The 72,089-nt window shown below is 36.3% G+C and overlaps 5 protein-coding genes and 4 long non-coding RNA genes across 10 annotated transcripts; 7 read left to right on the plus strand and 2 right to left on the minus strand.

The window, feature by feature from the left end:
• The first annotated feature begins 10,469 nt into the window (after positions 1-10,469).
• LOC142233029 (uncharacterized) lies at positions 10,470-20,738 on the plus strand. The gene is made up of 5 exons (XM_075303799.1): positions 10,470-10,851; positions 10,913-11,544; positions 11,766-13,532; positions 19,223-19,773; positions 19,839-20,738. The coding sequence occupies exons 1-5, from the start codon at positions 10,731-10,733 to the stop codon at positions 19,909-19,911; spliced, it is 3,144 nt and encodes a 1,047-aa protein (XP_075159914.1). The 5' UTR covers positions 10,470-10,730; the 3' UTR covers positions 19,912-20,738.
• A 4,393-nt stretch (positions 20,739-25,131) lies between these two features.
• Positions 25,132-26,159, minus strand: LOC142236094 (uncharacterized). Its single transcript, XM_075307344.1, has one exon. The coding sequence runs from the start codon at positions 26,018-26,020 to the stop codon at positions 25,319-25,321; it is 702 nt and encodes a 233-aa protein (XP_075163459.1). The 5' UTR covers positions 26,021-26,159; the 3' UTR covers positions 25,132-25,318.
• Positions 26,160-26,337: 178 nt separating this feature from the next.
• LOC142234764 (uncharacterized) lies at positions 26,338-27,685 on the plus strand. Its single transcript, XR_012721707.1, has 3 exons — positions 26,338-26,612; positions 26,678-27,072; positions 27,137-27,685. It is a non-coding gene; the product is annotated as an uncharacterized LOC142234764 (long non-coding RNA).
• A 2,597-nt stretch (positions 27,686-30,282) lies between these two features.
• Positions 30,283-30,668, plus strand: LOC142236047 (uncharacterized). Its single transcript, XR_012721882.1, has 2 exons — positions 30,283-30,397; positions 30,455-30,668. It is a non-coding gene; the product is annotated as an uncharacterized LOC142236047 (long non-coding RNA).
• Positions 30,669-32,765: 2,097 nt separating this feature from the next.
• Positions 32,766-33,170, minus strand: LOC142235016 (uncharacterized). The gene is made up of 2 exons (XR_012721767.1): positions 33,017-33,170; positions 32,766-32,959 (listed from the first exon to the last, which is right to left on the minus strand). It is a non-coding gene; the product is annotated as an uncharacterized LOC142235016 (long non-coding RNA).
• An 85-nt stretch (positions 33,171-33,255) lies between these two features.
• On the plus strand, positions 33,256-33,583 carry LOC142235017 (uncharacterized). Its single transcript, XR_012721768.1, has 2 exons — positions 33,256-33,326; positions 33,395-33,583. It is a non-coding gene; the product is annotated as an uncharacterized LOC142235017 (long non-coding RNA).
• A 1,608-nt stretch (positions 33,584-35,191) lies between these two features.
• On the plus strand, positions 35,192-47,261 carry Rich (Guanine nucleotide exchange factor subunit Rich). Of its 2 annotated transcripts, XM_075303417.1 has the most exons (3): positions 35,192-35,347; positions 35,404-36,692; positions 43,447-47,261. In XM_075303417.1, exons 2-3 carry the CDS (start codon positions 35,414-35,416, stop codon positions 46,641-46,643), a joined length of 4,476 nt encoding a protein of 1,491 aa, XP_075159532.1. In that variant the 5' UTR covers positions 35,192-35,347; positions 35,404-35,413; the 3' UTR covers positions 46,644-47,261. The 2 variants fall into 2 exon arrangements, with proteins under 2 accessions (XP_075159532.1, XP_075159533.1); XM_075303418.1 differs by having other exon boundaries at positions 35,260-36,692.
• Positions 47,262-52,009: 4,748 nt separating this feature from the next.
• Positions 52,010-52,562, plus strand: LOC142234648 (uncharacterized). The gene is made up of 2 exons (XM_075305813.1): positions 52,010-52,164; positions 52,224-52,562. Exons 1-2 carry the CDS (start codon positions 52,137-52,139, stop codon positions 52,496-52,498), a joined length of 303 nt encoding a protein of 100 aa, XP_075161928.1. The 5' UTR covers positions 52,010-52,136; the 3' UTR covers positions 52,499-52,562.
• LOC142235419 (E3 SUMO-protein ligase ZBED1-like) lies at positions 52,547-54,550 on the plus strand. Its single transcript, XM_075306671.1, has 2 exons — positions 52,547-53,851; positions 54,332-54,550. Exons 1-2 carry the CDS (start codon positions 52,547-52,549, stop codon positions 54,521-54,523), a joined length of 1,497 nt encoding a protein of 498 aa, XP_075162786.1. The 3' UTR covers positions 54,524-54,550.
• The last annotated feature ends 17,539 nt before the right edge of the window (positions 54,551-72,089 follow it).

Here is a 72,089-nt window from a genome sequence, read left to right on the forward strand (position 1 = left end):
ACAGTCTTTTTCATCCGTGCATGCGTAATTAGGTCCATATCGGTCTATAGTTATATATAGCCCTCTGATAACTCGATCCCCAATTACAAAAAAATTAGTCCATATCAAGTTCATAATTGCATGTAGCCCCCATATAAGCGACCCCCTTATTTCAATTCTGGCTACCTACGTACCGTGCAAAAGCCCATATCGATTCGTAATTATTTGTAGACTTACATACCTTTTTGTCTAATATATACCACGTGTGGACTAACTCACAATTTAGAAAACGATTTAAGATACCACAACCCAAGTAATTCGATTGTGTATAACAGTCTTTCGTAGAAATTTCAACGCAATCCATGGTGGAGGGTACATAAGATTCGGCCTGGCCGAACTTACGGACGTTTATACTTGTTTTTTTAATTGGATTTGTAATGGAAAAATATATTTTTTCAAAAATTTATGCCGAAACTACTAAGTAAAAGTTTTTCTTATTGTAAGAATTAGATAATAAGAAAATTAAAGTGTTAAAAAGTGATAAAAATAGAAAAAAACAAGTATATACGGCCGTATGTTAGGCCAGGCCGATTCTTATGTACCCTCCACCATGGATTGCGTAGAAACTTCTACGAAAGGCTGTCATCCACAATCGAATTACTTGGGTTGTGGTATCTTAAAACTTCTTAACATCGTTTTCTAAATTGTGAGTTAGTCCATACGTGGTATATATTACACAAAAAAGTTATGTATAGTTAAGTCTACAAATAATTACGAATCGATATGGACTTTTGGCACGGTACGTAGAGAGCCAGATTTGAAATATGGGGGTCGCTTATATGGGGGCTATATACAATTATGAACTTGATATGGACCAATTTTTGTGTGATTGGAAATCGATTTATCTGAGGGATATATATAACTATAGACCGATATGGACCTAGTTAGGCATGGTTGTTAACGACCATATACTAGCACAATGTACCAAATTTAAACTCACTCGGATGAAATTTGTTCCTCCAAGAGGCTCCAAAACCAAATCTCGGGATCGGTTTATATGGGGCTATATATGATTATGGACAGATATGGACCACTTTTGGCATGGTTGTTAAATATCATATACGATCACCACGTACCAAATTTCAAGCAGATCGGATGAATTTTGCTTCTCCAAAAGGCACCGGAGGTCAAGTCTGGGGATCAGTTTATATGTGAGCTATATATAATTATGGGCTGATAGGAACTAATTCCTGCATGGTTGTTGTATACCATATACTAACATCACGTACCAAATTTCAACCGAATGGGAAGAATTTTGCTCTTCCAAGGGGCTCTGGAGGTCAAATCTGGGGATCGGTTTTTATGGGGCCTATATATAATTATGGACCGATACCGACCAATTTTTGCATGGGAGTTTGAGGCCGTATATTAACACTACGTACCAAATTTCAACTGAATCAGATGAATTTTCGTCTTCCAAGAGGCTCCGGAGGTCAAATCTGATGATCGGTTTATATTCTGGCAACCCTGGCCTAAGATATTTGTGTTTTACATAGTGCTCTGATTAAATAAACAGTATTACTTTATTACAAGTGTTTATAACGGTTGGTACTGTAAAAAGTGTTTATTTTGAAAGGGTGAGTCGTTGCTCATTTCAAGTGTGTTCAAGTTCTTATACATTTGTTTTGTGCTTTGTGGAAATATAGTTTTGCTTTGTTGTCGGCTTTGGTAATATCTTTTTTGTTTTGCTGCTTTTCGCTCTCGTTCTGTGAGATTTATGTGTGAGAGGCTATACTTGCGACTATATTGTTTTCGACTGAGGTGGCAACTATGTCCAAGAAAGTAGAATTGCCATTTTCGAATTTCGAAAATTTGAAAGTTGTGCTGGATTGAGCTAGGTTTGTGCCGATTTGTGCTGCAATTTGTTTTTTAAAATTTTATCAAATAGCCGAGATATTTGGAAAAAACATTTTTCAACAAAATTTTTGCCAGAATCGCCATTTTCGAAATTCGACTTTTTGACAGTTGTGCTGAGTTGTGCTAGCCAAGTACATTATTGTGCCGTTTAAATAAAAATTCTATCTCTTATAGTTTTCGAGAAATTCTAAAATTTCGAAAAATTTCCGGAATCGCCATTTTCGAATTTCGAAAATTTTAATATTGTATTAAACTGTTATCGACTTGTGCTAAGTTGTGCCGTTGAGATCACCTTTCTATCTCAAGCCGTTTCCGAAAAACAGCCAAATTAAAGTTTTAAATAAGTTCAAAAATATATGTTTGAAAAACGCCAAAATTTAAATTTTCGAATTTCAAAAAACTGAATATTGTGCCAATTTGTGCTAGGTTAGTACTCATTTGTACCGTTTGAATCAACTTTCTATCTCAAACCGTTTTGGAGATATTCGCAAAAACTTTTTTTAAAAAATGCCAATTTATGATTGAAAGTAGTCAAAATTTTAAATTTTCGAATTTCAAAAAACTGCCAATTTGTGCTAGGTTAGTACTCATTTGTGCCGTTTGAATCAACTTTCTATCTCAAACCGTTTTGGAGATATTCGCAAATTTTTATGTTTTTGTTTTCTGTTTTTTAGTGTTACAAGATGGAAGTTTATTGTTAAAAGAACTGATAGCAAATTGGTTTTGTATTTAGTTTCAAAGTTTATAATCATTGAATGTAGTGATATCCCAATCGGTCCCATAAAAAATTCTTCATTATTTTAATAGTATTTATTTTAATAATAAGCTTAAACGTCTATATTACGATGGTCAACATCACAAGTCTTCAAGCTTTGTATAAAATATAATTTCAGGATCAACTAGTGTGTTCGTATTAACACCAGTTGGAGACACCTAGCACATGTTGGCACAACATTCAGATTTTTGAAATTCGAAAATTTTAAATTTGGCTATTTTCGCATAAATTGGCATTTAAAAAAAAAAGTTTTTGCGAATATCTCCAAAACGGTTTGAGATTCAAACGGCACAAATAAGTACTAACCTAGCACAAATTGGCACAACATTCAGTTTTTTGAAATTCGAATTTTGACTATTTTCATTTGGAAAGTCAAAAATTGTTCAACAATATATCTTTTACAATTTTAAGCGAAATAACTGTTTTCAGCACTTCATTATCGATTTTATTTTTTTGCCTGCTGAAAACAAACCAAAAAATTTTACAACTTTTCAAAACTGAATTATGAAATATTTCAACATCAGTTTCACTGTGTAAACTGGGACCAAATCTACAATTTTCAAAATGCAAATGATCAGCTTATGTATTTGAACAATAACTTGAAACACTTACAAAATATCTCAATGCCACTTCACACTTTTCGACAATTTGACCCTCTGAAAGGCTGGTTCAACCCGGCTATAAAAACATTAATTGCGAAACGTGATGAAGCATACAAACGTGGGAAAAGATTTAAATCATTTCAATTCAAAGAGTTTCGAGTTCTAAGAGTTGAAGTGAACAAAACTAAAAAACCTAAGACTCGCGCAAGAGATGGAGAACCATTCGAGAGATTGGAATCGGTACAACCAAACAATCACACATTGATGCAGATCCTAATGAACTGAATGAACAATTTTTAAACTTGCCGATAACAAACAACTCATCAAACTACACGCCCACATCTGTAAATAGACGTGTTTTTCCTCCTTTTTCAGATTTTGAGTTTGCTTGCATTCGGCCATCTGACGTATTCGCTAGTTGTATGTCAATAAAATCCGAAGCCGTTGGTATAAACTGTTGCCATCCGAAATTTATTAAGATTTGTCTGCCACTTTTAGTAAATCATATAACAACGCACATATTTAATACCATAATAACAACAAGCGAGTTTCCGATCTGCTGGGAACACGCTAAGATTCTTCCTATCTCTAAGAATTTTGATGGTACAGAACATCGTCCCATATCTATACTGCCTTATCTTTCAAAGGCATTTGAAAGAATTATATACATTCCGACCTCTGAGCACATACAAAACCATAACTTACTATATAACAAACAATCGGGCTTCAGGCCAAAACACAGTTGCGTCACAGCGTTGGTTGATGTTGCGGATGATATTTTTTGTTCAATAAATGATGGACTTGTCAGCTGTCTCACGTTATTGGACCACTCTAAAGCGTTCGACTGTGTGAGACACGAGATACTGTGTACGAAACTGGAATACTTCTTTATTTTTTCAACAGCTGCTGTCTCACTAATTTCATCCTATTTGCGGCAACGAACGCAGGCTGTGGAAATTAATGGTACAATCTCCAGGCCTTACTAAGGGTGTACCCCAATGATCGATATTGGGCCCTTCCTTTTTTGCCTTTATATAAATGATCTTCCGAGCTGTCTAAAGTTTTCAAAAATTCATATATATGCTGATGATGTGCAAATCTACTTAAGTTGTAAACAATCTGAGCTAACAGATGGAATCGACGAATTAAATTTGGATCTACTGAACATACATGAATGGGCTACAGAAAACAGTCTACATATTAATCCAAATAAATCAAAACTATTAATCATTAGCAATCGTGCACACGTCGTTTCGTCTGATCTACCTGTTAAAGTTGGTAATGAAACCATCGAGAGAGTTAATAAGCCAAAGAATCTGAGAATCATTTGTAATTCCTCATTAACTTGGAAAGATCATGTTTGCACCACTGCTGGGAAAATTTTTGGTATGCTCCGTACTCTTTATCAAACACAATATTTCACACCACTGCACATCCGCATACTGCTTGCAAAAACGTATTTAATGCCAATAATCCTTTATGGCTGTGAACTGTTTGCTAGTGCTGATGCTTTTAGTAAACGTCGCCTTGAAACAGCATACAATGCAATCGTTAGATATGTGTACGGTATCAAACGCATTGATAGCTGTGCTGCTTACACTAAATGCCTTTATGGTGTAGAATTTGCGCAACTATTAAACATCAGAACCAAAATATCTTTATGATAAATTACGCTTTGGGATATCCAACAGAAGAATTTTAATTATTCCACAACAACATCAGCTACTAGTATCTGAATGACACTTCTTATTCAACGCCGCTCGCCTATGGAACTCTTTACCTGCATCGATTCAATTTATTGGCAATGCTAATACATTCATGAATGCCTTATATGGACATTTTTCTGCCTAACACCAATACTAACCTATACACACTATTTTCATTACACTATCTGTCGCTTTTGCTACATTTTTGTTTTCATTTTTTTGGTTTTAAAGATTATAATAAAATATTTCTAGATTTGCTGTGATTTGTAATTATAATTGTTGATTTGTAATTGTAACTTTAAATGATTCGAAATTGTAAATCGTACCAACATTAATCACATACTGTAATTTAAAAGATTTTGTATATCTTGTAGTATGTGAATGAATAAAATAAATAAATAATTAATTAAAAAAAAAAATAATTATAGGAAGCTAGTTGTGCTTGGTGTTTCACAAAATATAAAATGGCTCTTGTAACAATAGTGATGGCAAAATACTTTCATGTACATTTCATACTTTTTCAGACGCTTCCCCATCAGAGTTGGCGATTGTTGCTGTGTCACTTACGAGTCTGTGGTAGCGATGAGGATGAAATGGAACTTTGAAATGCTGGTATGGCTATTATGAGTAACAAAAATTTTTGGGTGTAGTTGCTCTTGGTGTTTCACAGAATATAAAATGGCTCTTGTAACAATAGTGACGAAAAAATACTTTTATGTACATTTCGTACATTTTGATACGCTTCCCCCATCACAGTTGTCGATGTTTGTAGTGTCACTTACGTGTTAATGGTAGCGATGAGGATGAAGTGGAACTTTTAAATGCTGGCAGGATAGTAACATGGCATGATACAACTTCTCAATCATGAGGGCAAAATTTAGATATCATCTCCGAGTGTTTTCGACTTGAAATCCATCCAAAAATGTGGTTCGCACTAGACACGAAATCTCGCTATTTAGAACCAAAATCTCTTTACAAATCTCAAGGGTTTGTACTGGCAAAATAACGAGATTTCGTAGATTTGAGGATTTAACAGATGTTTGTAAATATATCAATACAAACACAAACCCGTATGTGTACACACACACACATTCATCGACAAGGAAAATTGGGGCAGGGTTGCAAAAAGCGCATTTTTTACCTTCCACCATAGGATGGGGGTATATTAACTTTGTCATTCCGTTTGTAACACATCGAAATATTGCTCTAAGACCCCATAAAGTATATATATTCTGGGTCGTGGTGAAATTCTGAGTCGATCTGAGCATGTCCGTCCGCCCGTCTGTTGAAATCACTCTAACTTCCGAACGAAACAAGCTATCGACTTGAAACTTGGCACAAGTAGTTGTTATTGATGTAGGTCGGATGGTATTGCACATGGGCCATATCGGTCCACTTTTACGTATAGCCCCCATATAAACGGACCCGCAAATTTGGCTTGCGATTGCTCTAAGAGTAGCAAATTTCATCCGATCCGGCTGAAATTTGGTACATGGTGTTGGTATATGGTCTCTAACAACCATACAAAAATTGGTCCACATCGGTCCATAATTATATAGCCCCCATATAAACCGATCCCCCAATTTGGCTTCCGGAGCCTCTAAGATAAGCAAATTCCATCCGATCCGGCTTAAATTTGGTATATGGTGCTAATGAACATGCAAAAATTGGTCCACATCGGTACATAATTATATATAGCCCCCATATAAACCGATCACCAGATTTAGCCTCCGAAGCCTCTTGGAAGACCAAAATTCATCTGATTCAGTTGATATTTGGTACATTGTGCTAGTATATGGCCGTTAACAACCATGCCTAACTAGGTCCATATCGGTCTATAGTTATATATAGCCCTCAGATAAATCGATCCCCAATCACACAAAAATTGATATTTGGTACGTGGTGTTAATATATGGCCTCAAATACCCATGCAAAAATTGGTCGAAATCGGTCAATAATTATATATAGGCCCCATATAAACCGATCCCCAGATTTGACCTCCGGAGCCCCTTGGAAGAGCAAAATTCATCCGATACGGTTGAAATTTGGTACGTGATGTTAGTATATGGTATCCACCAACCATGCAGGAATTGGTTCATATCAGTCCATAATTATATATAGCACCCATATAAGCCGATCCCCAGATTTGACCTCCTGTGCCTTTTAGAGAAGCAAAATTCATCCGATCTGGTTGAAATTTGGTACGTGGTGGTAGTATATGATATTTAACAGCCATGCCAAAAGTGGTCCATATCAGTCCATAATCATATATAGCCCCCATATAAACCTATCCCGAGATTTGGTTTTGAAGCCTCTTGGAGGAGCAAATTTCATCCGAGTTGAAATTTGGTACATTGTGCTAGTATATGGCCGTTAACAACCATGCCTAACTAGGTCCATATCGGTCTATAGTTATATATAGCCCTCAGATAAATCGATCCCCAATCACACAAAAATTGGTCCATATCAAGTTCATAATTCTATATAGCCCCCATAAAAGCGCATTCCAATCCGACTGAAATTTGGTATATGGTGTTAGTATATGGTCTCTAATGAACATGCAAAAATTGGTCCACATCGGTACATAATTATATATAGCCCCATATAAACCGATCACCAGATTTGGCCTCCGAAGCCTCTTGGAAGACCGAAATTCATCTGATTCAGTTGATATTTGGTACATGGTGTTAATATATGGCCTCAAATACCCATGCAAAAATTGGTCGAAATCGGTCAATAATTATATATCCAGATTTGACCTCCGGAGCCCCTTGGAAGAGCAAAATTCATCCGATACGGTTGAAATTTGGTACGTGATGTTAGTATATGGTATCCACCAACCATGCAGGAATTGGTTCATATCAGTCCATAATCATATATAGCCCCCATATAAACCGATCCCGAGATTTGGTTTTGAAGCCTCTTGGAGGAGCAAATTTCATCCGATCTGAAATTTGGTACATTGTGCTAGTATATGGCCGTTAACAACCATGCCTAACTAGGTCCATATCGGTCTATAGTTATATATAGCCCTCAGATAAATCGATCCCCAATCACACAAAAATTGGTCCATATCAAGTTCATAATTCTATATAGCCCCCATAAAAGCGGCCCCCATATTTCAATTTCCATGTCGATTCGTAATTATTTGTAGACTTACCTATACATAATTTTTATACCCTGCGCCACACTGTGGAACAGGGTATTATAAGTTAGTACATATGTTTGTAACACCCAGAAGGAGACGAGATAGACACATGGTGTCTTTGGCAATAATGCTCAGGGTGGATCCCTGAGTCGATATAACCATGTCCGTCTGTCCGTCCGTCCGTCTGTCTGTGAACACATTTTTGTGATCAAAGTCTAGGTCGCAATCGCCTTCAAATTTGGCACATGTTCCTAATTTGGGTCAGAATAGAACCCTATTGATTTTGGAAGAAATCGGTTCAGATTTAGATATAGCTCCCATATATATCTTTCGCCCGATATGCACTAATATGGACCCAGCAGCCAAAGTTTTATACCGATTTGTTTGAAATTTTGTACAAACATAACACATAGTCGTATAGTCAAGTGTGAAAAATTTGATTGAAATCTGTTCAGATTTAGATATATCTCCCATATATATCTTTCGCTTATATGGACTTATATGGCCCAGAAGCCAGATTTTTGGCCGAATTTGTTTGAAATTTTGTACAGGGAGTAGAATTAGCATTGCAGCTATGCGTGCCAAATTTGGTTGAAATCGGTTCAGATTTAGATATAGCTCCCATATATATCTTTCGCCCGATATTGACTAATATGGTCCTAGAAGCCAGAGTTTTGGCCCAATTTGTTTGAAATTTTGCACAGGGAGTAGAATTAGCATTTCAGCTATGCGTGCCAAATTTGATTGAAATCGGTACAGATTTAGATATAGCTCCCATATATATCTTTCGCCCGATATGCACTTATATAGACCCAGAAGCCAGAGTTTTATCCCGATTAGCTTGAAATTTTGCACAAGGAGTACAATTGGTAGTATAGTCATGTGTGCCAAATTTGATTATAGCTCCCATATATATGTTTTTCTGATTTCGACAAAAATGGTCAAAATACCAACATTTTCCTTGTTAAGTCGCCACTGCTTAGTCGAAAAGTTGTAAAAATGACTCTAATTTTCCTAAACTTCTAATACATATATATCGAGCGATAAATCATAAATAAACTTTTGCGAAGTTTCCTTAAAATTGCTTCAGATTTAAATGTTTCCCATATTATTTTTTTACTAAAATTGTGTTCCACCCTAGTGCATTAGCCGACTTAAATTTTGAGTCTATAGATTTTGTAGAAGTCTATCAAATTCTGTCCAGATCGAGTGATATTTAAATGTATGTATTTGGGACAAACCTTTATATATAGCACCCAACACATTTGACGGATGTGATATGGTATCGAAAATTTAGATCTACAAAGTGGTGCAGGGTATAATATAGTCGGCCCCGCCCGACTTTAGACTTTCCTTACTTGTTTTTTATATTTCATGTTAGCCTGATACCGAAACACGCAATTGACGTCCAAATGCATTATATCTAATTATACAATTATTTTTCTAAATTGTGAGTTAGTCCATACGTGGTACATATTAGACAAAAATGTATATCTAATTATACAATTATTTTTCGAGCTTTATGGACAGATATAGATTAAGGAACATGGTTAATAGAGCCATTCAAAAGAAAACGCCAGATACAAATCTATACATGCCTGGACTGTACATGTTTCGGTTCGGGCGAATGAACCTTTCCACAGCCTTTAGTATAGATCTGGCTGGGGGCCCAAAATTGAGTTATCTCTCCCAACCAGATCTATACTAAAGGCTGTGGAAAGGTTCATTCGCCCGAACCGAAACATGTACAGTCCAGGCGTGTATAGATTTGTATCTGGCGTTTTCTTTTCAATGGCTCTATTAACCATGTTCCTTAATCTATATCTGTCCATAAAGCTCGAAAAATAATTGTATAATTAGATATACATTTTTGTCTAATATGTACCATGTATGGACTAACTCACAATTTAGAAAACGATGTTAAGAAATTTTAAGATACCACTACCCAAGTAATTCGATTGTGGATGACAGTCTTTCGTAGAAGTTTCTACGCAATCCATGGTGGAGGGTACATAAGATTCGGCCTGGCCGAACTTACGGCCGTATATACTTGTTAGTACTAAAACAGTTGTACAAGGCAGTATAGGGGATTGTGAAAGAGATTTTGTTGAAATCCTCTACGAGCCAGCTGATATTTGTCTATTGCAAATCTACTGAGATCTAGGAGGATTTCGTTTACGAGGTTTCGTGTCTAGTACGAACGTAGTATTAAAATAAAATAGTAATAATGAGCCAACCGAATAAGTGCTGCTTCGACCACACTGTAGATGACTCTGTTTGGCATACGAATTTAAATTAGGTCGCATTTGGTAAAGTAGTTGGCAACCACACATCGTGGCAAAATTTCTTTGTTTATTTGTGGCAACGCTACATTCTCCCAATCATAATAACACAGCGTTTATTTAATTTATCTGTTATTTTTGGAAAACCTGCCTGTTCGTACATACCATGTTCTGTCTTTAATTCGGGATTTCGATATTTCCATCATGCTATTATTTTCCCACATCCAAAGCCCATAAGAACTGTACAGTAAGAAAGTATCAATCAAAGAAGACATTCGAAATTGCGACGTAACTTATCAGAAGAATATTATCAAGGAAATAATGTACGTAAGTAAAGCAGAAACGCCTGAGCAGGAATGTGTGCTGCAAAAATTGGAAGAACTTTTCTTCACAACACCTCGATGGCAATTACGTCAATTGTGCATAGCCAACAATTGGGATTGTGGGTATCTACGTATAGTATTAAAAATAATATTTTTACGATAAACAATTTTTATTACTAGTGGAACTGTGCGTCAACCAGTGGATGAGCTTTATAAACAATGGCGCTAACAACGAGGGTGCAAACCCAGCAACGAAACCCATTTTGCGATCTAACAGTTCGCCCAAAAAGGAAAATACTTTTCTGTCTGATCGTGATAGACGTATAGGGGATCATATAAAAAATGGTTATCGGGTTATGATACTAATGCGAGGTCCTCCTGGAGTAGGCAAGACCTATTCTGCTAGAGAAATTGTAAAAAATTTTGTCGATTTGCAACCACCGTTTTGTAACATTGGGGATTTTATCTTCAGCACCGATGACTATTTCTATAATTCCAGAGGAGTTTACAGGTATAATGTAAAATATCTTTCCGAGGCGCACGAGTTCAATCAGAACCGTGTACGAGAAAAGGCCATAAGCGGTTTCAGTCCAATTATTGTGGATAACACAAATTTAAAGCTTTGGGAAATGATGCCATATGTAAAATATGCTGTTCAGCATGGTTACTTGATTGAGATAGTAGAACCGAAACCCGTATGGAACAAATGTGCAAGTAAACTAGCTCAACGCAATATTCATGGTGTTGCTGCTGACAAAATACGTATTATGATGGATAAATACGAGAGAGGAGATGTAACGGATTTAATGAAGGTAAAATAACGTAATGATAAGAACTTAGTCTTACCGTGTGTCACTCATTTCAATTTTTAGAATGCGTGCTATGGCTTAGGCAATAACATTTTTTAGAATTTGAAGTCTAAAATTTCCCAAAAACGTGTTTCCGGTCTTGGCTCTAGACCTTTACATTCTAAATTTTATAAGTTCTAATGATTGGATTGTGTATTACGATTTTTATTTTGTATTTGTTTTAGATGCTGAAAAATACCAAATACACAGTAAGTTTACCACAGATGCGTTTGATTCCCCCTTTTAAACCTAAAGAACCGGAGAAGATGGAAATTGAAAATGAAGCGAACGTTGAAGTAACAGGAGACACAAGTAATTGGGGTAGTTACGATACTAATGCTCCAAAAGGGCAACGAAAGAAGTTTAAAACTGGATTATCCCCACCTAAGGTGTCGCAAAATCAGAAAGAGAATTCGCAACCAGCAGAAGAGCAGATTTCAAAAGAAAGTAATTCTTCCTATTCGCCATCACCAATCAAGTCCGCATCAGAAAGAGATGTCTACAGTTTGCTAGAGAAAAAATTGTCAAATGTATGGAAACCTTATGAAGCTGAATCAGTTGATTTTTGGGGATTGGATCAACATAACACGAAATCCTTTCCAACGTTTGATAAGGACAAAAAAACAAGAAGTGCAGAAGATGGAGAAAAGTCATTGATTGATCTACTTCGTGATAAATCGGATAAAAGGCAAATAATCGATGCAAAAGAAGAGAATGAGGAAAAGGAATCAGAACTCGAAATGTCCTCACCTAATTCCTTTAACCGTCACAGTGTTGGTTGTCCAAATGAAAATGTTGCATTTGTCACTCTAAGGCAAATTTATCCTAACAAAGAAGTGTCTGGCTTGTGGGATCTTTTTGCTAAATGTAATGGAGACATTGACTGGGCAATAGATATTTTATTAAAAGAAGATGAACTAGCCAGATTACGGGGCGACGCACATCCAGACGAAAACTTTAATGGAGTGGATACATTTATGTGTTTATGTAATCAGGCAACCGTTGCACAACCAATGGATGACAATAAAATTGAGAACGATATTATAAACCAGAGTATGCAATATGCAAAGTCAAGCAATCATGAAGATTCTAATGAAATGTCGCAAACGCATAGGCCGCAACGATCGAGATTCGGTCGCCGCCATCAGAACGTTGATCCCACTATTCTTGAAGTGAAAGAGAATATAGAAAGTCGTTTTGTTCTTGGAGATGATCATTATTCAGAACACCTATTGAAAATTCGCAACATTCGCAGTGGCTTAGCAACTGGATCAGTGGATACTACAATTCCGATGACCATAAACTGCGAAGAAAACGGAGAAAATCAAAGGGACATTGTAAATGTCGAAGAGGACGATGATGACGACGATGAAAATGGTGATCATTGTGATGTCTCAACCGACGATATGTTAGAAATGTCACTGGGAGAACATTTAGTCCAACAACTACTTGAGAAATTCCGCAATGAATCCGAACTGGAGGAGAGAATACCTCCATCATTGCCTTTAAATTTAAAAGTATTCATGCCGCGCTCCTTAGCCAAACAACTGTATATGTTATGGATGGAGTCTGCCTACAATCATATGGAAGAGGAACGCCAAAAAATGGTGCGAGAAGATGAAGAATTTGCTCGGCTTTTGAAGCATCCAAAATACGCAGAATACAAACAATCGCCAAGTAATTTGAGAGAGATGTTAAATATTGAATGTGCTTGGAATCTATACAAACGTGATAAAGAAGAAATTGATCAGCAAAGAAGGGAAATGGAGAAGTTGTCACAGCCTACGGATTTAGCAGCGCATTTGACACAGATGAAGCTGTGTGAAACCTTCCCTGATATACCACGTGAGACCTTGCTCGATATTTTAACGACGACCGACAACAATTATAATGAAACCATGTCCATTTTGACAAGTACAATGGCTGCCACGAATTCCCAGGATAATGATGAGGTATGTTTCTAGTTTTTCACCTTTTTATAAGGAAAATAAGTTGTGATGAACTTCCCTCACAAAGTGGCTGTAAGTTCGTTTAGATACCCAAGGGTTGAATTTCTATCAACACGTACTGTCCGATTCCATGTTTGGCTCCATGTGTAGCTTAGGTTAGGTGTAATGACAACCCGATATTTTAGGCCCACTTAGACTATTCAGCCGATTCTGATACTGATTATGTGATAATCCTCTGATTAAAAAGAGAATGTGGCTCCCACAGCCCCAGCCCCTATGCGCTGGGAATTATCATGAATAGAAGAGAATTTACAGACGTAACATCCGAAGTTTACGAAATAACTACAACACAAACACATTCGCAAATAATAACCTAGTCAGGCGCAAATAGTGTCCCAAAGGCTTGGAATACTCGTAAAGTTTAACACAAATCAGTTTGAACTTATGGATGGAACCTATATTTTTTGAACTTTTTTTTAAGCTTAAAGCACGAGTACAACTATATATATTGTCATGCATTTGAACGTATTTCATATATTTTCTGTAGTTTATGTTCCAAATCAGTGAAACTACATACACTTTGGGCTCTCTCCTCCAAATACAAAAAAGTACGACGTATAGTAAAACAAGTAATTAAAGTCTAAAGTCGGGCGGGACCGACTATATTATGCCCTATGTAGACCAAAATTTGTGTTACCATCTCAACTGCTTCAAATTTCAAAATTTCAAAATCAAAATTTGTTGGTAGTTATTATGAAGGTTTATATTCTCATATACAAGTATTTATAAGTTAACCGATTTGGAGACAAATTTGTACTTCTATAAAATCTCTATAATTACAATTTAAATGGGATTAAACTTGAGGAAATGCAAGTTTATGCGATTCCTTAGGTCTAGGCCTATTGATGTTCGGTATAGTATACGGGGCTCGTTATTGGAAGAGATTGATTCTTTTGTTGATCTTGGCATTGTTATGGATCGTAGGCTTAATTTTAATGGTCATATTGATTCGATGGTGAGTAAGGCGTATGGGGTTCTAGGATTCATAAAGCGTTAGGCGAAGGAGTTTTCGGATTCTTATGTTACAAAGAGGCTTTTTACTGCCCTTGTTAGACCCATTCTAGAGTATGGTTCTATCGTGTGGGATCATCAGTATGAAGTTTACATTGATAGGATACAATCGGTTCAGAAGCAGTTCTTGTTGTTCGCTTTGAGACATCTTCATTGGAACAGTAACTTTGTTCTTCCTTCATACACTTCTAGATTGAGGCTGATTAATTTGCCTACTCTTAGGAGCCGACGGACGATGTTGAGCTCCATGATTAGTTAGTGGGGATATTCCATGCTCGGAATTAAAATCTAGGATCAGGATAAATGTTCCTTTTAGGGCATCTAGGTATTACCAGTTTCTTTACATTGATTTTCAACGTTCGAATTATGCTTCTGTGGAGCCTATTCGTAGGATGTGTATTATTTTTAATTCAATCTATCATCTAGTTGACACTAACCTTAGTATTGATATGATGAAGTCTAGAATTTTAGCATACTTGGATAACTAATTCATTAGTTATATTGAATAACCTAATATTTGATCTTGTGTTTTAATATACCCAGCTGATGAGTCCTTCTCTGTAGCTGGTCAAATCCCTCTGCCTCCACCCCGCCATGGTCCGGATCATGGTGTGTACGCTGTCCCTACGTCATGGGGACGAGGCCCTCACGGTCGGAAGGGGCGGGAAAGTGGGCGATGGGACCGTTCGATAAAAAAAAAACACAATGTTAGTAAAAAATATGGGAAATATAAAGCTAGAGCAATTTTAATGCAATTGTACAATAGAGCATTTATGATTTATGGGGCGATACATATGTATTCGAGATATAGAAAAATTTGAGTAATATTTACAAGTTTTGCTACTTAGCAGTGGCGATCTTACAAGGATATTGGTTAGATCTCGCCGAGATATGTGGTCAATTGTGGGTTGTGATATAAAGGGTGATTCTTTTGAGGTTAGGATTTTCATGCATTAGTATTTGACAGATCACGTGGGATTTCAGACATGGTGTCAAAGAGAAAGATGCTCAGTATGCTTTGACATTTCATCATGAATAGACTTACTAACGAGCAACGCTTGCAAATCATTGAATTTTATTACCAAAATCAGTGTTCGGTTCGAAATGTGTTTCGCGCTTTACGTCCGATTTATGGTCTACATAATCGACTGGTTGAATGGCTACGTAAATAAGCAAAATTGCCGCATTTGGAGTGAAGAGCAACCAGAAGCCGTTCAAGAACTGCCCATGCATCCCGAAAAATGCACTGTTTGGTGTGGTTTGTACGCTGGTGGAATCATTGGACCGTATTTTTTCAAAGATGCTGTTGGACGCAACGTTACGGTGAATGGCGATCGCTATCGTTCGATGCTAACAAACTTTTTGTTGCCAAAAATGGAAGAACTGAACTTGGTTGACATGTGGTTTCAACAAGATGGCGCTACATGCCACACAGCTCGCGATTCTATGGCCATTTTGAGGGAAAACTTCGGAGAACAATTCATCTCAAGAAATGGACTGGTAAGTTGGCCACCAAGATCATGCGATTTGACGCCTTTAGACTATTTTTTGTGGGGCTACGTCAAGTCTAAAGTCTACAGAAATAAGCCAGCAACTATTCCAGCTTTGGAAGACAACATTTCCGAAGAAATTCGGGCTATTCCGGCCGAAATGCTCGAAAAAGTTGCCCAAAATTGGACTTTCCGAATGGACCACCTAAGACGCAGCCGCGGTCAACATTTAAATGAAATTATCTTCAAAAAGTAAATGTCATGGACCAATCTAACGTTTCAAATAAAGAACCGATGAGATTTTGCAAATTTTATGCGTTTTTTTTTTAAAAAAAGTTATCAAGCTCTTAACAAATCACCCTTTATTATTTGGCCAAGTCGGGCGATATTTCCACAAGTCGGAGTCATATGAGTCTAAATCGGGCGAAAGATATATAAATCTAAACCGATATCAACCAAATTTGGCACATTTAGTGATACAACTTCTTGTGCAAAATTTGAAGCAAATCAGGGCAAAACTCTGGCTTTTGACGCCATATTATTGTAAATCGGACGAAAGATATACTACTAATTTGGTTTGTATTTTTTCCTTTATGAAAAGGAAAAGAACTTACAATTTGCAAGAATATTACCATTTGTCATCCACCTGAAATTCTATAGGTTCAATTAAACAGAAAATTTTAATTCATTGCTAAATATTTATGGATTTAGTAATAGCAATGGATTTTTTGTGCAATATCTAGTATTAAGTCGAATGCGACAGGTCATGATTCTACTCCGGTGAAATTCATTAAATTGATTTATCCATTTATTTCCCGACATCTTCTACATTTTTTTCAATACGATTATTTTGACTGGAATATTCCCTGCGAATTGGAAGCTGGCTAAGGTATTTCCTCTACGAAAACAGGGTACTTCTGGCAAGGAATGCTCAGACTTTAGACCGATTTGTGTCCTACCTGGGGGCTAATCACGGCATTCGACATCGAGAACTTTCGATCGAAATCTAAATCGACAATTTTTTCGATTGGTAAATTGCAATCGTAAAACATTTTCACTTGTTGTTTACATTGTTTTCGCCATATAGGAATAGTAAATATATTAGTTTTAGTTCGAATTGGCAAAGACCCATATATAAAGTTCACATGCTAAATCGATATCCAAGAGATTGTGATCACCTAATTTCCGTACCATTCCGTGACAACATAACGCTTTTGGATCACTTTGTAAGAATAGTGAATGATGAAGGCTTGCACTGGCAAAAAGTTTTAAGACGGCAGACATTTGTAAAGCGATAGAATTAACGTTGACATGCCACCAAAAATTATTTTCCATTCGTCAGCCGAAATCGTCCATTAAGCCTCCAAAGGAGACTTTCTAACAGTGCACACCATTTCAAACCCATGTACTTACACCAATAACAATGTGCACTTCTATTCCTTATTTGTCGCCGAATTATTTTATATTCATCTCATCATCCAATTAGGAAGGAATTCGGAGCAATGTAAAAAGTTGGTTAAATATGTAATACTCATATACCATACAATTTACTTTTTACTTTGAAATTTTCAAAAACATGTGTTTTCTACATTCTATTTTGTGCCGCTAACTTAATTTTGTCATTTGATTTTGTTCTGCTTCGTTTTTTGCTGTTGGCAATGCTAGAGAAATTGCATCAAATTTCGATCGAATGCCGTGATCCAAACTTTTAATCGTATCGACAATTTTTTCGATACGATTATGAATTCTATATCGAATGCCGTGATTAGCCCCCTGCTTTGTCTAAGGCGTTTTAGATAATTCTTAAGGATCAGATGTGTGCATATCTTGAATCGCATTCCTTGGTGGACAGCTGCCAATCTGGCTTTAGGAGCCACCATAGCACAACTTCTTTAATGATTCATGTCACGGACAATATAAGAAGATCTTTAGACCGTAGGAATCCGGGTATACTCATATTTAATGGTCGATCATCTGGGACTCGTGCAATACACTATGGTGTCCCGCAAGGTTCCATTCTAGGTCCGTTGCTTTTTATGTTATATGTCAATGACATTTGCGAATGTGTTCATTTTTCTGAGCTTGGGATCTATGCGGATGACATCCAATTATATAATTCTTCGGATTCTTCTTTGGGTAATTGCATTCGGGAACTTGACGACGATATTGGGCGTATTTCTGTGTGGTGTTGCGAGAATAATATCTGCTTAAATGTGCGGAAAACTTATTGTGTTTTTTATTTCATGGGGCGCGTGATCACTCTGCAAGTATTACGGTACAGAATTCTGTTGTATCTAGTTCTACTTCCGTTTCCTGTTTAGGATTTGAGATTGATTCTGGACTGAGTTTCACGGGTCCACTGTATTTGATGGAGTCAATAACGTTTTTGAATACGACTAGAAATACACAGGTGCTCTTGGATCATTTTCACCATCTTGTCTTTGAGAGATCGTTTTCTGTACGTGTAGCCAGGTTATGGAACTCGCTACCTCACCACCTTAAAAATTTCTCTATTACTCCTTTTACATTTAAAAGGAATTTGTTAAATTATTTATCTACTCTATAATGCAAATATTTATCATCTCACTGACAATTTCAAACTCAATACGTTTTAATTTCTTGTTTGCTATGTATAAAGGGTTGGGCGTTAGGATTTTAATTTTAAGTTTTTTTTTTTAGTTTCGTTTTAATTATAAGGTTAAGTTTTTATTTGGAATACTAGAGCTCTATTGATTGAATTCTATCAACATGTTGTCCAGAAGGGCGTTGGTTGATTAAATAAATAAATAAATAAAATAATCTTACAAAGGATTTTTATATATCAACTCAAAAGAACTTCTTGTGAAGCGAAAATAAGACCATCTCTAGAAGAGCGTTTTGAATTGGGGGATGAGACTTTTTCCGAGTAGTGGGTATATATTATATGTAGTGTTCAACCGCACCATGATCCGGACCATGGCATATACGCTATCCCTACGTATTGGAGAAGTAAGTCCACCTGTCAGAGTTCGGCGGGAAAGTGGGTATTGAGTCCGTTCGACACAAAAAAAATATTGAGTCTGATACCTCTAACGTATGTTACTGTTCATATAAAATGCTAATGTTTATTATTATTATTATATTTATTATTAGCTTCAACAAGAAAACAGTAATGAAATGCCAGACAGTTCTCAAGTTGATACCAATAACTCATGGAATGATAATGATAACAATAGTGGAGGATCCACATGGTCACCAGAAAATGCAAAACGCTTAGCACTCAAAGAATTTGAAGAAGCAAGAAATCTAGCAGCCCATCATTGTCAACTAAGAGCAGAATGTTTTCAAAAGGCTAAGGAAGCTATTCAATCGGGAAATGGTGGAGCTGGTATTTATTACTCTCAAATCGCAAATTTGCATAAACAAAAGATCGATATGTATAACCACCGAGCAGCAAATTGCATTATGAATGTACATAAATATACACAAAATAATCCGGATCATTTGGATCTTCATTACCTGCATTTGGTAGAGGCGATGGGTTGTCTGGATCTATTTTTGGATCGTCATATTACCTCTTTGCGTGCGGCGTCGCGCAACTATAAATATATTTTCATAATTACCGGACGTGGCAAACACAGTGCAGGAGGTATATCTGTCATAAAAAGCAAAGTAAAGGCACGTCTAGAAGAACGCTACCTTAAGTAAGTTCACCAAAAATAATTGATTGTTAATTTTTTCGCTGACATTCTTGCTCTTTTTAAAACAGATGGAATGAAGTTAATCCTGGCCTGTTGAAGGTAAAAGTGTTTTCCAGTTCGCGGCATTCTCAGAATTTCTGACAACGTCAGGTATAACATCCAAGCAACAGTGTATACGCCGTAGCTTTGTCTTAAGATAATTCTAAATATTTTTGGTTGTACAGTCCCGAAAATGTCTTGTCTGATCCCAGGCATGTGTGTGTACAAAGATAGATTAAGATTTTTAGGTATATACGTGGAATGCTTGTAAAGCATTTTTCCATATGTTGTACTTTTATAATATCTTTTCGCGATTTACCTGCCTTTTTTAACGATTTTAGTTTTGACACTATATTTATGGTTTTTACTTGTAGTCCGTGCACAGTGACCCAAAAATGAAATAGTCGATTAGTGGAGACAATAAATTTGGTTTTAGCCAGAATTTTTAGGATTCTAGAAATACAATTCACCAAAATAACGAAAATGCAATATTGTAATTTATTATCAAAGATTCCTGCTCATATGTATATTTCCCAAAATATTATTTATTTATTTTTTATTTATGCCAATATAATGCTATATTGCTAAAATAAATGAAAATTAAATTACGTGAATTCTACAAAGTTTTATAAGGCTTATTTTAAACATTGTTGTATTTTATTCATTTATTTTTCCCAATTCTTTTAAATTCGTAATAGACATCGGACTTAATTACAAAATTAAAAGAATTACATAATTATTTCATATAATTAGGCGTAAAGAGAATTTTTTCTACCCATTCCTACAATCAATTACAATTGGACTTTAACCCAATGATAACGGTCTATTTCAATTGTGGATCACTGTGCCAAGTATGATGTTTTATAGATATGTATTTATATTATTCCCATTATTTTTTACACCAAAATAAAACAAATATTTGAATTTTACTTTACATATATTTTTGATACCGGAGATATAGTTCCAAAGAGAAGGTAAATAAAAACCCAGACATCTAAACTAAGGGCGTTTTCGATTTGCAAAAAAATATGTTGCCTTGGTGTTGCACTACTTTTTGCTCATCGCATTTTCACCAAAATTGATAGTGTCATTCCAAAGTTATTGTTAATTCATAATATTGTGAGGGATACCGGGTCCGAAATCTATGACAGTGTGTTTAATATTTTGCAATCAATTTCGAGAATGTTGCAATCAATTTCGAAATCGCCATAAGGTAATTATAAACTTTGCATGCTTAATCACCCGACATTGAGTGGTATTAAACAATTGGTTAGCACAGTGGAAGAACGTTATTCTTGCATGCAAAAGGTAACCTTTCGATTTTCATTCGGTAGAGCACTCAATATTGCCAGTATTCGGGATTTCCCTCCAAATTGGGGATATTTTCTCGTGGATGAGGACGAAAGTTTCTATTTGGGGAATTGATGGGGAATTTCCAGAACTTTAAGAGATTTTTTTTTTCGAAATCTGTTCAGTATAATAAATCAGGTTTAAAATAATGGAATAATTCTTGATTTCTACATTTTTACCCTCTCATCTGCGTACATTACTGATTTGAACAATAATATCCTGTAAGCATGGATATTATGAATATTATTCATATTGGTCCATTTTTAACAACGCCTTCGTAATGATCGATCACCCAATTTTATTTCTTGAGTATCGATAAATACAGATACTGACCGAACTCCTATTTTTATTTCTCGAGATTTTAGAAGATACAAATTCGTTGATTCTGTATACACATAATTAATTCTGGTGACGGCTTGTATCGGATATTTTGATGATCCATCTCCTAGTTTTTGAAATATTGATCTGTTTGTAGCTCGCAAACTGACATAACACAACAACAATTTTTTTTAATTATCACGGATTTTCTACAGCGGACCATTTTTTCTTTATTTTTTTTTTTCATAAAAACTCAAAGTTGGGAATTTTTGTGAGGAATTTTACTTTAAATTGAGGTTTCTTTAGGGGATGGAAGCGTCCAAATTTGGGGACAAGAGCCAGGATAATACTGGCATCGCTGATGTCACTGACAATAATAATGTGCGTACGTGTATTATTGTTTTTCACTTGTTCGGATGTCTACTGAAACATTTGCTTTCGGTCTCTTTTTGCCTTCTACAAATACACGAGACTGGAATGGAGGGAGGTACAAAGCTTACTTAATACCCTCAAACTAGTGGAATTTAAAATGAAAATATATGTTCATAACCCCGATGACATCCCAGCAACCCACTTAACGCATCTCTGAATGGTACTTCATTATATGTAATAGACTACTTTTTCCTTTTTCTGCAAATGTGTTAAGGGATACATTTTTGGGGTTTACTTTCTCTCCAACGTGAGCAATCTAATTGCTCTTTCAATGGTGTTTATTAACTCTAATCATTTTGCTAGGGAACCATTTCTCAATATTTCCTGTTACAGTTATTATTAGTTTAGTATTCCAAACTAATTTGTAATACGTAAAGGTGGATACTACATTCTGGATTTCCACCAAATCACAAAATTAGAAGTGCAAACATATCTGTGACGACAATTATATTGTCAAATTATGGATGGAAACAGTCCAAGGCATTGATTGGGAAACATTTGATATTGGTAAATTAATTAATTGATTCAAAAAAGTAACCGTGAAAACAAGGTGGTTTGTAGTCTTGTGTCGTTTCGGAACGAACTAGTTCCAATGAACGGTTCACTAAAAGGAACGACTGTCACTAGTTCCATCACTTTCGTTCTCATCGTTCCTTTTGTCATTTAGTTTTGTTTTCAATTTACGCTCCATCGTTCCGCGGATCGCAGTTTGACTTTTTACTTCTGTTTGAGCTATTTGCCAATTCATTCATTTTGGCGCGTATGTATTTAAATCATTGATTGATATGCTGCTATTTAATAGAATCATTATTTCCCTCTCAGGCTCTTCACAAAAGATAAAAAAATCGTAATTTCTTGCAATGAATAATTTTGCACAGAGTATAGTGTTATTAAATCCAAAAATCCATCCAAAGAGTTTGGCTTCCTGAGTTTAGTTACTTCCTTAAATTTTCCATTCCTTTCATTACTTTTTCTTACTATATTATACTACACTTACTATTATATATAAACTATTTGAAGTAATTTCACTCAATTTTCCATATTTTTGTACCTTTCAATTGACCACGAACTTCGTTACACAAAGTAAGCAAACAATGTCATGTCTGTCTTTAGTAGATGACAGTGATGACAAATATAAAAATCCGGAACGATTTGAAGGAACTAGTTCCTTTGTACAAAAGGAACGGTGAGTCCGAATCAATACGGTGAACGATTTTTGTCCAAGACTAGCAGAGTGTGCTAGGTTAGGTTAGGTGGCAGCCCGATATATTAGGCTCACTTAGATTATTCAGTCCATCGTGATACCACAGTGGGGAACTTCTCTCTTATCACTGAGTGCTGCCCGATTCCATGTTAAGCTCAATGACAAGGGACCCCCTTTTTATAGCCGAGTCCGAACGGCGTTTCACATTGCAGTGAAACCACTTAGAGAAGCTTTGAAACACTCAGAAATGTCAGCAGCATTGAAAAACTTTTTGCTGTTCGGTCGAAGCAGGAATCGAACCCACGACCTTGGGCATGCTAACCCAGTGTGCTAAGGCGTTCTGTTATGGGGCCAACAGACCCAGATTCAACCAAAGGTAGAAGCGAAGACGTTTTTCAGTTTGTAAAAATTAGATAATAGGAATATAAAAGTGTAGCAAAACATACTGATACAAATAAAAAGTGAAATTGGAAAAAAATGTTGTTTTAGTTTTTTTTTAAATATCTTCATCCAAATGAACTTCCAAGGCACAACCTTTAAAGCAATGCAAAGGATCCAAAAGTGGAGTACTTCCATCCTATGACAAGCCTATGTAAAATTCATTGGAGATGATCCAAGTTTGTTCTACTTCCGGATCACAAATTGGGGATCCAAACTACTTTTTTGGAAGTTCTTGTTTTGCTGGGATATGTTCGAATTGAACACCTTACAATCGGAATGTTCTCTAAATGATCTAAATCGAAATGAAGAACATGGGCGTAAGTTTTCTTAAGGCGATTAAAGGTTTCAGCTGGCGAATAAGATTCGGCTATAAGATTCTTATCATTATAATGAAAATACAAGTGTGAGGGTATAAGTGTGCTATATCTACTTTTATGAAAGGTTTGTTAAGAATAGTATTTTTTCAGCAGAATAAGAAAAGCTATGTACAAAACACCCTTTCAGAACTCCATATCAAGGGCCGCGATCTGCCCTAATTAAAATGTATTCTCCAAACTGCATTTATTTCATGTAATTCGACGTTAAGGTGGGTACTATGTTCGAGTTTTCGAGTTAAAACCCACTTTATTTTCGCGATTACTTTTCCTTATATAATCAAAATTATAAATGAAAATAAACATATTCCTGTAAAGTCACGCCGAAATCTTTAGGAAAAAATAAACTGCGCGTCAAGTGAGTTAATTTTTCTGCTTCATATTGAACTGTTTTAATAAAGTAAAGGTAAGTACTATGTTCGCTTTTCGCGTTGAAATTTTCGTGGTTACTTTATTAAAACAGTTCAATATAAAGCAGACAAATTAACTCAATTGATGCGTAGTTTCTTGTTCCTCTAGATTTCGGCAACACTTTACAGGAATAAGTTTGTTTTCATTTATAATTTTGGTTATTTAAGGAAAAGTAATCGCGAAAATAAAGTGGTTTTCAACTCGAAAACCGAACATAGTACCTACCCTAACCGCGAAAATTTCAACGTGAAAACGGAACATAGTACCTACCTTTACTGAACAGCAAACATATTCCCATAATGTATTGCCGAAATTTAGAGGAACAAGAATTGAGTTAATTTATCTGCTTTAATACCGGTTCTATGTTCATTCTTGCGAAAAAATTTTATAGAAACCATTATTTCGCACATAGAAAGCGAAAACAAGGAAAAATAAAATGTTAATTTTGGGCAATTGATCTGATACTCCTTTCATCCTTTGTATATTTTCGGAGCAAAAATATGAAAAAAACACAATAGTTTTAATAAATAAATTATTTCTTATTTCACACTGCAAATGGCGCCATGCTATAAAAATCAATTTTTCAACTCGAAAAAAAGCAAAGTATCACAAATGGAAAAAATTTCGCAAGTTTTTCGCATTTTTTGGTTTTGTATGGAGTTTCAACACGAAAACCGAACAGAGTACCGGCCTTTAAACTGTCTTAATAAAGTAACCGCGAAAATTTCAACTTGAAAAGCGAAGTACTTACCTTTAGCCCGAAAAAAGAAAAACAATTTGTAAAAAAATTACTTATGTTTTTAAAACATCGAATGTATTTATTTATTATATGCATATCAAAAACGAATAATCTTCCTGGATAAAACCTACACTGATATTTTTTTATACACCAATACACGAGTGTAAGCACTAATTGAATAAAAGCAAGAAAATACCATCTATAAAAATAAAAAACTAGAATCCATCTCAGTTTGATGGTTTATGAAAAACCATTTTCTGTATGAGAGTTTGAAACTAAATCCAAGGAATTTTGAAGCTTTGGTGGAAGGTCCGATTTCAATAGAGATTTTGGTGATTTGTTCTCCTTTCCTATCTGAAGACGATTTAATGCCACTTTTTCTAATAGACTGGAACGACATCGGTTATTACGTTGGAGGTGTATGTTAGGATGTGGTCGAGGCGGTGTGTTTAGAAATACCCCTTCAAATATTGTTTCCAAACTGCTAGTTCGGCTAAGACATTGTTCATCCTCAAGATGGTCGCCGTTATCGCTAGGCGGGCTTATCTGTGCGTTAATTTCATGAAGGGCTACAAAGTCCGGGTTATCTCTACAGGGGCTTGGAGGCCTACGGGGTGGCCTTGTCGGTGTTGCCATGTCCTCGCTATCAATGGGCGATGGAGTTCGTCCCAAGGGGGAAATTAAACGAACTTCAAAAGCGGGCAGTTCGTCGATGTCAATGTTTTTCGCATACGTCTCCATTTCTCTGTCTAAGCATAATGAAAGCGATGACAGTTCACTATCATTGGATGTTGTGGAGCAACATGATGTCTGTAAACGGTATGATGATGTATTGCTTACATCGCCAGAATTATCCAGGTTATTACTGGTGCCTGTATTTGTACAAGTCTCCTCAGTATATTCTTGACTGTATTCCAAGTTATTAGATGCTCGTGAACACATTGCTGTGGTTGGTACGAATTTTCCAAACAAGCGTTTAAGAACAATGTGAAACTCACGCGATGCTCGTTTTCTTGAAGAATGAAAAATACAAATTTTCAAAACAATCAACAATGCACCAAGATTCCAGTGTTGGGTAACAACTTGCTTTTACAAAACCAATTACTGAGATATTTTCACAGTAATCGGTAACCATTAACAAATTGCAACTAGCGTTGCCACATTTATAAGAAAATATCGCTCAAATAAAATTATATAATCCCCAATAAACACAGGATGAGCGTTTTTCAAATGCAACACCTTTTCAGTTTGAGGGTAAATATCATTTTCAACATAAATTCAACTTGACTTGAAACGGCTCATATTCAATACATCTTCAAATTGTTTGCGAATTACAACCAATTTGGCAAAATGTTGACGAAAACTTTGAAAATGTGTTGAAGATAATTGGAGAAAACTTTGACAAAACACTACCCTGAAATGCAACGAAAAAACCACATGGTTTTCAATACTACTTTGGACAACAAAGTTCGTGGAAGAAATACAAAAATGTGGAAATTTTTTAATAATCAATTGAAATTACTTATAATAATTGGTAAGTAAAACTAAAACATGAAATGAAAACTTTAAGGAAGTCACTAAACTCAAATCTCTTTGCAGACAACTAAAATATTTGGATGCTGATTCTTGGACACATTAAGAGGCTGGCCGGTGAAAAATGATAGTGGCTTATCGAGAAGAGAAAGTTTCCATAAATCAAAGTGCAACCAAAAAAACTTGGTATTTATGCTTTTCTATATCAACAACTACTGGATGATAATTCGCACCACATAGATAGTTTAATTTACATCGCATCATCGGTTTAATTTGTTATTTTGTGAATTGAAATTGCTGGAAATTTATTTCAATTATCTGGTCATGAAGTTCCTGAAAATTGCCAGTATTTGAATAACAACAATTTTGTAACACCAACGTTCTTGAGTAAATCGAATTTTGTGGTTTTCAATACATTTTGTGTCACGAAGTACGTGGTCAGTTAGAAGAAATACAAATTGGTAAGTCAAAATAAAAAGTGAAATGAAAACATAATGGAAATCACAAAACTCGATTGTTTTGCAGAAAACTAAAATCATTGGATGGTATATTCTTGGAAGATGTTGGCCGATGAAAAACCGATGAAGGAAACAACAAAGAAAAGATTTCAGAAAACTTACAAAGTGCAACCAATTAAAACAAAGTGCAACAATTCCTATATCAAGAACTTCTGGATGAAAATGTGCATTACATCAATTTACATCCCGTCATCAGTTTTATATTTTGTGATTTCCTCTTGCTGGAATCTATTCTAACACACAAGCCAGCAAGTTACTCGATAGTAATTATTTCAAATTGCCAGCATATTAATTAATAGTTATTTGACACCAACATTATGGAGGAAATGGAATTATACATGTAAAATGTTTAAGATATTTAAAGTTGTATTCATAGTTTTATTTATTAATACGTTTAATAAGATAATTACATTTTGATTGGTATTATATTATTATTTTTATATATTATTAATGTTATTTTTAATATTATTATATTTGTTAACGAAAAAAATAATAAAATTTACAAAATCCCTAGAAATTTAGTATTGACTTTCAGTTAGAACTAGGATTGACTTTCATACAAATTGTGGTTTGAAAGTATTCGCAACAATGCTAATTTTTTATTTTTCTCACATTGAAAACTGTTTGAGAAATTATTGAGTAGCGATGCACTTCAATTTGAGGATTACAATTGAGAAATTATTGCTATTGTGTTGAATTTTACTGTTGAGGGTAATGTCTGTTTTTTGTTGAGAACGCTATTTTCTCAACAATTTCTCAACTTGAATATTACCCTAATCCTTTGAAAAAATGTTTGAAAAATTATTGAATTTTAGTATTTTTCAAACGTTTGCGTTTATTGGGTCCCAATAAATACAGGATGAGCGTTTTTCAAATGCAACACCTTTTCAGTTTGAGGGTAAATATCATTTTCAACATAAATTCAACTTGACTTGAAACGGCTCATCTTCAATACATCTTCAAATTGTTTGCGAATTACTTCCAATTTGCCAAAATGTTGACGAAATCTTTGAAACATTCCGTCCGGAATAATTGATAAACTGTAAAGAGCATTAAAGATTGTCAGTTATTCCGGACGGAATGTCGGTCTTTGTAAAGAATCTTACAATATGTCGGATCGATACGACTTGTCGGCGATGACTAAATAATCGGTAAATGTGTTATCGATCCTATAAACATGCAGCAGTATCGATTATGCATTCGGACTTAATTTATAATGTGCACAACATATGGGATATATGTTCGACACGAGCACTTTCGTCCGGAATAACTGATAGTCTGTAAAGCGCATAAATATTGTCACTTATACAAATACAAGAGGAAACCCAATAAACACAAGGCATATTAAAGAGGTAAAGTCATGCAATCAGGTGACTAATATCGACATTCATCTTGTCAAAGGCTTTGTTTACGTTTAGTAGGTTTGTTTACATTCTTTGTGTACCTAGGTTAGGTTAAAGTGGCAGCCCGATTAAATTTCAGGCTCACTTAGACTATTCAGTCCATTGTGATACCACATTTAACTAAAAGTACCTATTACATATGGGCACTTCTAGTCTTAACCACTGAACCTTCTCTATTATTTACTTTTGCGGAACCAACCAGATTGCTCCAAAAACATTAACAAACTGCTTAAGTTAACGTTTTCCAGGTCAGCCAGTAATCTAAAGCTATATGCTCCTAAAATTCGCTTACGCCTTACACAAAAAGCAGGACACTCACACAAGAGGTGTTTAATTGATTCCTTTTCCTCCACGTCATGACAGCTTATACAATAGTCATTATACTTCGCACCTATAGTTTTTGCAAATTCGCCTATCAGGCAGCGACCCGTTATAGCAGATATTAGGAGTGCTATCTGACGCCTTGAGAACACTAGCATATCTAGTGTGCGGTTTAAGTTTAAATGGGGCCATATTTGCTTGGTGTCGTTACAACCCTTGCAATTTTCCCATCGAATATTGGCCATCATAACAGCCTTCTCACGCAGTAAGAGCTTGCAGGTGGCCAGAGGAATACCAACAGATTCTAGTTCCCCTGGAATATGTAAGGTAGTTCCTAGCCTTGCTAACACATCTGCTTCACAGTTCCCCGGTATGTTCCTATGACCAGGCACCCATATTAGGTGAATATATTAGGTATATATACCTAAATATTGCATTTATTTACATTGTGTTACAATACAACAACACTACACATACACAAAATGTCAACTTAAGTGACCTGTCATTTTAGTTTGGCTTTCTAAATAGCATGGGGTGCATACACGCTTGCTCGTGACTTTACCTTTAATTAATATGCCTTGCAATAAACACAGGATGAGCGTTTTTCAAATGAAACAATTTTTCGTTTTGAGGGTAAATGAAATTTTCAACATAAATTCAACTTGACTTGACCCTGCCAGTATTTCAAAGTTCCATTTCATCCTCATCGCTACCATAGACTCGTAAGTGGCACTGCAACAATCGCCAACTGTGACAGTATTTTGCCATCACTGCCAGCATTTCAAAGTTCCATTTCATCCTCATCGCTACCACAGACTCGTAAATGTAACCACAACCATCGCGAACTGTGATGGGGAAGCATATCAAAAAGTACAAAATGTACATGAAAGTATTTTGCCATCACTACTGTTAGAAGAGCCATTTTATTTTTTTGTGAAACGCCAAGCGCAACCAGCTTGTTATATTTTATTTAAATAAAAATGAAAATAAAGTTCTGAAAACATAGGTATTACGCTTAAAATTGTGAAAGGTATATGGTGAACAATTTTCGACTTTCCAAATAGAATAAAGTGATCGTTTTTCAAATATTTTTCCAGGCACGCTGTCTCCATCGAAAATAAACAAACTGGCTGATAGACGCTGCAACATGTAACTTGATACTTAAAACTCAACATCATTCTTTTATTAATGCAAAAAATTATGTTAAATGTGATGAGATAAACCGAAAAATGTTATATTTATAAGAAATTATAAATGTTTAATCAAATCAAACATCTACGCAATCGTGTTTTACTTGACTACAACCCTGCCAGCATTTCAAAGTTCCATTTCAACCTCATCGTTACCTCAGACTCGTAAATGTCACTTCAACCATCATGAAAAGGTACATCAAAAAGTACATGCAAGTAATTTGCCATCCCTACTGTTAAAAAAAGCCATTTGTTTTGGGAAACGCCAAGCGCAACCAGCTTGTTATATTTTAATTAAATAAAAACGAAAATAAAGTTCTGAAAACATAGATTATACGCTTAAAATTGTGAAAGGTATATTGGTGAACAATTTGGTGATTTTCCAAATGGAATAAAGTGATTGTTTTTCAGATATTTTACAGACACGCTGCCTCCATGGAATAAAAACACTGGTTGATAGACGCAGCAACATGTAACTCGCTACTTGTAACTCAACATCATCATTAATGCCAAAAATTATGTTAAATGTAATGTGATAGTGGTATAAATGTTATATTTTTAAGAATTTGTAAATGTTTAATCAATTTAATAAATATCTAAACAAACGTGTTTTACTCGACCACAATGATTCTTTTACAACTATCTTAAAATGCACTTTTTCTGATTGTTTGGAGGGTCCCTTATTTGCGTCGTTCTAAATTGATCTATAAAGGCACCTAATAATTGCACTCATGCGAAACATTTTTGTAGTAACTTGGCGTGGTACAACTTCTCAATAGTGACGGCGCTTTTCCGACGAGTTTTTGATGTCGTATATGATTGTTTTCGACGTAGTGAGGATTCTCAAAAGATTCCCCAAATTCAAAAAATGTTGGCAGGGAATGATTCTTCTACAATTATCTTAAAATGCACTTTTTCTGATAGTTTGCAGGGGTTCTTATTGGCGTTCTTCGAAATTGATCTAAATAGGCACCTAATAATTGCACTGATGAGAAACTTTTTCGTGCTTTTCCGAGGAGTTTTGGATATCGTATACGACTGTTTTCGGCGTAGTGGCGATTCTCAGAAGCGCCCCCAAATTCAATAAATGTTGGCAGGGATGAAATGGAACTTTGAAATGCTGGCAGGGACTGTACGATTCTTTACAAACACCGACATTCCGTCCGGAATAACTGATAGCCACCACGTCGAAAACAATCGTATACGACATGCAAAACTAGTCGCAAAAGTGCCGTAATTTGAGAAGTTGTATCACGCCAAGTTACTACAAAAAAGTATCGCATGAGTCCAATTATTAAGCGACGAATTTTGGAAATCGTAAACGACTGTTTTCTACGTGGTGGGGATTCTCGCCGTCAAATTCAAAAAATGTTGACAGGGCTGTAACAATAGTGTTGGCAAAAGACTTTCGTGTACATTTCGTACTTTTTGATACGTTTCCCCCATCACAGTTGGCGATTGTGGTAGTGTCATTTATGAGTCTGTGGTAGCGATGAGGATGAAATGGAACTTTGAAATTCTGGCATTTTATATTTTGTGAAACGCCAAGCGCAACAGGCTTGTTATAAATTATTTATATAAAAACAAAAATGAATTGCTGAAAACATAGTTATTACGCTTAAAATTATGAAAGGTGTATTTTTATTTTAATCGATGTTTTAAGAAAAAAGCATAAATAATATATAAATAAGGCGGGGAGTTCCACATCTTTTTATTTCTTCAAATTCACTACGAGGTATTTTGTTTTAATTTTTCTCCAATCATTTTCAACACATTTTGAAAGATGTCATCAACATTTTGGCCAAGTAATAATCAAACAATTCGAAAATGTACTGGAGGTAAGCCGTTGCATATCAAGTAGAATTATATGTTTGTTAGATGGGCGTTATAAATTGACGAAAAGCTGAAGAAGACGACCATGTACCACATGTCGTTAAAGCTGTTGCCGAATGTGGTAAGACACCAGGAGTAGAGCGGCTGGCGTTTTATTCTTAACAATTATTAGTGTCCAGTGCTGTGTTAGGTTTGGTTGCAAAACAATTTAAAAACTGGTAGAAAAAACTTTTCAAAACAATTATCATGAATGCGTATGTGTAAACAATCTAATCAACTGCTGCGTATGCATATGTAATATTTTTATGACGTTCGGCGATGTTGTCAATTAAATTACGGAGAAATAAACGCGGAATAGTTCCAAAATGGCTGTTTTCTTCCTTCGAAGAAGGAAGCGCCCTCAAATTCAAAAAAATGTTGGCAGGGACTCCCCTGCCAGCATTTCAAAGTTCCATTTCATCCTCATCGCTACCACAGACTCGTAAGTGACACTGCAACAATCGCCAACTGTAATAGTATTTTGCCATCACTATTCGCATGAAAGTACTTTGCCATCACTATTGTTACAAGAGCCATTTTATATTTTGTGAAACACCAAGCACATCTAGCTTCTTCCCTGCCAACATTTTTTGAATTTGGGGACTCTTTTGAGAATCCCCACTACGTCGAAAACAATCATATACGACATCAAAAACTCGCCGGAAAAGCGCCGTCACTATTGAGAAGTTGTACCACGCCAAGTTACTACAAAAATGTTTCGCATGAGTGCAATTATTAGGTGCCTTTATAGATCAATTTAGAACGACGCCAATAAGGGACCCTCCAAACAATCAGAAAAAGTGCATTTTAAGATAGTTGTAAAAGAATCATTGTGGTCGAGTAAAACACGTTTGTTTAGATATTTATTAATTTGATTAAACATTTACAAATTCTTAAAAATATAACATTTATACCACTATCACATTACATTTAACATAATTTTTGGCATTAATGATGATGTTGAGTTACAAGTAGCGAGTTACATGTTGCTGCGTCTATCAACCAGTGTTTTTATTCCATGGAGGCAGCGTGTCTGTAAAATATCTGAAAAACAATCACTTTATTCCATTTGGAAAATCACCAAATTGTTCACCAATATACCTTTCACAATTTTAAGCGTATAATCTATGTTTTCAGAACTTTATTTTCGTTTTTATTTAATTAAAATATAACAAGCTGGTTGCGCTTGGCGTTTCACAAAAAAAATGGCTTTTTTAACAGTAGGGATGGCAAATTACTTGCATGTACTTTTTGATGTACCTTTTCATGATGGTTGAAGTGACATTTACGAGTCTGTGGTAACGATGAGGTTGAAATGGAACTTTGAAATGCTGGCAGGGTTATAATTTATTTAAATAAAAATGATAATGAAGTGCTGAAAAGATAGTTATTTCGCTTAAAATTGTGAAAGGTATATTGGTGAACAATTTTTGACTTTCCAAATGGAATAAAGTGATAGTTATTCAGATACTTTTCCAGACACGCTGCCTCCATTGGAAATAAAAGCACTGGCTGATAGACGCTACAACATGTAACTTGCAACTTGTAACTCAACATAAATCTTTTATTAATGCATAAAAATATGTTAAATGTGATGTGATAGTCGTATAAATGTTATATTTATGAGAATTTATAAATGTTTAATCAAATTAATAAACATCTAAACAATCGTGTTTTACTTGACCACAATGATTCTTTTACAACTATCTTAAAATGCACTTTTTCTGATAGTTTGAAGGGGCTCTTATTGGCGTCCTTCTAAATGTATCCAGAAGGGCACCTAATAATTGCACTCATGCGATACTTTTTTGTAGTAACTTGGCGTGGTACAACTTCTCAATAGTGACTGCGCTTGTCCGAGGAGTTTTGGATATCGTATATGACTGTTTTCGACGTAGTGGGGATTCTCAGAAGCGCCCCCAAATTCAAAAAATGTTGGCAGGGTAGTGGCAGATAATGTAGAAAAACATTGGTGTCTAACCTAAGGTTAAACTGAAAAATGTGTAACATTTTTTGAAATGTTCATCCTCCCATTAAATCAAGCATTGGAGAAATGCTTATATTCAATACGCTTTCAAACAATTTTTCAAAGAATTAGATTAGAATTCAATTTGAGAAATTGTTGAGAAAATCGCGTTCTCAACAAAAAACAGACATTACCATCAACAGTAGAGTTCAACACGTTACCAACAATTTCTCAACATATTAGCAACAACTTTTCAAACTAAATCTCATTTTAATTCTTCAAACCTACCCTGCCAACATTTTTTGAATTTGGGGGCGCTTCTGAGAATCCCCAGTACGTCGAAAACAATCATATACGATATCAAAAACTCGTCGGAAAAGCGCCGTCACTATTGAGAAGTTGTACCACGCCAAGTTACTACAAAAAGGTTTCGCATGAGTGCAATTATTAGGTGCCTTTATAGATCAATTTAGAACGACGCCAAAAAAAACCCTCCAAACAATCAGAAAAAGCACATTTTAAGATAGTGGTAAAAGAATCATTGTGGTCGAGTAAAACACGTTTGTTTAGATATTTATTAGTTTGATTAATTATTTACAAATTCGTAAAAATATAACATTTATACCACTATCACATCACATTTAACATAATTTTTTGCATTAATGATGAGGTAGAGTTACAAGTAGCGAGTTACATATTGCAGCGTCTATCAGCCAGTGCTTTTATTCGATGGAGGCAGCGTGTCTGTAAAATATTTGAAAAACAATCACTTTATTACATTTGGAAAATCAAAAATTGTTCTCCAATATACCTTTCACAATTTTAAGCGTAAAAACTATGTTTTCAGAACTTTATTTTCGTTTTTATTTAAATAAAATATAACAAGCTGGTTGCGCTTGGCGTTTCACAAAAAATAAAATGGCTTTTGTAAAAGTAGTGATGGCAAAATACATGTATGAAGTACATTTTGTACTTTATGATATGCTGCCCCCCATCACAGTAGGATGGTTGTAGTGACATTTACGAGTCTGTGGTAGCGATGAAGATGAAATGGAACTTTGAAATGCTGGCAGGGTAAAGGAAAATTTTTTGAAAGCAAGCAATTTCCAATACCATTTGATTTAATGTCGAAGATGGGATTCACTAACACATTGATATGGCGTTACCTATGAAAAATGCTCACCCTTGTGTTTGTTGGGCAGTGTTTATTGGAATGTCTTGAAAAGAGGCTTGAAATCATGTTGAATATAAGCTTTTCTCCAATGCTGGTGTTTATTGGGTATTTTTTATTTCGAGTAATAATTGAGACAGTATGGTAGCTCACCTGTTTGAAATGACATTTCGGTTTTGTGGCAATCTCTTCCATTATACTGTTTTTTTTTTATTTTTTTGGCAATTGTCATGATAATCGTAGCTTATAATTGAATTTATTGTATGATGTTTTAAATGTATTAACTTTCGGAAAGGTTGTATACAACTTTCTTTGTCATTTGTGTACAATAATCTCTGATTTTGAATTTAGATTATAAGCCATGTACTTCCCAATCGGATGGCCAAAGGCAATAAATTTGGCCTTGCCTGGCGAAAGTACAGACATTAAACATATTTGCTTTGATGCCGTCAAGATATTATTAGCTTCAGTGGGTCCAGACTTCCTGGGTATCTGGTATGCAAATCCTTTAGTACCAATTGTGTACTATCGTCGTAGTGTGGAATCTGTGGTCCAATATGGAGAAAACAAATTAATTGTGTGGAAACCAGACTCTCGACAATTAGTCGTACTCACTACTGGAGGCGTTCTAATTTTGTACCAGGTTAATTTTGACGGAAATGGGAACGGAATATTCCTTCAAATGGATTCTCCACATTACAGCCTGAAGCGAGATTCGGCTGAATTGTTCATTAAGGAGAATATACCAAAACTGAACTTGCGGGAAGTTTGCACCGTCGAGCTTAGTTCAACAGTGACAACAGTATGCTGCATTAGTTTGACAGAGCTTTTAGTTGCGACAGAACGTTGTGAACTTATGCGTCTACAATGGTCCGATCTAGGGTCTGATGAATTTGGAAGCACATCGACAGTATCAAGTGCAATCAATTTGCGCATGATACAATTTTATGTCAATCAGCATTGCAATTTGAAGACAATACCACCAGTTAATCCAAATTCTTATGTGGCTGCTTTGGAATATTCGCCATTTATTGGTGGATGTGCGGCGGTGTTCAGTGACAATAGAGCAGCCTTTTTAATAGCAAACCATTTGAAATTTGAGTCAGCTAACATGCATGGTTTTTGGATACCAGAAATTGAAGATGCGCGAGCTTGCGGAGTCAATCATAAATTTCGTCTTCTAGCCTATGGAAGGGCAAACTCTGACGTAACGGTCTATGGAATAGAGGATGCAACAGGAAGTTTAGAGTTTTCCCATCGACTTTCTTTAAATTCAACTGTAATGCCTGGAACATTGGGAGCAGTGAATGAGCTCAAATGGAGCCCAGATGGTTGCGTATTGGCAGTGTCGTGGGAAAATGGAGGCATAGCCCTATGGAGTACCTTTGGTGCTCTATTAATGTCATCGTTTTCGTGGGATTTTGGTATAAATGTGGATTTGGTTCACAACAATCCATTATGTATAAGCAAGGTAGAGTGGTCAACTGAGGGCTACCAGTTGTTTCTGACTTGCAAACAAAAAACCGCAGAGGAAAAGCCATCGGATGGAAAATACAGCAATGTATGCCAATTAAGCTTTGTTAAAAGTGCATTGACTATGAATCCATGTATGACTGCTCATCCGCATATCTTACTACAAGGTAAGTAAATAAAAATACTAAGTATAGTCTACAAATATACAAATAATTTCTGAGATAGGTACAATAATCCATTACAATACAAACATCCACAATGTTCAGACATTTCACCAATGTTTATAATTCGTAGGATTTACAGTATAGCTGTAAAATATTTTTTGAAGGTTTTCAACTATGGGAACAAGAGAACGATATTCTCTTTTGAAAAAAGAAAATGTATATAAGACCCGATCGGATCCACAAACACCCACTACCATGAATCGTATAGGTTAGGTGGCAGCCCGATGTATCAGGCTCACTTAGACTATTCAGTCCATTGTGATACCACATTGATGAACTTCTCTCTCATCACTGAGTGCTGCCCGATTCCATGTTAAGCTCAATGATCGTATAAGGAAGTTTCTTTGAAATAGCTCTTCTTTATGGATTATTTGATCATATAATCAAGAATTTTCCAGATATGGTCTATAGCAAATTATGTATGTTTGAGGGACACCTCAGTTATGACCATTTGAGACCAATCGCAGTTTCAATTGGGCATAACATTAATTGATTTCATTACCAAATTTTAATTAATTTTTTAATTGATTCAAATAAAAATTTAATTTATGTTGATTTCAAAACTTAAATATATATTTTTTAAAAATTAACAATTTGCAATTATTTTCTTAACTGGCTTACCCCTATTTCCATAAAGCTCCGTTAGTGTTCCGTAACAGTTGTTGTTGTAACAGTTTTTAATGTAGTTTCATCCATTTTGTTCTATGCTTGTGTAGTTCAACTAGTAGCCAGATCAAGGAATTCTGCGACAAGGATGGGTGTGTCCAGAGTGATCTGGTGTTGAGACGGCTTAGGCTTAGCTGGACAAGCGAAAAGGTGACGAGTGTCATGTGGCCCATGATTACAGATGGGACACAAGTCAGCTACGCTGCTATCAATCACTGATAAGTATGAATTGAGGCGGCTGCACTTGACTGATCTTAGTTGGGCAAAAAATACCCTGGTCTGCCGTGGGGGGGTCTCTCTCCTCCGGTGCTATGGGCGGCGGTCGGACTCCGAGAACAGGATTAACCTTGTAGCTTCTCGCCGGTTCAGCTACAGTATCCACATGAATCCTGTTCAGCCCTGTCTGGTATGCTGCCTGATCTAAAGGCTCACTTTTATAACGCTGGATCTCGGGCTCTAGAAGGTGAAGATCAACCCTTACATTCCTGGGTGGAGGTTGTCTATCCACAAGATGGTGATTTGGATGGCAACTACGATATCAACCCAAGAGGTACTGCTTTGACAACATGTAATTGCGTCGACGCATTGGGATGATCTTGGTCTCCGCATAAAGGTGATCCTGGGGTGTGTTGCGGAGACATCCTGTTGCAGTTCTAGGGGTAGCGTTCTGACAGGTCTGTATGTTATTCCACTGCGTGTCGCTAGTTTGAGGTGTTCACACTGTCGTTGCATAGTTTACCACTGACCGGCCAATTGCCTTATATGTAGTCAACAAGGTTTCTTTGTCCACACCCCAAGTGCTGACGGCAAGCGACTTGAGGACCTTGTTTCTACCGCGGAGCTTATCACAAATTGCAGTGGCATGGGTGAACGACTTAAAAAGGCTGTCGAATGTGACCCCGAGAATCGTGGGATAATTTGTGGTCGGAATTTTTTCGCCGTCGACCCTGACATTCAACTGCCTGCGTACTTCCGCCGTCCATGTAGTGAATAGTGCGGCTGAGGATTTGTTGGGCGATATCCTCAAATTTCTTGCAGTGACAAATGGTAAGATTAGCGAGGTAGACGTTCAATCGATCACATATGTCATCAACAATGGGCCCGGATGCCATGATTGTACAATCGTACGCATATGATACAATCTCGACGCCGTTAGGAGGGGGTGGAATCGAGGACAGTTAGAGATTAAACAGTGCCGGAGATATCACCCCACCCAGGGTAACTCACTGTTTAACTCTACGGGGTTTTGACTTCCTGTCCCTGAATTCCACATACGACTGGCGTCCGCACAGATAATTCACAACCCAACGCTTGGTTCCTGCCGGTAGGGACGCATTTTCGATGTCCTCGAATAGTGTGGCATGGTTGACCGTATCGAATGCCTTCGATAGGTGAAGCGCCACGAGGACCGTCCTGTGACACGGCTTGGGCTGATTGAGTGCCATATTGATGTGTGTTGAAATGGCATGCAAGGCTGTCGTCGTGCTATGTACCTTACGGAATCCATGTTGATGATGGGCAGCTGGAAAATTCTCCACAGGCTGGGGGGAGTAGTGCCTCAAGTGTCTTGGATACTGGCGAGAGAAGGGATATCGGTCTGTACGATTCACCTTTACTCGAGTCTTTGCCTGACTTCAGTAGTGGAATCACCCTACCCATCTTCCAGACGTCGGGTATAATGACTGATTCTAAGGACAAATTGAGGAGTCTGGTCAGGTACTCAACTCCCAGCATTAGCATTGAAATCCCGTCGGGGCCCAGCGCCTTGGATGGTTTCGCGCTGTTGATGACATTAGTAACTTCGGCTGTGATAAATTGTGGTGTGTCATCGGCTCGGAGACTACGTATGCGACGAGTGGTTCCTGCCGGTAGGGACGTTTTTCGCTCTATCACTCTCGGGATGCTCGACAAACTGTCGGTTGAAAAATCTGGCGCATCTCTTCGGATCCGGGGAGCCACCGTAGTGCAATGGTTAGCATGCCCGCCTTGGATACACAAGGTCCTGGGTTCGATTCCTGCTTCGACCGAACACCAAAAAGTTTTTCCGCGGTGGATTATCCAACCTCAGCAATGCTGGTGACATTTCTGAGGGTTTCAAAGCTTCTCTAAGTGGTTTCAGTGCAATTTGGAACGCCGTTCGGACTCGGCTATAAAAAGGAGGTCCCTTGTCATTGAGCTTAACATGGAATCGGGCAGCACTCAGTGATAAGAGAGAAGTTCACCAATGTGGTATCAATGGATTTAATAGTCTAAGTGAGCCTGATACATCGGGCTGCCACCTAACCTAACCTCTTCGGATCGGTCACCGTCACGTCGCCAAAGGTGATTGCGATCCCATCATCCCTTGTAGCGGGGTTCGAGAGGGCTCTCACTGTTGACCACAATTTACCAGTTTCTGTGCCTAAGTTACATTGCTTCAGGTGCTCTAACCAGTGTTCCTCTTGTGCTCGTCGACTATCTTACTAATCTCTAGATTTAGTTCTCTGATCAGCGATGGCGTTCATCACGCTCGTCTGCGAGTCCCGCCGCTTCGGCTGGGAAGTTGAGCCTCACTTGGGCAATTCGACCAGCGGGTATGAAGCGAGCGGCTGCTGCGTTGATGATGTCCCGGAACACCCTCTGGGCAGCATGAATATGAGAGGGGGACGGGAGCTCACTGAAGCGGCGCTCTGTGTATTCTCTGAAGCCTTCCCAGTTGACTTTCTTTTGATTGATAAACGTCCGGCGTTCAGAGGTTATGAAATCGGAGGGTCGGTTAATGGTGAGAATTATGGGGAGGTGGTCTAAACTCAATGATATGACGGGTTGCCAGGAAATGTCATTTGTCAGACCAGGCGATGCTAAGGATAAATCTGGCGAACTGCTGCAATCACCCATAAATCTCGTGGGGGCCTCTTGGCACATTGGGGGCACATTGTATCCACCACAATGGCGTAGGGTGCAGTTGGAATTCAGCTTAGTTTCTTGGATTGCCGCGACCCTTATCCTTTTCCGATTCATAAAGTCCACGATTTTACTAATCTTACCTCGGAGCCCTGTTGCAATTAAATTTTAAAAACGATGCGCTGTCCCGAACTGGAACAACAATATTGGGTGTAAGATGCTGCGGCGGAGAGTATTGTTGTACGGGAGATGTCGGGGGTCGCATAGTCTGACGACCCACTGCTGCTGTCGTTGGCAGAGCATTCTGCCACGTAGTCAGTATGACTATACTCCTGCAGCGTTGTTAGGCCAGAACAGTTCCGGAAGTTCACCCACTCCAAGCACCGGTTACACCTCACCGAAACCGAAAGGTGGTGGATCAGGTTTCGGCAGACTGAACAGTACCATGGTCCAGGGTTTTCCTCTATCCCGGCTCAGACCAACAGCAAACGGAGAAGGCTCCCCGGGATGCACCTTCTCCAACACAAAAATACGGACGAAAGAACACGTACACTGATGTGGCATCCGCTGGCTAATGGGTGGGTTCCATCGGGTCAATCCAGTACAAAGAAACCGCCGCCGTGGGATTGGATAAAAAGTTCATTTCTTCGTTCGATTAAAAATGTAATTGTTTCAATTAATTTTTAAATTACAAATCAAGCATTGACTTAATTAACTTAATGTTTATATCTTGATGAAAATGTTAATTGTGTCAATTAATTTATTAGTTGGAACAGTTTTCAACTTCAATCAAATTTTTAATTGGAAATATACGAGGGCGATTCGGAAACTTCTTAGCCTATCAATGAAAGAGAATAGTTAGTTTTTCAAAAATATTTTTATTTTTCAATATAATCTCCTGAAACTTCAATACACTTAGTCCAACGCTTTTCTAGCAATTCAATCCCTTGATCAAAATAGTTTTCCTCAAGGTCTTCAAAATAGTGGTCTACAATAGAGGTGTGCACGTGAGTAATATTTTACTCACGCTCACGCACACTCACGACTGAAAAATCATACTCACGCACACTCACGCACGAACTTTTTTGGTAGGACTCACGCTCACGCACACTCACGAAAAGAAAATTTGTACTCACGCACACTCACGCACGAAAACGTCGAAAAATACCGTGACTCACGAAAAATATCGTGACTCACGAAAAATATCGTGATTCACGAAAAATATCGTGACTCACGAATAATTTTATGATTAATTTACCTTACCGAAGTGTCTGAAAACATGAGCATTATTAAAATCGAGAGTGTTATTAAACTCTTAACATCCCAGGTGTCACTAAAATTGTTATTGAATTTAACTCTTAAGCGTTTTATGTTGTTGAGCAGAAATATTTTCGTGAGTGTAATTCGTTACTCACGCACACTCACGAAGATATTATTTTCGTGACTCACGCTCACGCACGACATGTTGGTTTGTTAATCACGCTCACGCACACTCACGCTGTTGTCATGAGCGTGACTCACGCACGAATCACGAAAATTTTCGTGAGTCACGACAATTTCGTGTCACGTGCACATCTCTAGTCTACAACTGTAATTGCATCTTCATTTGAGGTAAAACGCTTGCCATCTAGGATTTTTTTAGATTTGGGAATAAGTAAAAGTCACTGGGAGCTAAATCAGGAGAATAAGGTGGGTGGTCAAGCAACTCGTACTTTAATTCGTTGAATTTAGTCATTGTTAAAACACTCTTGTGCGCTGGTGCGTTGTCTTGCTGAAAATTATTTTTTTGTGTTGTATGCCAGGACGTTTTTCTCGAATTTGTACATTTAATTGATCCAAAAGGTTGCAATAGTACCCTGAATTTATGGTTTTACCCTTTTGCAGATAGTCAATCAATAAAATACCTTTGAAGTCCCAAAAACCGTTGCCATATCCTTACCAGCCGATTGAATTGTTTTTGCCTTCTTTGGGGCACTTCCTCCAGCTTCAGCCCATTGTTTGGATTGTTCTTTTGTATCTGGATCCATGTCTCATCAACAGTTATGAAACGACGCTTAAAATCCATTTTATTTCGCTTAAAACGATCCAACCAAGCTTGAGAAATGTTCATTCTTATGCGTTTTTGATCGACTGTTAACAAATGCGGCACCCATCTTGCAGAAAGCTTTTTCATCTGTAGTTCTTCATGCAAAATTAAATGGACTCGATCATTTGAGATGGCCATGGTATTAGCAATTTCACGCACTTTTATTCGTCGATCATTTAATACCATATCATGCACTTTGGCTACAATTTCTGTTGTTGTTGCTGTTTTTGGACGTCCACTACGTGGTTCATCTTCTATGCTTGTACGACCACGTTTAAATTCAGCAACCCAATTTTTACTGTTTACGCACATCTAATTTTTCCATTGTAAAAAAAAATGCGAATGCGTCTTTTTTGAACACCTGTTTCTATATGAAGGAGTTGCCAGATCGAAACAAAATTTAACATGTGTTCATAACAGAGATGGAAGTTTCCAAAATACTTAACTTTTTTCTGTTTATACCGCGCTTTTTGTGCTAGGCTAAGAAGTTTCCGAACTGCCCTCGTAGAATATGTAAAATGGTAAAAACGAACATCTTGCATAGCACATTTTATTTTGTTTTTGTTTGCAAAAATACAGTGCGCTTTAAAATAAGTTTTTGTTTACAAATAAACAATTTGATTGTAATTTTCTGGAATAGAGATATTTTACACAGATTTTTTTGTCAACATTATTATTATTCTCCAAATTTGTAGGTTTCAAATTCAATTTTTGGGCAAAATTTGTATTTCAAATTTGGTATAAGATTACAAAGAAGTACTATATATCTTCTGGAAAATCATATTTTTATAAACTGCATTATGATGTGTGAAATGCAACAAAATTCACTTCGTGGAATTTAATAATTTTAAGACGTAAGGATTGTTTTCTGGTTGTATCATAGAATCAGGTAGTGATAATTGATTCCTTTGATAGCGTCAATGCTTAAAATCATAAAAAAGAAGTCAACATCTTTGGATAGTACACTAACACTAAATTCGATCACATTTTCTAGTTTAATTTGTTTAAATAGGCAAGTCAGTTATGACATGGAAAATAATCAAAATAAATTTTGTATTTTAGGCGATGACACCATTTATTTAAACCAAGGAGATAATATAGAGAAAATATATTTTGGTGGAAAATTTATTTTTCCAAATAATAAGACAGAAACAGGACTTGCGGATACATCAAATGCTAAGGATACGGATGATTGTTTAGAAATTAAAAACTCCGTGGATATTTCGAGTATTCTTGCTGAAAGCAAGTACTGGACTGTATTGCAGCTTCCTCAAACATATGTAGCTACCAATTGGCCTATTCGTTACTCTGCTATAGATAGCGATGGAATTCACGTGGCAGTAGCTGGGCGAACAGGCTTGGCTCACTACTCCATACCGAACAAGAAATGGAAACTCTTTGGAAATGAATCACAAGAAAAAGATTTTGTTGTCTCCGGTGGTTTACTGTGGTGGAAGGGTTTCATTGTGTGTGGCTGTTATTCTCTTCTTGATCGAACAGATGAAATACGATGCTATCCCGAGGAATGCAAATTAGATAATCAGTTTGGAAATCGAATTCAAGTCAGAGCTCCGGTTATTTCATTGAATATTTTTCGAGATCAGCTAATTGCTCTTACCGCTGATGGCATTGTAACACTTTTTGCGATGCGCAAGTGCGACGCGTACACTCTAAATGCTGAATGCGTATATGAGGTAGATGTCAAAAGTATTTGTATCCATCCAGCGTGCATTGTCTCTTTGACAGTGACAAATTTACGCAATGATCTAACAACCAAAGTACTGGTCTCACCAGAAAATGGTGACGCAGAGACTATAATCGTCAATGTATGTGGACGTATTTTAATGATACAGAGAGATAATAGCAATGCTGTTGTAAACTCGTTGATGGCATCGTGTCTTGCTTCATGTGTAGAATGTTTTTGGTTATCCAATTCAACGCAAGCCGGTAGCCCTATGCGCGATTGTTTGTGGTTATTTTCTGGAATACATGGCATGAGAGTTTGGTTGCCCATTTTGCCCCCATCAACGGAGCAGAGACGAGATTCATCACATCGATTGCACACGTTCATGTCGAAACGTATAATGCTCTCGTTCCCATTGAAAGTATATCCTTTGGTGATACTATTCGACAATGTAATTGTATTGGGTGTGGAGAATGAGACAATTTTGTATACGAATGAATCGAGTTCACATTTTTCTCTACCATTCTCCCAACTGGAAAGAAAATCTCAGGTCTATTTACATAAAATATTGAGACAGTTGATAAAACGAAATTTGGGATATAGTGCATGGGAAATAGCACAATCCTGTCGTAAATTACCATATTTTCCACATTCATTAGAACTCTTGCTACATGAGGTGCTGGAGGAGGAGGCCACTAGCAAGGAACCTATACCCGACGCCTTATTGCCGAGTATATTGGATTTCATACGGGAGTTCCCTGTATATTTACAAACAATTGTACAATGTGCGCGTAAAACGGAAATTGCTCTTTGGCCCTATCTGTTTTCAATGGCTGGCAAGCCAAAGGATTTGTTCCAGCAGTGTTTGGCTTCGGAAGAGCTAGTAACGGCGGCCAGTTACTTGATTATTTTGCAAAATTTGGAGCCTTCTATCATAAGCAAACAATATGCGACACTTCTGTTGGAAATTGCATTGCAACACCGCAATTGGGAGTTAGCGAAAGATTTGATGCGGTTTTTGAAAGCTATAGATCCCAATGAAATAGATTCACCACGTTCATCAATGGTGGTCAATATGAAAATTGCACCGCCAACTCAAACGCAATCGCAAGTAAATCAAAATCCCGATGCCTTCAATTTAGTGCTCGGTCCTATTGGCCGAGAAAGAAGCTTTTCGACAACAGTCTTAGCCTCCAATACAGTAAAAGATAAAAAAGATGCCAAGGTTGCTCCTAGTACTGTATTGCCGGCGAATGATAATAATACATCTACTAGCAGTGGACCCATAGTGGTGGTTCGTCGTAAATCGGAACGAAGCAACTCGACTAAGAATGAGAAAAGAGAAACATTTTGCATAGAATCAATTTTGCAAAAGCATGCCAGAAAACTCTTGCAGAAATGTAAGTTGATTGATTTGGGTTATATGAGCGCTTTTCTGGATTTTCATCTGGTAACGTGGTTATCACAGGAAGCTGAAAAGACAGCACGTTTGGACGATTATGTAGCAACAATAGTTCTACTGCATGAAGAGTTGGGTTTGCCAGCGCCAGCCTCTGTTCCAACACCTACGGAAGATTTCGAACAAGAGTTCAATCAATTGCAAAAAAGATTCCTTCTGGATAAACGTTTTAATTTGCCACACTCTTCCAGTCAAACATCCGAATCGGGCTATTTTAGTTTGGCGCTTATGGATACTCCCACAAGTACAAATAATGGAAATACTACAGCACACACAAACATTCCGTCAATAAAGGAAAATGAGGAGCTTCAATACTCATCCTTCCCAACTTCATCGTCTGTCCACCATATACAAAACGAGGGTGATGGCTTAAATAAGTCACCGACTGAATCCCAAGCATCCCTTGATCACACATTATACAGACATGTGTTTTCTGTTGCCGACGATTTGTCGTCTTCTTGCGGAGAAATTCATCAGAAAATTCTGCCTGAAAAATTAGCCATAAAGATCCGTTACTTGTTGCAATTGTTCATCGAAGCAAACTGTATTGATTTTGCCATCGTGCTGTCTATACTTCTTCAGGATGCTTCATCTGTTGGCCGCATCATTAATGTTGTCACACGAACAGAATCGGCAGCAACATGTTCTCGCATACAAAATTCCTTAAAGGGTGTTGCTTTATGGTCCTTCGAAATGGAATGTGTCTATAGGTCATTTATGATCTCGCTTCAACCACATATCTATTTATTGGATCAATTTATACAAACGTCTTCATCATCCACATCGGCAAAATGTCCCCCAACAGCAAGTGTTCTGGCAAATGTAAATAATAGAAATAGTTCTGAGAACAACGAGCTCAATGATGTCTCAAAGACATCGGAACATCAGGTCGATTCTTTACAGAACAGTGCAGTCTCACAGGCTATAACTGACAGTGTTAATGGGAATTGGCCTTATGATAACAAACGTATCTCGTCATCTCGTCAATTAAGTTCAGAGAATGCTTCGAATTTATCTGATTCCCATTTCACACAACACCACGATGGCAATATTAAAAAATCTTCTTCCCAAGGTATCGCCAATAGGAATGAATCTAGTGGCTGTATTGTTATGTAAAGACCTTATTGTTTCAAAAATTTCCAATTAGATGGAGTGTGTGAAGAGTTGTTCGTATGTGTGTGTGTATAAATAATTCGACTCGATTTCTAGTTAAAATTCAATTGAAGGTTTGAGGATTATTTATAAAATTAGTGATAAAATTTTGCCAAAGGGTCGTATCGTAACGTCTCAAATAGATTTCCGCATGTTTTTCTGTAACAAATTTTTGAAATATGTCTTCTAACCACTTGTACATTTTGTTGTTATTGCAATAGCCATAAGTTTATTCATGGCCCTGGTTGTCGAAATCGTCGTTTTGTATTGAACCTCGAGCAATATTAAGATATTAATATAATTGTGTTTGCAATGTTAACCTATTTCAACGTCGTGCTATGGGTTGATAAATCAAAAAATAGTAGACACATATTAGATATAAATCATTGTTTAAAATGTTCGATATGTATGCATGTAATTTAATTATACAACGATTTTAAATTATAAGATATCATGTAGTAAATAAATCAATTATATATTATAATAACCTGGAAACTACAAAGTCTTTATAGCGAAAAGTATACATACATAGTTTTACATATATTCAATAAAAATATATTGTTTATATTTTATTAACTACAATTTTTTAGTTTTATTTATCACAATGGTCGTTATGGGAAACATCGACTTTTATGGAATGCAATATGATTCTGTATTTTTTCCCCAAGATCTCAAATATATTTGTTAACTTATCCCCTATAATATCCAAAAAACATCAGAGACGAGAAAAGGCGGTATTATATGTTGGCTCACAGAGTTTCTAGTTGCTAAATTGGCTAAAATGGATTTGATATTCAATAACGAAGAGAAGCTGGTGGTACGAGCTCGAAGAAGGGTAGCTCTACCTGGGCTATGCTAAAATGTTAATTTTACTCTCAGTGCAAAATTTCAAGTAAGTCGGAATGAAACTTTGGCCTCCAGTGGACATACGAATCTAAATCTTGCAAAACCTATATGGGAGCTATGTCGAAATCTGAATCGATTCATCGAATCGAAATTTGGCATACTTGACAATTGACATCAATGTAAGCAAATTTTGAAGTAAATAAAGGCGAAACCCTGGCCTATGGAGACAACTCCTTATCGGGCAAAATATATATGGGAGCTATATTTAAATCTTAACCGATTTCAACCAAATTTGGCATGGATAACATAGCTATAATGTAATTATACTGTTACGAATTTGATATTTCTAGATTTAAGTTTATTCAAATTAGTTTCCGTTAATTTAAAATTTCAAATTGTAACGGTAAGATTACGTCATCACATTCAAAATCATCTCTTTATTTTCTAGTACTTTCCTAAACATCTTTTGTGTTCTTAGTTTCACAATCATTGTAGTAACCCCTTTTGTTTTGTTGACTATTGTTATTGTTGTAGTAATATGGGCGACAGAAGCGACCAAGTGATTGTTCTAGATAGTTGTAGGCAAGACCATGAACATAATCTGATGTGCGACATCTGCCGGTTACTTGTAGAATGTTCTAGATGGTTGTAGGCAATACTATTAGCATAAGCCGATAAATATGTGCGATATATGCTTATCGATTAATCTAGATGGTTGTAGGCCAGACTAACCAGAACTTTCTAAATCGTCATATCTCGGTATATAAACCCCTGGCGGAGGGAGCTGTCTAGTCAGTTGTAAGCTAAAATTCAAACAGTACACATCGTTGAGCAAATAAGTGAAACCTGTCAGTATTTGAAAAGAACTGTGTTTTCATTATCGGGTTATTAAACACGCCTCAATATAAAAACGTAACAATTGGTGTCAGAAGTGAAATAATGAGAAAAAATCTATAATGAAGTTTAATGAGCTTCGAGTAGAAGACTTGAAGAAGGAATTAAGCAAACTGGAGCAGCCGACTACAGGAAACAAGACTCATTTGCAAAAGCGACTACTAGAAGAGTTCGAACGGCTCAAAATGGATATCGAGCCGCATGAGTTTGATTATAAGGAAGACATTGATGAATCAGTACCCGTCAATACCATCTGTGGCTTCGAGTGTTGTGGATTACACACCAATGCTCAATGTTTTGAGCAAAATGATGGAAGAAAATTCTAGAAAACTTATGGAACAAAATTCTCTAAAAATGGAAGAAAACGCTCTAAAAATGGAAGAAAAATGATGGAAGAAAGTTCTAGAAAAATTATTGATGAGAATTCTAGAAAAATGGAAACAAACTCTAGAAAATTTGAATAAAAAATTCGACGAAAATTCTAGAATTCTTAATGAAAAGTTACAAAAAATGTCGGAAGGTATGGAGACACGCGTAGACCACATTGAAAGCCAAATTGTGGAATTGGATAAGAAATTTGTGGTTCACCATAAGAAGTTTCTACACTTACAGAAAAAAATGTCAGAACTAGAAATTAAAGGTGGTCCAGTGCACGTTATCGAGGGCTCAAAAACCAAACCTCCTGTTTTCGATGGCTCAACTTCATTTGATGTATTCAAATTCCAATTCGAAATGGTTGCTTGAAGAAATTTGTGGAATGACCATGACAAATTAATTGAACTTCTATTGGCATTGAAGGGCAATGCCGTTGATGTAATACAAAGCATTTCCCCGCCTCTAGAAATAACTATAACGAAGTAATAGCGGCACTTCAACGTAAGTACGATGGAGAACGTAAGCAAGACATCTTCAGAATAGAATTAAGAGGAAGACTCCAGAAATCAAAAGAGACTCTACAAGACTTTGCAACAGAAGTTGAGCGTCTGGTGCTATTGACATACCCAGGAGAGAGTCACTTGTGGACCGCATCAAAATTGAGACCTTTGAGAATGGAATTCGAGACCCAGATATAAAATGTGCAACATATGCGTCACAAAAGGCTACATTCGCAGAAACGGTTACATTTGCACTTGCACAAGAAACTGCTAGATTGCTGCCACGGCCTCAAATTCACAAAGTACGCAAAGTGGAGACTGAGTTTGACGAACCAAAATCCGTTATAGTGTCAATGAAAGAGGCTGTTAAGCAGGCTATGCAGGAAATAAAACAGGATGCAAATAAATCCAGGATGAAATAATATAACTGTCATAAGCCTGGACGTCTAGCTCGGGAATGTAAAGCACGAGGCAAACGTTTAAGATCAACATCGCCATCCCCATCAAACAATAACCATAAGAGGGTGATTCCACAGTCAAGTGAGTCACCTTTAAACTAAATCGAGCTAGTTCAGCGGGCAAGAGCTGGCTCCCACAGACGATGGCCCCACATCTCCATAGCAGTAGCTCAACAGAAAAATAACAATTTAACTATTGCGGGTGTTATTAATGTCGATAAGCGTACTTTGACGTTAGATACTGGTGCATCGAAATATATCATTAGATCCGATTTAGTAAAAGGGGAAGTTACACCACTGATTGGAGTCAGACTACGTACGGCTACAGGGGAACCAGCAACCGTATATGGAAAGGTTCCTGTAAAGTTTAGCATTGCACACAAATCCATTAATTATGAATTCATTGTGGCCGATATAGTGGACGAAGTTATAATAGGAGCGGATTTTATGATAGCTTTTGGTCTCAACTTGGATATGAAGCGTCGTGTAATGACCTGGTGTGATATCGAAATACCGGTAAAAGTGACATTGGCATATGACTCCTGCCGAAGCAATAGTCAACTTCGAAAGCAAATCGCCAAAGACACGTGATGAAGCGAAGAAACATCTGGAAGGTTATGTCGAAGCTTGGACACGTCATCTATCACCCTCACAGAAAAATAAAGCCAAGCAATTGTTATGGAAAAATGCCTCAGCCTTTGCCTTTGAAAAGAAAAATCAAGGAAGAACATCAGTGGTAAAGTATGAATAAATACCACAGAAGAAACAGGCACCACGAAGTGTTCCTCTACTAAAACGAGATGAGGTTCGAAAGCTCGTTAAGGAAATGGCGGAAAGTGGTGTGATCGAGCCATCATCAAGTCCTTGGTGCTCGCCAGTTGTGCTGGTCAAAAAGAAAGATGGAATTACCAGATTTTGCGTGTACTACAGAAAATTGAATGATGTTACCAAAAAGTACAGTTATCAGCTTCCACACATTGATGACACGTTGGATACACTAGCCGGGACAACATGGTTTTCAACGCTTAATTTGCAAAGTGGATATTGTCAAGTAGAGATCGCAGAGAAAGGCAAAGAAAAGACAGCTTTTGGCGTTAATACCAGTCTTTGGCAGTTCAATGTAATGCCATTCGGGCTCTGCAATGCTCCGGCGACTTTCGAGCGATTGATGAAGCGGGTACTAAAGAGTTTGCATAGGAAGTGCTGCTTCATATACCTCGACGATATAATAGTTATGGGCAAACATTTGACGAGCACCTTAAGAACTTGAATGATGTTATCCAGCAACTGTCACCGCTGGTCTACGACTTAACGCAAAGAAGTGTTCCCTTTTCCAACGGGATGTTAAGTACTTGGGTCATCATGTGACAGCAGAGGGCATATCCACCGATGAAGACAAAATAAAGGCTGTGAGAGATTGGCCACGTCCACGAAATCTCCATGAATTGCGCAGCTTCCTTGGTTTATGCACCTACTACAGGCGATTCGTACCAAATTCCGTCAGTATCGCCGCTAGCCTCCATAAATGAACCCAAAAACCTCAGAAGTTCCTGTGGATTGAAGAACAGGAAGAGTCATTTCATCATATATAATAACTTTTATGTTCAGCTCCTGTCCTGGCATTTCCTATTCCTGGTGAAACATTTGTTTTGGATACAGATGCTAGCGTATACGGAATTGGAGGTGTGTTGTCCCAACAGATAGATGGTAAAGAGAAGGTAATCGGATACTTCAGCCGAACGTTGTCCAAGCCCGAAAATAATTATTGCGTAACGAGAAGAGAGCTTGCTGCTGTCATAGAAAGCGTCAAGCGTTACCACAAATACTTGTATGAACATCACTTCTTGCTCAGAACTGATCATTCAGCTCTACGATGGTTGCTCCAATTTAAGAATCCGGAAGCTCAACTAGCACGTTGGATAGAAAGACTCCAAAGCTATGATCTCATTATCGAGCATAGAAAAGGTGGCAAACGCGGCAACGTGGACGCCTTGTCACGTCGACCTTGTAATGTCGAGTGCAAACACAGCTCGAAATCTGAACATTAGGAGGAGATTGTGGATATCCGGCTATTGCACGTCGAATCTGGAGTGGACTGGCCAGTAGAGATGTGAAACTATCGATAGTATCGATAGTTTATATTTTTCAAAATTATCGATAGTTTTTTTCTGCTATCGATAGTCTAACATCTATTGTTCTTTACTTCATACGAACACACACGCAAATTGTTTTTTTCTATTTTTGTGGTTTTCGTTGAAGTGCATAAAGCAAATTAAGAATAACGGAATTTAGCATATCTGTTTGTGTTTTTTTTTTGAGAATTTTATGAGAATATGCATGTGAAATTAAATGAAATTCGGTACATGCATTGATTAGAAGTAAATATGGAGAAATTTTTAAAAAGATCAAAAGGTAAATTCTTACTTTCAGAATACTATTCAATTCAGTAAAACTTTGTTTTTTGCCAATAGATTCTTGTGAAAATGACAGCGACGGGGAAAGCGACTGCGAAATTTTACCATCAACAAGCAAATTAGCTAGGAAAAGAAATTCATCACTATGGTTATATTTTAGAAAATCCACAGATGGAAAATTTGCAGAATGTAAAACATGCAAAAAGATGTATAAAACAAGTGGAAACACGTCAAATCTTTTGGATCATTTAAAGAGAGCACATCCCACCTACCAGGAAAACACCGACACAGCAAATGCAATAGATGTCTACTTTAAAAAAAATGAATTTTAAGACTCCAATTCTGAGCGAAAAAAACAACTTGACAATGCACTGACAGTGATGATAGCTACTGATATTCAACCCTTTAGCATTGTAGACGACATTGGATTTCGTGAATTTGTTAAATGTTTAGACCACCGATATGAAGTACCATGCCGTGCTCAATTGCAAAAAGTTCATATGGTAAATTTTTATTCCGATCTGAAAACAAAACTCGAAAACGTTCTCGGTAAGGTTGAGTATTGTGCTATCACCACTGATTGCTGGACATCTCGTGGAAATGAAGGATACATTACAGTAACATGCCATTTTTTAACAGACAATTTTTCTCTGAAATCTGCTGTATTATCTACAAGAAAACTTCTTGAGGTAACAAATCATTCTGCAAGCAATATTGCAGTATCATTACGTGCTATCTTGGATGAATGGAACATTTTTAATAAAGTAACTTATATTGTTACCGACAATGCAAGTTCCATGATAAAAGCTTGTGATATTCTGCAGAAAAAACATTTGCCCTGTTTTGCGCATACAGTAAATCTTTTAGTTCAAGATTGTTTATCGGAAGGCAATTTGAAAGAACTTTTTGCTAAGTGCAAGAAAATTGTTTCGTATTTTAGAAGCAGTACAATAGCTTATGAAAAGTTCAAAGCCGCTCAAGGAAATGAAAAAGCGTATTCATTGGTGCAAGAAGTTCCAACACGTTGGAACAGTGCATATAAAATGATAGAGAGAATACTATTGACATCTGATTCTATTGCTGCCGTGCTACTCTCAACCCCAAAAGCCCCATTATCATTAACAGCAGATGAGATTGAGATTCTTAAAGATGTAAAGCAATTACTTTCACTTTTTGATACCGCAACAGTACAAACATCTTCAAGTTCTACTGTTACAATTTCCTTGATAATTCCGATTGTATGTGGCCTCTTTGAAAATCTTGAGGATCTTAAAGGAAAATTGAAGACAACCGAAGGTTTTGATACTTATTTATTATTAATTGGAAAAATTAGGAAACGATTGTGCCTCTATGAAGAGAGAACGGCTCCTAGATTTGGAACTTTATTAGATCCAAGATTTAAAAAGGAGGGATTCAGAGTAGTATCAAATGCTGATCAAGCAACAAAGGGACTAGAAAATGAAATTGCTGGAATTCACAATGTCAACAAAGAATATGCCACAACTGTCATACAACCAACATCTAACAAAAACCCTTCTTCAACAAATCAGCCATTATTCAAATTTCTAGCTACTAAAGTTTCCAGTAAAGTACGAACTTGTAGGATGGATGCCATACTAGACATGAGGCAATACCTAGAAAAAGATATCGCTGGAATATATATGAATCCTCTAGAATATTGGAAGGTAATTTTAATATATATATTTATATATACATTAGGCCGGGTCGATTTGTTTATTGCAAATCGTACAGCAAAAACGTAAACTACATACAAATCTAAGTATTTTATCCAAAGAAACCATGCGTCTTAAATGAAATGCTAATCCGCGCCTCCTGACTTCAAAGTTTTGATTCTTGATCGCCCAGGTTTGCACAGAGTGCACAGAAACATTCTGTTGTTTACAAACATATTCCGATATAACACGTAGTAGTACTAATGCTCTGTACCTTTAAGAGGAATAGTAGAGAAAACAAATTTTGACATCGGGAGGCGAGGATTAGGATTTGATCCTAGACCCATGGTTTGTTCGGAGAATTATCTTAGAATTTAATGTAGATTAAATTTTTGCTATACGATTATTCACTTTTTTTCGTCCATAGAAATCGGACAGGCCTAATATACATACATATGTATGTGCATTCCAATAAATTTTAATTTCTTATAGTGCATTGGGGATGAGGCAACTGCTCTTCAGACGTGCGCTAAAAGATATTTGTGCATACCAGCAACATCTACCGAATCGGAAAGAATGTTCAGCAAAGCGGGGCAAATAATTTCAGACCGTAGAAGCCGATTAAAACCAAAAAACGTTGATATGTTGTTATTTATCAACAAAAACTACAGAACTTTAACATAATTTATGTTATAGGGACATAAAATGATCTCAGAGACTACATTTTTTGGTTTATTTTATTTTGTTTTTTAAAGCATTGAAACGCTTTTTTTTTGTTAAATTTTTGATCCCATTTTGAGCAAAATTATTTCGGTAAAAGAGGAGAAGCCACAATGGACCTAGTGGAGGTCTTCTGGGAATAAATAAAACTGGCGAGAAAGTGAAGCAACGATTTTACTGGGTTGGATGCCAGAAATCAATTGCTGAATGGGTGGCCAATTGCGAGAAGTTGATTAAGGCGAAAGGTCCTAGACGAAAAACTAGAATTCATATGCAAGAGTAAAGACCAGGAGCTCCATTTGAATGGATAGCAATGGACGTTGCAGTCCCTTTCCCAGTAAGTGATTCTGGAAACCAATATGTCCTCGTGGTCATGGACTACTTCAGCAAGTGGCCAGAAGTTTATGCCATTCCAAACCAAGAGGCGAAGACGATTGTGGAAGTATTCGACAAGAACTGGATATGTCGCTAGGATGTTCCATCCGAGATACACTCAGACCAAGGAAGAAGCTTTGAATAGGCCATATTCAAAGAGGTGTGTGACTCCCTTGGTATCAAGAAAACTAGGACTACGCCATTACATCCACGGTCCGATGGCATGGTAGAAAGATTTAATCGTACTCTGGAGGAACATCTTCGAAAGGTGGTGGACAACTACCAACGAGACTGGGATGAGCATACACCAAAGTTTTTGCTGTCCTATAGATCTGCCATACATGATTCTACGTCATGAACACCGGCCAAGGTTCTATTTGGAACGGAATTGAAGTTGCCTGGCGCTAAACCTAATGATCTCGCCATGGAAGAAAACAGTAACGACATACCAAACACATTTGGCGAAGTTCACGAATCAGTGCGCATCAAAATAAAAATGGTCAGCAACAGGATGAAGGCGAGATACGGTCATGCAGCGAATACTGAAGGCTTCCAAGAAGAACAATTGGTTCTACTGTTTAACCCGCAACGAAAGAAAGGATTGTGCCCTAAACTTCAAACACAGTGGGAAGGCCCATATAAAGTCATCAAGAAGATCAATGATGTGGTATATCGCATTCAGAAGGATGACAGCACAAGGTCAAAGATGAAAGTCATTCACCTGGAACGTTTGGCTCCATACACAGAAAAAAATATCACCAAAATATTTCCAATTAAAAAGTTAATTGAAGTTGAAATTTTTTTCAATTAATAAATTAATTGGTACAATTAACTTATTAATCAAGATAGAAACATTAAGTTAATTAAGTCAATGATTGAACATTTTAAAATTTTTAATTAAAAAGTTAATTGATACAATTAACTTTTAATCAAATTCGGAAGACTAAGTCAGTTTATGATGATGATGAACATTTTTTTTTAATTTTTAGTTAAAATTTTTTTTCAAACAATCAATTGTTAATCCAAATAAAAATTCTAAGCCAATTCAGAATGTAATTAAAAATAGTTACCTTTTTTAATTAATAAATTAATTGAGTTTTGCAATCAACATCAATTAAATTTTTAATTGAATCAATTAAAAAATTAATTGAAATTTGGCAATGAAATCAATTAATTTTTTAATCAAGAATTTTTTCTATGCCCAATTAAAACTGTGATTGATACTATCATTTTCGTGATTGAAGACATTTCAATTAAAAAATTAATTGGATCAATTAATTTCGTGATTGAATCAGAAAAAAATTTTTTTGTGTGTACGGAACGGGTTCTGTGCCTCTTCGGGACGAACAGGCTTAAGCGGGAGCAGTGTTACGAATTTGATATTTATACCGCACTGTGGAACAGAGTTTATAAGTTAGTGCATATGTTTGCAACACCCAGAAGGAGACGAGATAGACACATGGAGTATTTGGCAAAAATGCTCAGGGTGGGCTCCTGAGTCTATAATATAACCCTATTGATTTTGGAAGAAATCGGTTCAGATTTAGCTATGGCTCCCATATATATATTTCGCCCGATATGGACTTATATGGCCCCAGAAGCCAGAGTTTTACACTAATTTGATTAACATTTTGCACAAGAAGAACAATTAGTACTATAGTCAAGTGTGCCAAATTTTATTGAAATCGGCTCAGATTTAGATATAGCTCCCATATATATCTTTCGCCCGATATGGACTAATACGGTCCCAGAAGCCAGAGTTTAACCCAATTTGGTTGAAATTTTGCACTAGGAGTACAATTAGTAGTGTAGTCAAGTGTGCAAAATTTTATTGATATCGGTTCAAATTTAGATATAGCTCCCATATATATCGTTCGTCTGATTTACACTCATATGACCACAGTGGCCAATATTTTACTCCGATTTAATTGAAATTTTGCACAGGAAGCAGAATTAGCATTGTAGCTATGCGTGCCAAATTTGGTTGAAATCGGTTCAGATTTAGATATAGCTCCCATATATATGTTTTTCTGATTTCGACAAAAATGGTCAAAATACCAACATTTTCCTTGTAAAATCGCCACTGCTTAGTCGAAAAGTTGTAAAAATGACTCTAATTTTCCTAAACTTCTAATACATATATATCGAGCGATAAATCATAAATAAACTTTTGCGAAGTTTCCTTAAAATTGGTTCAGATTTAAATGTTTCCCATATTTATACCCTTCACCACTACTGTGGTACAGGGTATAATAAGTTTGTGCATTTGTATGTAACGCCAAGAAGGAAAAGTCTGAGACCCATCGTTTAGTATACCGATCGTCTTAGAATTAAATTTTGAGTCGATTTAGCGATTTCTGTCTGTCTGTTCATGTATTTTTGTGCGCAAAGTACAGGTCGCAGTTTAAGTCCGATCGTCCTCAAATTTGGCACCGGGTCGTTTTGGGGAACAAAGACGATCGCTATTGATTCGGTTCAGATTTAGATATAGCTGTCATATATATGTATATATGGTTATAATTTATCAACCGATGCTCTTCAAATTCCGTACATCCGAATATTTTATGAGTCTCGAAAAACTTGCAAAATATTATCCAAATCGTTTCAGATTTAGATATAGCTCCCATATATATCTTTCGTCCGATTTAGACTCATATGGCAACAGAGGCCAAAGTTTACTACCGACTTTCGTGAAATTTTGCACAGAGAGTAGAGTTGGCATTCTACCAATGCTTGGTAAATTTCATTGAAATCGGTTCATATTTAGATATAGCTCCCATATATATCTTTCGTCCGATTTGCACTTATATTGACCTTATATACTTATATGACCTCAAAAGCCAGAGTTTTGCCCTGACTTGCTTCAAATTTTACACGAGAGGTAGGCTTAACGGAGTCGTTATGTGTGCCAAATTTGGTTAAAATCGGTTCAGATTTAGATATAGCTCCCATATATATCTTTCGTCCGATTTGGACTTATATGGCCTCAAAAGCCAAAGTTTTGCCCTGACTTGCTTCAAATTTTGCACAAGGAGTACGTTTTATAGTATCGGTAAGTGTGCCAAATTTGGTTGAAATCGGTTCAGATTTAGATATAGGTCCCATATATATCTTTCGCCCGATTTACACTCATATGACCACGGGGGCCAAAGTTATACTCCCATTTACGTAAAATTTTGCAGAGATTACAGAATTATTATTCTAACTATGCAGTTCAAATTTAGTCAAAACCGGTTCAGATTATATCTAGCTCCCATATATACGTACACCAGAGTTGGGGAAATATGGTAAACTGTTATTTTAGACCCATTTTCAATGGGATTTTCCTCCAATTGACTGGATAGTTACCACAGAGAGTGTATTTAATATGACACTTAAGTGTGTCAAGTTTGATCTAATTTGGTTCAGATTTTGATAAAGCCTCCATATATTCGTTTTTCCGGTTTATAAAAATATGGCCAAAATTCCCACACTTTACACAAAATTCTGTGATGATTTCCCCATATCTTAATCATATCCTACACACTGTAGTGCCAGAATTTCCACAGAATGGTTTAAATAAGGCTCCAAGTCGCCCGACTTGACCAAATAATATATCCCAACTAGAGGTGTGCGCGTAACACGAAATTCTCGTGACACGCGTGAATCACGTGATTCGTGAACAAAATCCAAATTAACTCTCGTGAATGTGCGTGAATGGGACTACAATAAATAAAATCGGTTCGTGAATGTGCGTGAATAAAATTCCTGCAAAATCACGCTCACGAAAATAATCAAGATTTAATTCACACTCGTGTGTTAACTGAAATTAATTTAGCTCTCGAACTGTATTCTAGTTTTGAATTTTCTTACCTTTGCTGATTTCCTTTGGAAAATATCGTGAGTCTCGTGAATTTGTCGTGAATCGTGCGTGAACGTGAGCCTTTAAAAGTAGTTCGTTCGTGAGCGTGCGTGAGTACTGGTTTTCATTTCGTGAATGTGCGTGAATAAATATTTTGCTTCGTAAATGTGCGTGAGTGTGAGTGAAATTTCAGTCACGCGCACACCTCTAATCACAACCCACACTTGACCACATATCCAACCAATATCCTTGTAAAATCGCCACTGATGAGTAGCAAAAATTGTAAATATTACTAAAATTGTCCTATATCTCGATTACATATGTATCGCCTGATAAATCATAAATGCTCTTTTGTACAATTGCATTAAAATTTCTCTCGCTTCATATTTCCCATATCTTTTTTACTAACATTGTGTTTCATCCCAGGGCGTTAGCCCATATAAACTTTAATTCTAGAGTTTTTGTAGAAGTACAAAAAATTGTCTGCATTAAAAGTATTTGTGTCTGGAAATACAAACCTTTATATAGCTCCCAGCAAATTTGAAGTAGTTGAGATGGTAACAAAAGTGTTTGTCTACGTAGTGGTGAAGGGTATAATAAAGTCGGCTCCGCCCGACTTTAGACGTTACTTACTTGTTCTATATTTAAGTTTATTCAAATTAGTTTCCGTTAATTTAAAATTTCAAGTTGTAACGGTCAGATTACGTCATCACATTCAAAATCATCTCTTTATTTTCTAGTACTTTCCTAAACATCATTTGTGTTCTTAGTTTCACAATCATTGCAGTAACCCCTATTGTTATTGTTGTAGTAATATGAGCGACAGAAGCGACCAAGTGATTGTTCTAGATAGTTGTAGGCAAGACTATGAACATAATCTGATGTGCGACATCTGCTGGCTACTTGTAGAATGTTCTAGATGGCTGTAGGCAAGACTATTATCATAACCCGATAAATATGTGCCATATTGCCAGATAAAGATGTGCGATATCTGCTTATCGATTAATCTAGATGGTTGTAGGCCAGACTAACCAGAACTTTCTAAATCGTCATATCTCGGTATAACATATAAACCCCTGGGGGAGGTCAGTTGTAAGCTAAAATTCAAACAGTACACATCGTTGAGCAAATAAGTGAAACCTGTCAGTTAAGCAAATAAATTGTAGATTGTCGTCATTTGAAAAGAACTGTGTTTTCATTATCGGTTTATTAAACACGCCTCAATATAAAAACGTAACAATACTCCCTGTGCAAAGTCTCACGTAAATCGGAGTAAAATTTTGAATTCTGTGGTAATATGAGTGTAAATAGGTCGAAGGATATATATGTGAATTTAGCACAGGTAGCATAATTGACATTCCAGCTACGCATGCCGAGTTTGGTTGAAATCGGTATGCCCTTATATGGCTCCAGAAGCCAGATATTTTCTCTGATTCGTTTCAAATTTTGCGCAAGAAGTATATTTATAGTATCGTCAAGTGTGCCGAGTTTGATTTAAATCGGTTCAGATTTAGGTATAGCCCCCATATAAACGTAAATTTGCAGAAATGCATTATTTTACCCGAGTTAGTGACGTTTAGTGCAAGTTTTTGGCGCATTTGGAAAGGTATTTAAAAGAGCTTTATTTCTATGCCATTGAAAAGAACAACAAATACGAAACTTTGAAGTTTTTGGGGGACGTAACATTTTTTTGTTGGGAATTATAAATATGAATTGAAACCCTAATAACTTTTGAACTAATTGTGATATAATTATAATTTTTATTGATTTTTGCAGGAAAATTTGTTTTAAGAAATATTGCTGAATATACCACTCCTGAAATTGGTAACAAATACCCCAAAGTGGGGACATATGTTGAAAAAACGTTAGTTTTTGTAATTTGCATATTTCTCAGCTGTTTACTGCTAGGATGTTGTTAGTGGACACATAGGGCTTTTTGGAAAACAGATCAATCGGTGCTTTGCCAAATGAACATTTTTGAAAACAAAATTGTTTCTTTTTGAAACATTGCCGATTTTGGCAGGAGAAGAACTCATATACTACTTGACCAAAATGACCGATAAAAGCTTAAAACTTATCCTTATTGGGTGTTCTATAAGAAACAAGTAAAAAAGATTGGGAGAAATCTATAAAAAAAATTTACGACAGAAAGAATGTATGTGCCTTTTTCAAACAAAAAAAAAATGGTCAAAAATCTATATTTTTTTGAAATTCTAATTTGTGGACTTTACAACTTTTAATCTAAAGCACATGGGTACATATATTTTTCTAGAATTCGTAGAATTTTATAGGGAATTTAAGAAGAAAGATTACGGATCCTCAAAAACGGAACTTCTAGATTCAAAACTCTGACCCCACTTTGTCAAAATTTTGCAAAAAAAAAAAAATAAATTGTGGGGCCCATATCTTGCGAACGGTAAAAGATAATTGTACACACACGCGAACTTTTTTGTAGAGCTACCCAGCAAAGAAAACATAATCGAAATCGGTTCAAAATTGCGGAGTTGACAGCTTAAACAAAATTTCATACCCCCGAGGTGACCAACTTTCAACGCCTACAGGTCAGCCTGTGGACCAACTAGGACCCACAAATTTGCAATCTGAGAGGAAAACACAAAATATGTTGATATTTACCTTTATCAGTTCAAAAGTAGCAGAATAATTTCCAAAAAAAAAAAAACGATTTGGAGCCACTGTGGATCGGTTGATATATGACCAGATCGGCGATAAATATATATGTCTGCTATATATAAAATTGAATGGAAAATCAATAGCGATTGTCTATGAGGCGAAGTCAAATTTGAGGACAATCGGACTTAAACTGCGAGCTGTACTTTGCCCACAAAAATACATGAACACAAACTTATTATACAGCAAAGATAATAAAAGAAGAAGATGGGAGATTGACTACTGAGCACATCAAACCATTTACCACATTAGTTTAATACTCGAACCAAACGCGTATACGACAAGTATTGACATAGCATTAAAATGCAAATAAAAAGAAATTAAGAGCACGAAATAAATTTCCATAAAGGGGAAAATGTAATTTTTTTTGTTGTTGCCTAAAATTTAACATTATTTCATTAAGAAAATTACATTTTTCATTTAAAAACAAGTAAGGAAAGTCTAAAGTCGGGCGGGCCGACTATATTATACCCTGCACCACTTAGTAGATCTAAATTTTCGATACCATATCACATTCGTCAAACGTGTTGGGGGCTATATATAAAAGTTTGTCCCAAATACATACATTTAAATATCACTCGATCTGGACAGAATTTGATAGACTTCTACAAAATCTATAGACTCAAAATTTATGTCGGCTAATGCACTAGGGTGGGACACAATGTTAGTAGAAAACCAGTAAGGAAAGTCTAAAGTCGGGCGGGGCCGACTATATTATACCCTGCACCACTTTGTAGATCTAAATTTTCGATACCATATCACATCCGTCAAATGTGTTTGGTTCTATATATAAAGGTTTGTCCCAAATACATACATTTAAATATCACTCGATCTGGAAGAATTTGATAGACTTCTACAAAATCTATAGACTCAAAATTTAAGTCGGCTAATGCACTAGGGTGGAACACAATGTTAGTAAAAAACAAACTTATTATACCCTGTACCACAGTAGTGGTGAAGGGTATAAATATGGGAAACATTTAAATCTTAAGCAATTTTAAGGAAACTTTGCAAAAGTTTATTTATGATTTATCGCTCGATATATATGTATTAGAAGTTTAGGAAAATTAGAGTCATTTTTACAACTTTTCAACTAAGCAGTGGCGATTTAACAAGGAAAATGTTGGTATTTTAACAATTTTTGTCGAAATCAGAAAAACATATGTATGGGAGCTATATCTAAATCTGAACCGATGTCAACCAAATTTAGCACGCATAGCTACAATGCTAATTCTACTCCCTGTGCAAAATTTCAACTAAATCGGAGTTAAAAATTGGCCTCTGTGGTCATATGAGTATAAATCGGGCGAAAGCAATATATGGGAGCTATATCTAAATCTGAACCGATTTCAACCAAATTTGGCACGCATAGTTACAATGCTTATTTTAATCCCTATGCAAAATTTCAACTAAATCGGAGCAAAAAATTGGCATCTGTGGGCAAATGAGTGTAAATCGGGCGAAAGCTATATATGGGAGCTATATCTAAATCTGAACCGATTTGGCTGATATTTTGCAAGCTTTTCGAGACTCATAAAATATTCGGATGTACGGAATTTGAGGAAGATCGGTCTATATACACGCCAATTATGACCAGATCGGTGAAAAATATATATGGCAGCTATATCTAAATCTGAACAGATTTTTTCCAAAATCAATAGGGATCGTCTTTGAGCCGAAACAGGACCCTATACCAAATTTTAGGACAATCGGACTAAAACTGCGAGCTGTACTTTGCACACTAAAATACATCAACAGACGGACAGACAGACGGACAGACAGACAGACAGACAGACGGACATCGCTAAATCGGCTCAGAATTTAATTCTAAGCCGATCCGTATACTAAAAGGTTGGTCTATGATTACTCCTTCTTGGCGTTACATACAAATGCACAAACTTATTATACCCTGTACCACAGTAGTGGTGAAGGGTATAAATATGGGAAACATTTAAATCTGAGACAATTTTAAGGAAACTTCGCAAAAGTTTATTTATGATTTATCGCTCGATATATATGTCAATATTAGCAGTTTAGGAAAATTAGAGTCATTTTTACAACTTTTCGACTAAGCAGTGGCGATTTAACAAGGAAAATGTTTGTATTTTGACAATTTTTGTCGAAATCAGAAAAACATATATATGGGAGCTAAATCTAAATCTTAACCGATGTCAACCAAATTTGGCACGCATAGCTACAATGCTAACTCTACTCCCTGTGCAAAATTTCAACTAAATCGGAGTTAAAAATTGGCCTCTGTGGTCATATGAGTGTAAATCGGGCGAAAGCTGTATATAGGAGATATATCCATATCTGAACCGATTTCCACCAAATTTGGCACGCATAGTTACTATGTTAATTCTACTCCCTATGCAAAATTTCAACTAAATCGGATCAAAAAATTGGCCTCTGTGGGCAAATGAGTGTAAATCGGGCGAAAGCTATATATGGGAGCTATATCTAAGTCTGAACCGATTTGGCTGATATTATGCAAGTTTTTCGAGACTTATCAAATATTCGGATGTACGGAATTTGAGGAAGATCGGTTGATATACACGCCAATTATGACCAGATCGGTGAAAAATATATATGGCAGCTATATCTAAATCTGAACCGATTTCAACTAAATCGGAGTTAAAAATTGGCCTCTGTGGTCATATGAGTATAAATCGGGCGAAAGCAATATATGGGAGATATATCCAAATCTGAACCGATTTCAACCAAATTTGGCACGCATAGTTACAATGCTTATTTTAATCCCTATGCAAAATTTCAACTAAATCGGAGCAAAAAATTGGCATCTGTGGGCAAATGAGTGTAAATCGGGCGAAAGCTATATATGGGAGCTATATCTAAATCTGAACCGATTTGGCTGATATTTTGCAAGCTTTTCGAGACTCATAAAATATTCGGATGTACGGAATTTGAGGAAGATCGGTTGATATACACGCCAATTATGACCAGGTCGGTGAAAAATATATATGGCAGCTATATCTAAATCTGAACAAATTTTTTCCAAAATCAATAGGGATCGTCTTTGAGCCGAAACAGGACCCTATACCAAATTTTAGGGCAATCGGACTAAAACTGCGAGCTGTACTTTGCACACAAAAATACATCAACAGACGGACAGACAGACGGACAGACAGACAGACGGACATCGCTAAATCGGCTCAGAATTTAATTCTAAGCCGATCCGTATACTAAAAGGTTGGTCTATGATTACTCCTTCTTGGCGTTACATACAAATGCACAAACTTATTATACCCTGTACCACAGTAGTGGTGAAGGGTATAAATACACGAAAAACAACTAAATGATTACAAACATGTATTAAACTAATCTGGTAAATGCAACATTTGGTATGACGCAAGCCAATCTCCCATCTTCCTCTTTTATTATCTTTGTACCACAGTAGTGGTGAAGTGCATAAAAACCACAAAATTTTAAACAAATTATTCGGCTTCAAGAAGTTTAAGAAGTAAATCCTGGTAAGGGTATACACATATGCATGTTATATAAAAATTAGCCGATATTACTAAAAAACGATTAATTTGATAAACTTACTATCCAAATTTTAGTCGAATCGAGTTAATTATTATTTTGTCTCAATTTACAATTAAATATTATTCGAGCTTTATGGACAAAGAAGATTAAGGAACCTGATCAATAGAGTCATTGGAAAAAAAACGCCAGATACAAATCTAAACACGCCTGACTGTACATGTTTCAGTTGGGGCGAATGAACCTTTCTACAGCCTTTAGTATTGATCTGGCTGGGATAGATAACTCAATTTTGGGTCCTTTATGCTAACTTCAAATGGAGAAAACATCTAGGAATTGTCCTCTTACAAATTGACAAATCTTTACTCCCACTGTGAATCATCTCTTCATATATTATTATTATTATTTATTCATTAACATACTAGAAGATATACAAAGATCTTTTAAATTACAGTACGTAGAGAATCTCTTCATATAGCTTATTATTATCTTATTATTTTTCTTTTTTATTTATTTTAACTCATTTTACAACCAAGACCAAATGGCCATATACGGTTGCAGAGATACTCAACATTAAGAAATTACATTAAATTTACTTTAAAATAAAAAAAAAAAAAAATAGGACTACAATCAAGGACTGCAAACACTTCACTTATAGTTACACCTTAATACTAAGTACGCATCTTAGATTAAACAGAGTTGGAAACTACTATATATAGACTATATTACAAAAACAATTTAATATAAAAAGCATATAATCTAACTGCCTACAGATATAATAAATATAAAAAATAGGAATTGATTACTTCTCTCAACGCAGGTTTATTTAGCATAAAGTTTTAAATATTTACGACTATAAATTTATTTATTTATTTATTAAAATATGTCTTATTTATTTGTGAATCTTTCTAGGACATCAAGACAGTACAACAATTATACAACTTTGCACTAGAATCATTTTTGTTATAATGTATATATTGTGAAGAGCTATGAGAGTGAAAACAAGTATAATAAAAATATAAATTTAATATGTAAAGTAATATGTTTTCTGTTAACAATTTTTAATCCTTGGACTTTATATAGTTGTATTATTTTATTTATATTTAAATATTTTTTATTTATTTGTATTGTTTTACATTCTATTTTTTTAACTATTTGGTATAAAACACATAAAACCAACTGCCTACATATATAATGAGTTAAAAAAAACATATTAGGGATTGATTACTACTCTCAAAATTATTATTAATTACACAGGGGAACAGAAGTGAACTTTTTTTGTGTTAATTTGACATTTATAGCAAATTTTTAGTAATTTGAGGTCGCTGAATCCAAAGCTGCACTTATCAGCTCGAAAAGTCGAGCTGATAGAAAAAAAACCAAGTGCAGATTTGGATTCAGCGTCCCAAACAATATTAAAAACGATATTCAGTTCTTAATCAACAGAACCATAAAAAAACTAACTTATTACATACAAACAATTACCCATTAGAAAATTTTATTTTTGTACGGAAATCGAGATTTGTATCAATTCAGTATTCAAATCAAAAGTTGTGCACCGATTGTAATGAAATAAAGCCCATTTTATTCGAAATATATTTAACTAACTGTTTCTGGACGTAAACTGTGATTTTTGTCCCATTTTTATTTTTTAGGGATTTTTAAAGAACAAACATTTTTTTTTGTTAAAAATGTAAAATTTTTTTCAAAACTTGAACGATATCTCTAAAACTACTTGGAAATTTGAAAAACAATGTAAGCACGGCTTAAAGAGAATATTGTTTAGAATTTTCGGTTTTTTTTAAATATAATATGGTGAACCGTTTTCAAGTTATTCCAATATATGTGGCGGAAGTGCCTTAATTTTGAACATAACGGTATATTTCGAAAAGTCGAGCTGATAGAAAAAAACCAAGTACAGATTTGGATTCTGCATCCCAAATAACCTTAAAAACGATATTAAGTTCTTAATCAACAGAACGATTGTTCACTTGTGTTATGTATCGCTATATTCTGGAACGACAGAAGCCTTATTTTGCATATTTTTTATGCATCCCAAATTCTGACAAATCGTATGACAAATTCCAGGCTGGCAAAAATTATAGACCTTTTCGCAAAATCAGACTAACCAAACCTAACCTCCTAACATAAAGGGTGATTCTTTTGAGGTTAGGATTTTCATGCATTAGTATTTGACAGATCACGTGGGATTTCAGACATGGTGTCAAAGAGAAAGATGCTCAGTATGCTTTGACATTTCATCATGAATAGACTTACTAACGAGCAACGCTTGCAAATCATTGAATTTTATTACCAAAATCAGTGGCAGAAAATCCGCTTTTTTACCGACAAATTTTGTTCAGCGATGAGGCTCATTTCTGGTTGAATGGCTACGTAAATAAGCAAAATTGCCGCATTTGGAGTGAAGAGCAACCAGAAGCCGTTCAAGAACTGCCCATGCATCCCGAAAAATGCACTGTTTGGTGTGGTTTGTACGCTGGTGGAATCATTGGACCGTATTTTTTCAAAGATGCTGTTGGACGCAACGTTACGGTGAATGGCGATCGCTATCGTTCGATGCTAACAAACTTTTTGTTGCCAAAAATGGAAGAACTGAACTTGGTTGACATGTGGTTTCAACAAGATGGCGCTACATGCCACACAGCTCGCGATTCTATGGCCATTTTGAGGGAAAACTTCGGAGAACAATTCATCTCAAGAAATGGACCGGTAAGTTGGCCACCAAGATCATGCGATTTGACGCCTTTAGACTATTTTTTGTGGGGCTACGTCAAGTCTAAAGTCTACAGAAATAAGCCAGCAACTATTCCAGCTTTGGAAGACAACATTTCCGAAGAAATTCGGGCTATTCCGGCCGAAATGCTCGAAAAAGTTGCCCAAAATTGGACTTTCCGAATGGACCACCTAAGACGCAGCCGCGGTCAACATTTAAATGAAATTATCTTCAAAAAGTAAATGTCATGGACCAATCTAACGTTTCAAATAAAGAACCGATGAGATTTTGCAAATTGTATGCGTTTTTTTTTTTTAAAAAGTTATCAAGCTCTTAACAAATCACCCTTTACATGTTCAAGTAGTTACATCGGAAGATCGGTTTATAAGTGATTGCTATTTCACAAAATTGTCCGGTGTGGCCAATCTTCGAGCATTAAGTCTACCGACAACATACGTGTTTATAGCTATATGTCTAAAGACAAGTAAGGAAAGTCTAAAGTCGGGCGGGGCCGACTATATTATACCCTTCACCACTTTGTAAGTCCACATTTTCGATACCATATCAAATCCGTCCAATATGTTGGATGCTATATGAATCCATACACATATATTCTGTATATCTGAGCAGATCTGTACAGAGTTCTGCAATACTTATAGATTTTACATTTAAGTCGGCTAATGCGCTGAGGTGGAACACAATGTTAGTAAAAAAATATAGGAAACATTTAAATATGAACCAATTTTGAGGCAACTTCGCAAAAGTGTATTTATGATTTATCGGTTGATAGATGTGTAATAGAGTAGTAGGAAAATTTGAGTCATTTTGATAAGTTTTCGACTTAGCAGTGGCGATTTGATAAGGAAAATGTAGGTATTTCGGCCAGTTTTGCCTAAATAGGAAAAACATATATATGGAATCTATATCGAAATCTGAACCGATTGCAATCAAATTTCACATGCATAGTTACTATGTTGAATCTACTCCCTGTGCAAAATTTCACGTAAATCGGATAACAACTTTGACCTCTGTGGTCATATGATGGGAAATCGGGCAAAAGATATATATGGGAGCTATATCAAAATCTGAACCGATTTCAACCAAAATAAACACGCATATGCAGAACCTTAATTCTACTACCTGTGCAAAGTTTCAAGTTCAATTCTACTTCCTATGCAAAATTTCACGTAAATCAGAGTAGCACTTTTGCCTCTGTGGGCATATTAGTCCAAATCGGGTGAATGATATATATGGGAGCTATATCTACATCTGAACCGACTTCAACTAAATTTTGCACAATTAACGATGCTACAAAACGTACTCCTTGTGCAAAATTTCAAGCAACTCAGGGCAAAACTCTGGCTTTTGAGGCCATATAAATCCAAATCGGACGAAAGATATATATGGGAGCTATATCTAAATCGGAACCGATTTTAACCAAATTAAGTACACTCGATACTATTAAACGTACTTGTTGTGCAAAATTTAAAGCAAATCAGGGCAAAACTCTGGCTTTTGGGGCCATATAAGTCCAAATCGGTCGAAAGATATATATGGGAGCTATATCTAAATCTGAACAGATTGCAACTAAATTTGGCACAATTAACGATACTATTAAACGTACTCCTTGTACAAAATTTTAATCAAATCAGGGCAAAACTCTCGCTTTTGGGGCCATAAGAGTCCAAATACGAAACGAAAGATATATATGGGAGCTATATATAAATCTGAACCGATTTAGCTGATATTTGGCAGTTTTTACGGGACTGACAAAACATTCAGATGTACAAAGTTTGAAGAACGTCGGTTTATAAATACGTGAATTATGATCAAATCGGTGATAACTATATATGGAACTATATCTAAATCTGAACCGATTTTTTCCAAAATCAATAGCGATTGTCTTCTACCCGAAGAAAGACGTTGTGTCAAATTTGAGGACGATCGGACTTAAACTGCGACCTGTACTTTGTGCACAAAATTACATATACAGACAGATGGACGGACAGACAGACAGACGGACATCGCTAAATCGACTCAGAATTTAATTCTAAGCCGATCGGTATACTAAAAGATGGGTCTATGACAATTATTTCTTGGCGTTACATACAAATGCACAAACTTATTATACCCTGTACCACAGTAGTGGTGAAGGGTATAATAAAATTACCAAAAATAAATCGATGTTTCGAAATGTTTCAAATAAATTGTTATGTTGGTGGTAATTAAAATGGATAGATTCAGCCCATCTTCTAGTCTAATCTTCTAGAAAACATAGAATAATCTCCATCATTGGAAGTTGCAGTTATACCGAGAGCCACCGTGGTGCAATGGTTAGCATGCCCGCCTTGCATACACAAGGACGTGGGTTCGATTCCTGCTTCGACCGAACACCAAAAAGTTTTTCAGCGGTGGATTATCCCACCTCAGTAATGCTGGTGACATTTCTGAGGGTTTCAAAGTTTCTCTAAGTGGTTTCACTGCAATGTGGAACGCCGTTCGGAGTCGGCTATAAAAAGGAGGTCCCTTGTCATTGAGCCTAACATGGAATCGGGCAGCACTCAGTGATGAGTGAGAAGTTCACCAATGTGGTATCACAATAGACTGAATAGTCTAAGTGAGCCTGATACATCGGATTGCCACCTAACCTAACCTAACCGTTCATCGATCGATTTAATAACACACCGGCTTCACAGCCCTGGTAGCTACGTTGTGTGTGTGATCTGGACTGGTTTCAATTATGGAATTTGGTTTATATGGAGCCGATATGAACTCATTTTTTCATTGAAGTTAGAGGATTTGTTTTTTTTTTAAGTTTCTTCGAACGTTTCCATCACCCACTTTCCCGCCTCGTCCCCACAACGTAGGGTTATCCATACCATGGCGGGATGGAGGCAGAGGGATGTAACCAGCTACCGATAAGGACTCATCAGCCGGATAAATTACATTACAATACTAAATACTAGCATATTCAACAAAAATTTATTAGTTATCCAAATATGCTAAAATTCTGGACAATACTTAAGTTAGTGTCAATTAGATGATAGATTGAATTAAAATTAATGCACATCCTACGAAAAAGTCCTACCGAAGCATAATTCAAACGTTGGAAAACAATGAAAAGGAACTAGTAATTCCTAGATGCCCTGAAAGGAATATTTATCCTAATCCTAGATATCGATTCATGCTCAGAATATCACCACTAACTAACCTATACATTATCAAAGAGCCTAGCATCGTCCGACGGCTCCTAAGAGTGGGTAAATGAATCAGCCTCAATCTAGAAGTGTAAGGAGAAAGAACAAAGTCACGGTTCCAATGAATATGCCTTAAAGCGAACAACAAGAAATGCTTCTGCACTGATCCTATCCTATCAATGTAAACATCATATTGAGTATTCAATACGATAGAGCCTCTTGGTAACATAAGGGTCTGAAAACCTTATGTTAAAACCTTCGCCCAACGCTTTATGAATCCCAGAACCCCAGATGACTTATTAACCATCGAATCAATATGATCATTAAAATTAAGCTTACGATCCATAACAATGCCTAGATCAACAAAAGAATCAACCTCTTCCAATAACGAGCCCCGTATACTATACCGAACGTCAATAGACCTAGACCTGAATAATCGCATAAACTTGCATTTCTGCAAGTTCAAATCCATTAGATTCACCCTACACCAGCCACCAAAGCTTTCCAAATCATCCTGTAATAAATGCGCTCGTTCCGAATTATCGAACGAGGAGAATAACTTAACATCAACAGCATACATCAAAATACTATCGACTGAGGTAAATCATTTATAAATAACAACATGTATATACGGCCGTAAGTTCGGCCAGGCCGAATCTTATGTACCCTCCATCATGGATTGCGTAGAAACTTCTACTAAAGACTGTCATCGCCAATCGAATTACTTGGGTTCTGGTAATACTTGCCGATGGCAGGGTATCTTAAAACTCCTTAACAACGTATACTAAATTGGAAGTTAGTCCATACGGGGTATGTATATTAGGCAAAAAGGGCGGATTGAAAACCTATATAATTTAGTTTTTTTTTTTTACCGGTATGAATGTTTGTTTGGTAAAAGAGAGGCAGAAGTGAAATCTGGGACTGATATAGACCACTTATGGCACGGTTGTTAGCGACCATATACTAACACATCGTACCAAATTTCAACCGAATCGGATGAAATTTGAGCCTCCAAGAAATTTGCTCTTCCAAGAAGCTCCCGAGGTCAAGTAACAACACATACCAAATTTAAAATGGATCGAATGAAATTTGCTCCTCCTAGAGGATCCGCAAGCAAAATCTGGGGATCGGTTTATATGGGGGCTATATATAATTATGGACCGATATGGATCAATTTTTGCATGAGTATTA

The sequence above is a fragment of the Haematobia irritans genome, chromosome 4 (assembly GCF_050003625.1).
Source record: "Haematobia irritans isolate KBUSLIRL chromosome 4, ASM5000362v1, whole genome shotgun sequence".
In the NCBI taxonomy this organism is placed as follows: domain Eukaryota; kingdom Metazoa; phylum Arthropoda; class Insecta; order Diptera; family Muscidae; genus Haematobia; species Haematobia irritans.

Excerpts from the sequence above, each read along its gene's own strand:
- LOC142235419 (XM_075306671.1), top strand. The coding sequence starts at position 52,547 with ATGATAGCTACTGATATTCAACCCTTTAGCATTGTAGACGACATTGGA. Across the intron at positions 53,852-54,331 it reads ATCCTCTAGAATATTGGAAG|TGCATTGGGGATGAGGCAAC; the intron begins GTAATTTTAATA and ends AATTTCTTATAG.
- LOC142233029 (XM_075303799.1), top strand. The coding sequence starts at position 10,731 with ATGTACGTAAGTAAAGCAGAAACGCCTGAGCAGGAATGTGTGCTGCAA. Across the intron at positions 10,852-10,912 it reads CATAGCCAACAATTGGGATT|TGGAACTGTGCGTCAACCAG; the intron begins GTGGGTATCTAC and ends TTTTATTACTAG. Across the intron at positions 19,774-19,838 it reads CTAGAAGAACGCTACCTTAA|ATGGAATGAAGTTAATCCTG; the intron begins GTAAGTTCACCA and ends TTTTTAAAACAG.
- LOC142236094 (XM_075307344.1), bottom strand. The coding sequence starts at position 26,020 with ATGTGTTCACGAGCATCTAATAACTTGGAATACAGTCAAGAATATACT.
- Rich (XM_075303417.1), top strand. The coding sequence starts at position 35,414 with ATGTACTTCCCAATCGGATGGCCAAAGGCAATAAATTTGGCCTTGCCT. Across the intron at positions 36,693-43,446 it reads TCCGCATATCTTACTACAAG|GCGATGACACCATTTATTTA; the intron begins GTAAGTAAATAA and ends TTTGTATTTTAG.
- LOC142234648 (XM_075305813.1), top strand. The coding sequence starts at position 52,137 with ATGGAGAAATTTTTAAAAAGATCAAAAG. Across the intron at positions 52,165-52,223 it reads ATTTTTAAAAAGATCAAAAG|ATTCTTGTGAAAATGACAGC; the intron begins GTAAATTCTTAC and ends TTTTGCCAATAG.